Here is a 61364-nt window from a genome sequence, read left to right as displayed (position 1 = left end):
ACGCTGGGTTGCCTTCCTCTTCCTTTGTTTTCATCCCGTTTCCTTCCTCGTTTTCTTAGATACTGTTCCCCCCCAGTGGAAGTCTAAACAAAATACAATACTGTGAAAGTAAACAAACGCACAAATATCATGTCCTAAAACCTTGGCCCTCACCAAAACCAGACACAGTTTTATGAGGATCCCAGGACAAGGGTTTGGTGTGTGATTTTGGTACTTGCCCAAAGAGCTGCAATAGGGGAGACCAGGGATGGTAGTTACACTTTTTGTTTGAGCTTTTTGTCCACTACAAATGACACAAAATTGGACATCTGCTAAACAATCACAGCATAGAGAGTTTGAGTTAATGTCAAATACAAAGAGCTGTATTGTTGCAACCTACCCCACTACTGGGGTAAGCTGTAACACTATCTGGGAATAGATGTAACAATTAGAAGTAAATGGATTTACACTATCCAAAATAAAATGACTTTACTGAAAAATAAACAATAAACAGTTCTGAACAAAGTGAACAATTTAAAGTGACAAAAAAAAAAGACTTAATGCTGTGTCTCAATTTGCACAGTTCTGTACTCACACTTCCTGTTTTGAGAGTGTTCACACTGACATGTACAGCAAAATGAAGTGCATTTTGAGAACCCCAATGTTGGACTCAAAAACAGCCAGAAAGTGTGGAACGCTGGACAATTCTCGCCCCCCGACAGTTGCCATGTTGTCTACATAGTGGAAGAGGCGGGGCTACCAAGATCATTTACTTTGGCGGCCCAGATCAGTTACTTTAGTAAAAGCACCAATACCACTCTGTGAAAAAGTCCTGCAGTCCAAACCTTACCTGAGTAAGAGTATGTAAGTTTTATCAGCTGTTATCAGTATGAAAAGTAAAAGTAAACACTGTGCAGTTAAATGCTCTCTGTCAATAACTAGTAACTCTACCTGTCAGGCAAATTGTAATGTAAAAAAGTTGAGTAGAACCTTTGGATGTAATTAGAAATTCGACTTAAGAACTGTACTTGAGTAAATATACTTAGTTACATTACCCCTCTGGAGATGACAGAAGCTGAACATCTGGTGTTGGTCTTTCACAAACTTTGCTGTTTTGTACAGACAAGTGGGCAACACACCTTAAAGTAGCAACTTTAAACAAACTTGACATTTAACAAGACATTTAATCACAGAGTCACTGAGAAATTTGCATCTCTCAAAGAAGGTTTAAGTACAAAAAGTAAATTTTAAGTCACAAGATGGCAATTTTTAAATTTCAAATGTAATATATTTTTTATATATTTATTCTTATATATTGTTATTTTTCTAATAGGTTTTAGTGTGTTCAGAATATTCTCCCATTGTCTCAAGGTGTGTTTTTTTCATACTTGTAGCAGTACTTTTTGCTTACTTTAGTCTGTCAGCATAAATTGTAAAATAAATTCCGATTATTATAAAGGATTTGCACTAACTTACCTAAACAAAGCAAGTTCCATTAGACTAAAAAATGTTCGTTTAGCTCAGCAAATACAAATCAAGGCCCTTCGCGTGTATTAAAATACACTGGTGCGATACCTTACGATGTTTGCCTGATTTTCCCTATAGCCCTCCCAGGAGAAAAATTCACCAGCTGCCACTGAGGGCAAATAAAAGCAAATTAAGTGAAGCAAAGCGAAGAAGAAGGAGAAGAAGAAGAAGAAGAAGAAGAAGAAGAAGAAGAAGCAACATTCTGGGAACAGCTGCCCTCGATTTGAGACAGCACTACCCTGTTGCGTGATATCTGAACTGTGAACTGAGACACAGCATCCGTGTGTGTGGACTGTGAAAGTGTATTGTGTTATGATGTAGTTATGGCGAGACGAAGAACGCCAACTTGAAACCCCAATTTTGCAAAAAGAACGTGAGCTAACGGTAAGTATTTATAGTGTGCTAGGTATGCTAAAATAGCATAAATAAACTTATGTTTGACTTTTGGACTGCAAGAATTTAAGACAGCTGTTTTAGAGCTATGATCCGAGATGTAATCACGTTTCTTTAAAATGGTCATCTTTCATCTGAGACAGCCCAAAATCCCACAGTGTATACCCAGCTTTAATGAATCCATTGTATCTACAATACAATGGAAACTAAGCAAGAAATAACCTTGATTAAAAGATTACTTTCTCACCTGAAAATAAATTTTTTTGTCATAAAATCCACAATCTTGTTTGCAGACACAGTCCGCGTCTCCTGTGAGCTCAATATTGAGTACAATATGGACGATATGACTGCAGCACTTTCCTGATTGGTAAAACTGACAGTGTTACGACTAACCGGGGTTACAACACTCCCCAGTCTCCCCTACTGAGTTTACAATAGTAAAGTGAGTGTGCTGATTCAGAAAGAAACAAAATGGTATAATAGCTGGATGACAGGTGGGTTTGCCTCAGATAAACTGAAAACAGGAATTGTTAGCTGGGAAACATCTGTGTCAGTATGAGTAGTACAGAGCATACTTCAAGCTGCATGGCCATTTTTGTGTTTACTTTAATTTTAGACCACTGGATTTATATCAGATCTTAAATCTTGAACTGTCCCAAACCCTGCCAAAAGAGCTTTTTGTCAAACTGATTTCAAAATGTTGGACTATTCTGTTGTGCCCTGAAAGCAAGCATGTTTTTTAGCAACAGAGTTTCCACTGGACTGGCTGATAAGGAAGGATATTGTCCAACCTCAAATGTCCTTTAAGTGTAACAGGATCTCAGATCGAGAGGAATTTATGCTCCAGCGACTCTGTTAGGCATGGGGAAATATGATGCACCCAATGATAATGATAATGTCCTGATGTCCTGATGGTCTCTGGCATAGCATGTAATTACAATGTTCTGTGTGTGAGCTCAGGCTAGGACCTGTGCTGCATGTTATCCCAGTTTCTTTTTTAGTTTTAACTATCTAAAAAACGCTGAAATCATCAGCATGTGAGTTTGCATTAAAGTGCACATTAACACAACCAGATTCCCCCTAAATATTCTGAAATATTTCTTTAAACATACGGCTGGCGATGCAGCATCCATCAACCTGCACACTTGTTAACTTGGCTAATGCCTGCATTAACATTAATGAGGCTTTACACACTTCTTTATGCAGCTTTTGTTTCTAGCGTGGTGTTACTGTCATCACCCTTTTCCACCATTTCAAGCCCATCCATCCCCACCCACCTCATGCTATTAGACCTATAATGGAAGTCTAGATTAATGGTTAATTTCCAGGAAACCCTGTTGTTCTGTCATAAAGTGCTTTCCATTAATTAGTGTCTCTGTTTCTCAGAATGGAGAGGGAGAGGAGAAGAGTGATTAATGAGCTAACTGGTGCAGCCAGCGGCTCGCCTATAGCTCCAGTGGTGAGCGTGAGAGTTGGACCCGCAAAGAGAGAGAAAGAAAATAAATATGTGGCCCTCGAAAAAAAGAGTGCATGGAAATTCATTGAAAGGGTAGCTGAGTGCAGTTTCAAAGGGATGGTGGAGCATTAGAGCTGAACTGTGAGTGAGAGGGCAGAGCGGGGCTTGATTACGCCCTCTCTGGTGCCAGAAGTCCAGCAGACGGGGATGGGTGTGTGCTCAAATGAGAGAACTGTTAACAGGGAAAGCAGTTCAGGCAGACTCTTGACTTCTTTCACTCTCTTAAGGTGTGAGGTTCCAGCAGAGAGTTATATGAGAAGATTGATTCGACTTTTGCACATGACCTTTTTAAGTCTGCATGTTAAATATAAAGCTACAGCCAGCAGTTGATTAGCGCAACTTAGCATAAAGACTTTTTTTGAGTAAACACAACAGAGGCTAGCTGTTTGCTCATGTTTCCCGTCTTCATGCTAAGCTAAGCTAAACTGCTGCTAGCTTTAACTTAACAGGAAAAGCTTCTGCACATTTTGGGGTGATTATATGGTTTCTTACATCATATGAATGATATGATAACATTGATACCGGTCTCAAATCTGTTTGAAAGATATGAAGCTACAGACAGCAGTTTGTTACCTTAGCTTGCCATAAAGACTGATGGCAGGGAAATAGCTACCCTGGTTCTATCTGATCATTAATTTTGGTTTATGAGTAAAGAGTCGAGATATAACTTTTTAATTAGTGCTCTTTAGAGGTGTGGGCATGCAGATTTTGTTTTTACCTTGGGACAGAGGCTAACTGTTCCCCCTGTTTACAGTCTTTAGGCTAAGCTAAGATAACCTGTGCTAGCTGTGACTTCACTTCTTAGCATGAAGACTAGAATCAAGCTGCTTAAAATGGTCTCATAATTTGTTTTGTTGGTATGCAGATTTTTTTAACCTTTGGACAGAGGTTAGCTGGTTCCTCCCACTGACAGTCTTTATGCTAAGCTAAGCTAACCTGCTGATAGTTGTAGCTTAATATTTAAAAGAAAGGTTCAACATTGTGGCATTGTGATACACTTTCACACAGAGATTAACAAGATTGATAGTGGTCTCATATCTGTAGGCGCAAAAGAAAGTTACAGCTAGCAGTTGATTAGCGTAATTTAGCATAATGATGGAAAGCAGGGAGACAATTACCCTGGAGAGGGGCAGCCATCTTGTATTTTGAGTTTGGGGTTTGTTGAGGTTCCTCCCCTTCCCCTTTTCTGAGTTGGAAATCCAACTTCAGAAGGTATTCCAGTTGAAATTTCCAACTGGGAAATTGGAAATTCCGATTCCCTGGTTCACCTGGAATGCACCATTAGATGAGAAGATTAATACCACTCATATCAGTTTGTTGAATATAAAGCTTAGTTAGCTTAGCTTAACATTAAGACCAAAACTGTCCAACAGTAGCAATCTGCCTACCAGCACTTCTGAAGCACCCTTATTATGATGATGTCTTGTTTATTTAATATGCATAAAAATAAATCAAATAAATTGTTGCTGTTTTTTTTTTCTTTTTTCTTTGGACAGAGCCTGGCTAGCTGTTTCCAGTCTTTGTTCTGAGCTAAGCTAACCTGTTGCTAGCTACAGCTTCATAATTAAAGGAATGGTTGGGAAGTATGGTTATCACTTTCTTGCAGAGAATTAAATGAGAAAAACATTCTCATATCTTTTTTATTAAATATGAAGCTACAGACAGCAGCCACTAAGTGTAGCATAAAGACTGGAGCCAGGTAAGCTACTTCCCTGTTTTCAGTCTTTATCCTAAGTTAAGCTGCCCGCAGCTTCATATTCAACAGACACATATGAGAGTGGTATTGACCTTGTTATCTAACTCTCTGCAAGAGAGCAAATAATTATATTTCCCAAAATGTTGAACTACTCCTTTAAGTCAGGATTGGCTCCAAACAGATAAATATTTTAGCTGGCTGATGTTACTAACTCTTGGCAGAGTTTCTGTGCAGATTCCTACAGACCTCATATTAAGAGGGCAGCCTGGCTTGAGTCCAGAGGTCTGGCTAGACATTATCTCCAGCACCACTGCATGTTTTCATAAGGGGGCCTCCTAGTCTCTCCAGTGCCGGCCTGTAAGTGGATGGGAGTGGGCAGCAGGAGTGTTTGTGCGTGCATGAATGTTTATGTATGCATGTGTGTGTGTGAGTGCAGAGTAAACTGCCGCCTTGGTGGGGCAACACACTGTCTGCCATGTCTCTGGTCCAGAGGAGAGCCATTAAGGGAGCGATGAAGCTGATGACATGTTGTTCCTGTGACAGGCCGCCTGGCCCCAGACTCCACTGCTGCTGCTGCTGCTGCTGCTGCTGCTGGAGCTGTGGGAGCCCACTGGTCTGCCACTGGACAGACACAGAGACGCACGGACTGCGTTTATTTTGGGAGGTGGTTTGGTGCCGGACACCCTGTCTACTCTCCCACCAACCTTTACACACCACCACCACCACCCCTCCTCTTCCCACACTCACAACACACACACACACACCTTATCACCAGCACTCACGCAACCAGGACGCTTTTACATGGCGTCAGCAGCAATTGTTGGACTGATTTAGATTTTACTAAAGGGTCATTTCACCCATAATATAGAGGAAATAAGCATATTTTCTTACTGGTGTTTATCTGTGCTGATAATTGTGGATTTAACTCCATTCAAATACAATTAACCCTTTGCTAAGCCTTGACCTGCTTAGTTACTGTTGCTACATCTGTCAAAATTTACATTCTTGCACTGCATATATGCATTGTACAGTGATACCTGCAGCAGATACACCATCGAAACTGGCAGTAATTTCTGAAAAAGTAGGCCTTTGATTCCACTGAGACATAAACAAAAGCAGCTTCTCATTTCTAGCTGACAGCTGTGGATTTTGAGGGCTAAAATGATGACTGTCACTATCAGATTGCATAATTGTAGCTAGCTAATGAAAGCTAATGCTAATGCTTGAAGTATTTGAGTCAGTTGAGAGGTGCGTCTCCAGCTGATGTTTTAATGTTTCCATGTTTCTGAAACGAGAACCCTGCAAAAGGGTCTTAAACACTGTATGTAAAGCTGTTCAACAGCTGTGTACAAGATATAATGTTAATGATAACAGAGACACAAATACAATAGATGAAATACATTATGATTATAGAAAGATTAGGTGCAGCAGACCTTGAGATGGTCACTCAGCTGGACTGGTCGGAGTGCAGTCGCTCAAAGAAGGGAGCCGGGATGAGAGCTAAACTAATCCGGCCTAGACCTAAGAGAACGAGTCAGAGAGAGATGAGTTCTGCACCAGCCCACGTCCTCAAACCCGCCAGATAACAAATTCCAGTTTAACCACTGGTGGGAAAAAAGATGAGTCTGAGTCTGACAAATGCAGTGGTACCCAACACAAGTTTGGCTGGATCTCCCCTCTATAAAAAAGGCATAAAATGTCCAAAAAGAAAAAAAAATCTGATAATCTATTGAATGCATCTTTTATTAAAACCTCTTTAATAAAAGCTACGCTTCTCATCTTCTTCTGCTATATATCTTCTATTTCTGTTTGGGGAATCAATGCACACAGTCCAGTAATAATAAGAAGATGAACATGTAATTCAATGACGGTGTGGCTCCACAGACTATTGCTTTTTTGTCAAGTGTCCAATAACCAATTTCTCTCCGGTCAGCCAGCCAGTTTGTCCTCCTTAAATTTTAGTAATGCAGACCCAACAGTTCCCCGTTTAACAGTAACAAAATATACAGTATTGAACAAGAATTTTAAAGTACACAAATTGCACTATACAATATCAAATTTAACAAGAATGACTTTAAATAAAAGAAGGAAATATGATTATGGTGTAAATGTTGAATATAAATATCAGATTGCTCTGGTAGATTACACAGTATAGTCAGAAAAATATGTTTTGCTATTGTTCTCAGAGCATATTACCTTTGCACATAAATTTTGCTGGTGAATTTTAGGGCCCCTGAACCTTTGGGCCCCTGGGCCTGTGACCGGTAGACCCGTTCAGTTATCCATCCGTGTGCACACTGTGGCACCTATATTTGTCTTAATGCATGCAGGATGTGCCAAAGGAGTGGGAAGTGATAATTACCACCAGAATGGAATTTGGATTGAGCCTTTTTATGTGATTGTTGCTGTTATTATTACGTAGGTTTCCAGTTAAATTTATATCATATATATGTGTTATATCTAATCATAGGGCAAACGTAGATCCCAAAGTTTGTTTAAAGAAGTTTCTTGTTTGAGTTTTTCTGGATTTTACTGACTGTGTTGTCAAGGGCCTTCACTAAAGCAATTATAAGTATTAATACGAGCATCGCAAAAATGCATCCAGACTTAGAGCCACACCTGAACTGCTAATAAACCTGCCATGTCTTTTATTTGACAACTTTCACTGTAGCTGAGTGTTGAGTACATGGAATGTACAAACTGTATGTTACACCCACTTTGATTTATGTGCGTGACTCAGCTGAAGTAATAACCCTCATCTAAGTGTTTCTTTTCATTTTTTTTTTAAAATCAATAAGTTACAGAAAACAATGACATATAGAAAACAACACCAGTATTGTCCGTGGATGACATCAGTGTTCCTGGACTTCTACTGAGTCTGTGATCCATTTGATAAAATATATATGTAATGCAGCATATATGTTTTATAGACCAATAAATCCCATTTACTTTGAGTCCCAGTGGTGTTTATGAGGCCACTGAAACGTTCAACTCTGGACAAAGTTCTTCCAAAACACTTCTCTCTCTGCATCTCTATCTGATTGAGTTACACAGGGGAACACATTTTGAACAGGTGCCCAGTGAGCCCCTCTGCACACACACACACACACACACACACACACACACACACACACACACACACTGCTCTCCTCTTCTTCCTTGACTCTCTCCTTCTGTCATTGTAACTTGACTCCACGTCTTCAGCCGGCCCTGTCGTCCCTCACGTACTCCAGCAGAGTTTGGGCACACTGGTCCGAGTACAGTACACATAACTGGACATGTCACTGACACGCGGGGTTAAATCTTGATATGAGGTGTGAACGGTCACCCACCAGGAACACTGTGCTGATCCTACAGTCGTAACATCCACTTGAACCAACGGCTGTAGAGTTGTTAAAATGCCAGTCTCGAGCGGTGGAGGAGGCAGTCTCGTTGGCACGGAGACGGGCAGTGGGAGGACTGGCATGATGCCACTGGGGGATACCCTAACCCCCTGTTTACCCCCATCTACTCCCCAGGCTCTTTGCCGCTAATGTCCCTCTACTCAACTGTGTGTACAATTACTATTCTGGCAATTAAAGTTTGTAACTTAACCTCTATAGCTGCATTTTTATAGCTGCATTTATCCAAAGTGGTTTTCAATTGGCCCCATTCAGCCATTTACACACACACACACACACACACACGCACACACACGCACGCACACACACACACACAAACAGAAATGGCAGTGAGCTATCATGCACAATGCTTGACCAATTTGGGATTCAGTGTTTTGCCCAAGCCAAGTTCAGTGAGCAAGATGTGGTTCCAAAAACATTCTGGGAACATTCATTTTTGGTTCTGGGAATGCTGATTAAACTTTCTCGTATAATGTACCGTGGATATTAGAACATCAAATTGTTCTGATGTAAAAAAGAGTCTTATTGTTATATTTCCAGAGCATTTCCCCTTCATTTTCCCTAGACGTTAAAAGTTTTTCCTACTGGAAAACAGCGGTATGGTTATGTTTCCAGAATGTTCCAGGGAGGTTTCTTCTTCTTAAACGTTTCCACTTAACGTTCACGAGTTGTTACAATGGAAACTTTCTTTGACATAAAAACCAGCATTACTGATCAGCGCTCAATACTTTTAACACTAGAAGTGCTGGGATTACTGTAACTATGAGCAGTCATTTTGACCTTTGACCTCTAAACTCTATTATAACTCATGATGAATACCAGACTAAGAGATCAATGCACATAATTTGTTATTTAGCTTTTTTACAATGAAATAGCACAATTTTGTAAAATTTATTTATACATTCATCAATATGCATGCCAGTACGTGTAATAAACCGTAATGATTGCATATATTCTCTGCAGTATTTTCTGTAGGATAATAACCATCAGAGATCCGATTCAAATTTTATATTAATCTAGGATTACTAAGAGTGAGAAACAGTTAAATGTATTTTAATAAGATTATAATCATGTTATTTTAACATTAATAATAACATATTTCCTCAAAGAGCCATCACAAAAAATAATTATAGCCTGCTGGAAAAGGCTGGAAACGAGTACAAAAATAAAACAAAGAAAAAGTTGGCATCATTGCTATTTGTAATAAGTAACGGTTCTTTGTTATTGAAAGCTTCAACACTAGAATTCAGAGTTACAGGTGCTGAGACAGAAAGTGTTGCAACCATCCCTGGTCTCCCCTACTTTACTTTTAATTGAGTCTGTTTAATTAATTATTTGTGTTCTAATGATGGAAAATTGGAAATCGAGACCACTTGAGACAATGAAAGTTGCTAAGCAACCAAGATGCATCTCTAACTGTGCAAAAAGTAACAACATAATAGTGGCAGTTTCCATGTGGTCAGTATGACCACCTGTGGCCGAAATACGTAAAAATCATCAGAAGAACAACCTTTAAAAATGAAGGTACTGAATGAGGTACTCTGTATCACTTTAATGGTACTGGTATTGTAATTTTAAAACGATACGCAGCCCTATTATTGATACATTATTAAAACATTCTTGACAGCTTAGCTGAATGTTCCAGGAAGGTTACTTGAATGTTTCCCCTTAACATTCCCTGGAAGTTAAACTCCTAAGTTTGACTTGCATTAAAAAAAACAACATTTTGGTAACATTGAAATTATGTTACTACTCTGGTTTCTGGTCTGTTTTTCAAAATAATGGTGTTTTTGCAAGCCTGTTTGGGTGAGGCACATTATTTGTGCATGACAAAATAATCAAATCAAATCAAATCAAATCAAGTCAAATCAAATCAAACCCAGAGTGTTCTGCAAAGGTTAGTTAAAGTTTCCCTCTTAACATTACCTGAATGTTAAAAGGAGATTGTTTTTTTTTTCCCAACATAAAAATAACATTATGGTAACATTCCCAGAATGTTCTGGAAAGGTTTGATGAATTTTCCCCTCAATGTTCCTTACATGTTACAACAGCAAACTTTTCTACTGTAAAGCTCATGTAAAGTTTACAGTCCCTAAACATTCTGTGAAGGTTTGTTGAACGCTTGAGGAAAGTCAGTTTAATGTTAAAACTGATAAAAAAAAAAAAACTAATGTTGTGGTTAGAACGTTTTGGGGATGTGAAGTTGAACAAAATGTGGCACATGGTACATGGCACTTTTATATTATCACACTTACATAGAAAAGGTCTTCTAATCCCTAACTATGTGTCTATAGTGAACTTTATGAATGCATATTTAGTGGCAAAGTCTTGCACAATACTCATATTTAGAGGTGTATTTACAGTGAGGTTTGTTTAAGAATTAACATTAAAAGTACTTGGGAAGAATAATAACATTCAAAATGTCTTGTTTGTCTTGTGGAGTTGAAAAGAAATTTCCACAGAAGTCTCAAAAGATGGCGTCCTTCACAACTGTATGTGCGTGAATGAATGTGCAACATTTAGTTACTTTACACTTATGGTTAATGAACAACAGCTCAAAATGAAAGTGTAAATGCATTTAAATATAAAGTTAAACATTTAGTATAATTACATTACAAGACGTATAACAAGGAAAGTTTCTTGTTATAACAAAAAAACATGAAACTTTTCATATTATAATGCAATAACTTATTGTTATAGTACTAAAGTATGTTGTACAAGTATCCAGCACTTATACAGTTTTGAGATACCTACAACTGAATATTTCCTTTTAATGCTACTCTATATTTCGACTCCTCTACTTCTACGCTTTCCCTCATCTCAGAAGGAAAATATTGTATTTTTACATTTATTGTACAGCTACAGGGTATACTTATACTTAGTATATGCTAGAATAGTTACAATTATTTTAATCAGATTACAGACTACGATGCATTACTGCTATAGGTTAAACTATTCAACAGTATATGAAGAGGTTAAAATCACTGTTCAAGAATCTTCAGCAGGAGCAGGAGTGGGTGGAGAGGTTCACCTGTCAGTGCACAGGGGAGGAGTTTAGAAAAGGGCAGGTTATAAAAGGGTTTTGAGTGTTGTGTTCAAGTCCTTTTATCTGAGACACGCTGCCATATTTATGACGTATTATTGGAGCTGTGAGATAAAGCTGAAACATGAACCTGATGAAGGCTTGAGAGATTCCTCCTTAACCTTAGTGGATGCACTGATAATGTAAGCGCATGGACTTTTTTGTTTATTATTCTTGTTAATGGTGTGCATGGCAATATACTGATTTAAGTTTGTTTTGTACAGAAAAAAAATCATGCAGCCATCCTTTCATCCTTTCATCCTCTCATCCATTCCTCCATGCATTCATCTAACCACTCCCTCACTCAATAAATGGTAAAATGGCTGTTGGATTCTTGTCTTTCAATGTGCACACCAGCTAGAAACACTATGGTTCAGTCTTTATATTACCTAATCAGGCAATAATGACCTAATTTACATCACTTGTCAAGCAGAGAATATACAATATTATTATTATAATTTTATTATAATAATATTTTACAGTCCCGCTTTAACAGCTACACCAATAAAAGGCTGCAGGTTAATAAAATCAAATAATATCAAGTAATATGAGAATAATACTGTAAAAGATTTAACGTAAAAAGTTAGTGTCCAGGCTGCCTTAAATTTTTTTAAGTTGACTGAATTATGAAAAGAAAAGTTGTAGCGATGTTGTAATGTTTTAAAACGCATAATGAGAAAACTTGATATTTATTCAGTTGCACTTAACAAAACATAAGCTAAAGATATTAAGGTGAACCACCAACTCTTCAGTCACACTGATGAACAGCCCAAATCAACTGATTTACTCTTACATTTTGTCAGTTTGAAAAGTCAATTCTTCATTTTACACAAAGAAGTTAAGCTTCTGGCACAAAGACAATACGTGAAACTGATCTGGTGAATTTATTAAGGGAGCAGGGACGGAATTCGGTACTAACCTTCATCATGGTTCACAGCGTTTTCATTTCACAGCAAGCTTTGATCCTTCAAACTATAAAAACGAAAGGTCTCAGGAGAATTTTTAGCTCTCAAACAACACATGTTTGGACTCATCAAGACGCGCAGCTCCTGCACATAAGATAAAAGTGCTTTATTGGCATGGTAAGTGGTCATTTAGATTGCCAAAGCACGTGTGAATAAAAAAAACAAAATATGTTTGTTGGCAAAGCAATACACACACTGTTCAAAATCATACAGGAATTTAATGGAATCAACTTCTCATTAACTTAACGCAAATATGCAAGTTTGATTTATTCAAGTTAACTTCACTTAAAATTTCTAGTATATTTTCAGAACACTTCACAACTTATAAATATGAGTTCTTCTAACTTGAGGTCTTTTGACTTGAAATAAAGAATTACAATCTGCATATAAGCAGACTTCCCATCTGCTTCCATCGCACTGTTAAAACCTAAGCTTTTTTTTTTTTTTTTTTTTATCAGGAACAACTGAGATATTATCAGATTTTGAATCATTACAAAATTCTCAACTTGTCTTTTCAAATTCAGTCAACTTATAATTTTAGGCTAACTTTTTCAAGTTAAAACAAATACTTTATTTTTTACAGTGTATATATACAAAACAATAAAGAAATAGTTGTAAACAAATGTAGAGATTGGTATATAACTTTTAAAAGAAAATTAGACTTTCAGTCAAAAATATATAAATACAAGTGAGAACTGCATAAACGCTATGAGACTTTTTACATTATTTTACTTTTCATTGATTAATTTTTCTGTAACTCCACTTAGAAGTACAATATTAACCTTATTTGCCTGTATGATTATAATATAGTATTACATTAAAATAGCAGTATGATAAACCTCAGAACAATTAATAAATCTTTAGGAATTATATTATTTGCATTAGTATCCTTTATTGAATTTAGGAGATTTACTTGTTTTCTTTCTTTGTACTGCTCTTTTACAGGCCATGAAGGCATTTATTATGTTCAATGTATCTATTATCATCTATCTATTGAGCAGAGATCAATGTGTTGTTTTCACTGTGATCACCACCACGCTGCAGGACATTTCCAGAGTGAGCCGAGCACAGCAGAGCAGGATGTTGCGTCTTTAAGAGTTAAGAAACTTGAAACCGTGTTTGCGCAACAATCAGTGCGGCTCCCAGCAGCCGCCAAAGTGTCTAGACTGGCACATGATGGCGGGAATCAACCAATGGCTCCAGAGCTTTCCTCTGGGGCCCCGAGAGAGAGAGACACAGAGACACACAGAGGGAGAGCGAAAGAGAGAGAGGGAGAGAGAGAGAGTCAATGTAGACAGAATTACGCGAAAGGCTCAGTCATCCTGGTTTCAAAATAAAAGCATTATGTTAAAGTTTTGGAAAAATGAAATACTTAATTTTTCAGAGTAACTTTTAAGAAAATAGATGTTTCCCGGAAAAGGAAACTTTGCAAATTTGAATTCTGACACTAAATAATTGCTAGCTTAATCAACTGAGTATTTTAGTTGGCAGGTCAGCAGAACAATGTTTAAAAACAGAAACAAGCATAAGTGAATGGTGAACTAATTTATTAATTTACCTACTTATGCATTAAAATGTATAAGGTGTACACACGTTATAGATTTTCTTGAGCTGTGTACTTACATTATCCCAAATGTTTCAAATGTTCAAACAGAGAAATGTTTCATGCTAGCTATTGCTAGCTAGTTGCTTTAACTTTCAGGATAAAATGGGATAAATGGGTTGATAACAACTCCCATGATCCCAAACTACTTTACAATGTCAACAAACTAAGTCTTTTGTTATTGTTTTATTGTGAAAGTCCCCCAGCTGCAGAATTTACATATTGTACTTTTATTCTTTCAAAAATCTGTTATGCTAATTAGGGTTGTCACAATGTCTGATTTTCACCACACAATTAGGATGGCCAAAGAAATCCCAATAGAAGTTATCACAACATTTTTAGCAAATGAATTAAACTCAGAATTCAAATATAGGGAGGTGGAGGGAAAGTCTGTAACCATAACTACAAACAATGATTTAGCATGGCAACAATAGCCTAGAAACACTAGCTAGCTAGTTAGCCTACTGCATCACAGCATCAGTGTCAAATGGAAAGGAAAGGAAGTAGAGCATACAGTACAATTAAGAGGTGCTTGACTGTTTACATGTTATTATCTTATGTGTATTATTAACGTGATATAAATATGTATTTTTTAAATATATCACAGTTAACACTGATACCGGTATATCACAACACCCCTAATCCTTATGAATAGGCTATTTATTCTTACATTTTATATCTTATTATTGTTGCTGTGTTTTTGGCAGTTTCATATGCAGAAAGCCTCAAACATCTCCTACAGAAAACAGATTTTATCTCCATCTTAAAAGTTCTCTGTTTTCTTTTTTTGACACATTTCTTCCACAAATAGTTGCAGAATGTGTTCAGGTTAGGGGTTTTATTTTGAAATTCACCGATCAGCATGGTTTTCCGCCGACTGTCTTGACTCTGGTGTGTGTGCAGGAGCGTGTGTGCGTGTGCCTGTGAGTGTTTGTGTGTATACGCGAATGTGTGTGCGACTTGCAGGGGAGTGGAGAGTGGAGTAATTCCAGCTCTCTTTAAAACAACTTCTCAGCACGGAATCCGTCCCGGAGTTTGGCACCGGAGTCCCCGATCCATCCCTGCTTGATCCCGGGACTCTGCAGCGGGATTACTGCCTCCAGAACCCATCGGGATCTCAGTGTGTGAGGATTTATTTCGGGGAGTTTACGGAGTTGCAGGAGAAACTCTGAGAAAACTTTTGGATGTATGTTCCTGATGCTCTTTCTGTTGATGTAAACTGATCCTGCTCCTGGAGGGTCTAACTATGGTTTGTGGATCGTGTGCGGGATCTCCAGAGTGTTGGGGGGCTGAAGGCTTTGTGAGAGGGCTGGCAAAAGTTGTGGCTTAATTGAGTTGGCGACAGCAGGTCACTGAGCAGTTCTGCAGACGTTTAGTGATGTTTAACGCAGCGCATGGTTGAATATTTCTTTCTAATGCTGCGGGAGAGACAGAAAACCGTGACCACCGGCTGCGCATGTTGTGCGCACCGTGCACAAACCTCCAGCCCTGCGCGACGAGTGTAAATCGATGTGGCATCTCCCGGGACCCGGACGGGACCGACAGGACACATCCAAAACTGTCTAGGTTGTCGTATGTTCAAGTCGAAACGCTCAGGTCTTGTACGGCGACTCTGGAGAAGCCGTCTGGTCACCGAGAGCGACGGGCGGGATGGAAGCAGGCGAGGTGAGGGGGGACGCTGTGGCAGACACTCAGGAAAGCTCCACAAACACGAGCAGCGGTCGGTGACACACACTGACCCGCCTGCGGGACTCACGGGGGAGGCTGGAGAGCTGACGGAGAGCGCGGAGAGGGAGGAAGAGGAGCAGGCGGACGATGACCGGGGTGCCATGTGCGTCCCGGAGCACAGAGGCTCCCGGCGGGGACAGGACGGCGACAGCAGGACGGTGACGTGTTGTTTGTTCGGGGAATGGGATCTCAGACCTCGGAGCCCTTATTGGGCCCCGAGAAAAGACGGAGGGGGCCCTTGTCAGTGCGCACCGAGGCACGGAGGGCTGGAGGAGGAACTGGCGAGCACCGCTCACGCTTTTCTCAAGAGACTCAGGGAGAGATCTCTGGACGCCTTAGTGAAGGCTGTGGAGACCAAAGGAGGGATCTCCAGCGAGTGCGTCCTGGTGCCGAGCACCGAGCTGCGGCTCGGAGCTCATCATCACATCTCTGCACAGTCTCTGCTGTGTAGGATGTACCGCTGGAGCGACCTGCCGCTGACAGCACGCCTCAAAACGCTGAGCCACTGCCAGAGCTTCGGCGCAGTGGACAGCGCAAAGGTGTGCTGCAACCCCTATCACTACAGCCGCCTGTGTGGGCCAGGTAAGGACAGCAACACCGGAGGGGCGGGGGCGGGAGTGGGGGGGTCAGATCTAGGACCTATCTAGACCTTTCCCCTCAAATAAGACCTTTTAACTGCCATTCTCTCGTAGAATCATTATTAAAACATCAGTGAAATGAAACCACAACACAACTTCATGGGGGCCCCAGGGGCCCCCCGCTAGAAAAGGTCTGGGTGACATGGCTCACACATTCAGGGTTTCTGCACGTCCTTAAGTCTGAAATGCAACAACCTGAATATGAGGCCATAATATGTTTTAAAATGTATTAAATTGATTTTGACAGGTCTTAAAAAATGAGTTATGAAACATTACTTTTATAAAGTTGCATTAACTTTTTTATGAATGTTTTTGAGGAAAACTATTGATCACACTGTAACAACTACAAAAACAAACCCAACACTGACCCAGTAACCATTAATGCAAACTATGCTTGTACCTTTTTGCCTTTGTGGACATGAAATAAGTTTTAAATTGCTTTCATAATGGTCTTAATATGTCCTTTAAAATTCTTAAATTCAACTTGTTAGAACCTGCAGAAACCCTGAAATAATATCTTGATATTTTTAGGCTATGCCATGATTTTCGATATATTTTGACACACACATTTTCTTGAATGTAGCAAACCTTAAATTCTCAAACAGTGGTAGAGACCAGGTATTTTTAACCAAATACCTCGATAGTGGTATTGCAACAATATTGTAGGGATGAAATATTAGCACAATGACAATTTTGATCAATAATCACAAACAATATGAAGGCAATGACTATGTAGGCAAAGGCAAATGTTAGAACAGCTATAACAGTCTGGTAAGTCCAGAAAATTACTTCACTTTACTGTAAAAGACAACACTTATACCATATCACGATATGAATACATTCAAAATCTAGTTTAATATCATGATATCGATATGATACTGATGTTTTGCCACTGACTCCTCCAGAACCACGTCCACAGTCAGATGGAGGGCCTTGCAGCTACTAAATTTTATAAGAGTACATTAGTTAGTTAGTTTGTTTTCATGTAGATTAATGGACCATCTCCCTGCAGTATGAAAGAGCACGAAATGAATTAGAATTTCTAATAAACCAGTGTCATTTGCCTGAGGCCTGCAGCTAAGGAAGAAAGTTGCTATTGTTGATTAAAGTGTCAAACAACGTCACAAAACACCCATTATACATTTCTATTTCTTTTCCTTCAGTTATAACTGAATTCATGTTGCAGTTAAGGGATTAAAGCTCAAAATGCAACACTGACCCCCCCCCCCCCCCCAGAGAAACGGGCCTTAATGTCACTGACACTCCTGTTTTACTGCCTGCCCTTCAGTCTTATAATATTTTCATAACTCGGCTTTTACTTTGATTTCCTCTCCACATTCCAAACACATTACACACACACACATACACACACACTTATTATTTGAATTTGCGCAAAACTTCGCCGCTTCCCCACATCATCCAACTGAAGGTCGCTCTCAAGTTGCACTCAGGCTCTTTTTTCTCTGACAAGGAGGTCCTCCTCTTGTTATTTAGGTGAAGGAGTGCCGATAATATACAGTTTGCATAGTGCTGGCGCCAGACTGACTCGCTGGGTATCTGACTGACTGAGGACTCCGGCAATTACTGGCTCTGCTCTTAAAGGGGCCGCAGCCACAAAGCCAGGCATGTCCACAGTGGACTGGAGGGACTATCCCAGCAGCAGCAGCAGCAGCAGCAGGAGCATCGCTTAGTTCACGCTGCTGCTTTGACACTGAAGTCATCCTGACAGCCTGTTAGAATGAAAACGTCTCAGCTGAAGCTACGTAAAGACGTGAGACAAACATGGAGGACGAGAAAACACTGTGAGAATAGGAAAGATACAGTGTTTTTGATGAAATTCTTTAAGTTAAAAGCAGACTAGATATATCTATACTTATGCTGTTCCCGAGGCAGTCGTTTTCAAACTGTGGTGTGGGGACCAACAGGGGTCCTTGAGTGGGTTGCATGGGGTCCCCTTCAAAAGGAGGAAGAGAATATTTGAACTTTAATCACATTTTTTTTTTCGTAGTTGGAACAAGAGCCAGACTGATATTGATTATTGGCCTGACACTGGCCTTGCACAGGCATATCGGTTGATAGTGGTATCAGTGCATGCTGTTCGATATATATATTTTTTACAGAACATAATGCAGATTGTTTTTATTTATTATTGTTTTCTTACATTTTTTAGTTTCATAGGTAGTGCTTTGTTCTATTTGTGTTTTTTTATTTATAGTTGTCTATAATAGTTCAAAATAACTGTGAAAGTTTAATGTTTCAGCGTGTGATGTCATTTCAGATTTGATCTATATATATAAATAAAGAATATTAACTGATATATCAATAGCAACTTCTTTTTGTCACTCAGTATCGCCAGTGGCAACAAAAACCCAGTATCGGTTGAGCTTTAGTCAGAACAAGAGAAGAAATCGTCTTGGATGTTTTGACTGATTGTAATTCATAGTGATCTCAGTTTGATCATGTATTGACTGTGAAGGCTTTATTATCTCTAAACCTAAAATTAAAAAAAAATTAAAAAAAACTCAGAGGGGATTTTGTGAGACAACCTCTCGAATTGGGGCTCCAATGTCTAATGCGCATCGACTGTGGGGGGTCCTTGTTATGAAAAAGTTTGGAAACCCCCTGTTCAAAGGTGTAAAGGAAGATGATCTGTTGGTGTTTGCTACAAAACTAAATCATAAACATGTTACCTCCTGAAAAACAGTGTAAAGAGCTTTATGTGAGGCATAATTTATCCAAGAGACAAGAGACATCTGTGTCCACAGTCATATTCAGGTACATAGTCTCTACATTGCCATCAGCTACAGCTTCATTTAATGGTCTACCTGAAGAGGGAATGCCTTGTTTGTCATATGATTTAGGGGAGAAGTCCATTTCTGTTCATTATATGATGATTTAAGGGCTACAGTTTTTAGTAAAAATGTAATCGAGCCCCTCCTGAGGGGTGAGTGCAAGAAACTTGAGCTGTGTTTTTGGAAGGAAGTGGCAGATTTTATTTGCCAGAGTTTCTGGCAGGAGACAAAGAAACTCTTTTTTGTGGCAGATTTTATTTGCCAGAGTTTATTTGGGTAGCCCATCGCTTTACTGTAATAACAGGGTAAAAGTGAATAATAAAGAGTTAATCAATAAATAACATCATGCATTTTGCAGCCCCAAGTCACAACATTAAACGTATAATTTGTACGACATCATCTTGAAATAAAAGGGAATGTTTAGAACATAAAGAAGAAAATTCAGCATTATTTCTATTTTGACCCTCAAGAAATTTCACATGATTTTAAATGTATTATGCTGAAACATCAACCTCTATTAACTCATTATTATCAGGTTGTTATCCCATTAATGTCAACATATTGGCATATTTTATTCAAAACATTGCACTGATATATTCATTTTATTGTTAGCAGATCATCATATTCTTACAGCAGTATTACTGTGCTATTACTAGTTAGTTTTTATAGTTGTTATATTTGAATTTAGCTATTTTTGAATTTGTTTCCTCATTATTACACTGTTGCATGAATGTCAGTCTAATATTACCCAGATATACCCTATTACCTCTTAACTATCAAGATGATGATTAGTTCTGTACTTTCTTTTCTTAGTTGATCTTTTAGGTTTAGAGCCGAACAGCCTTAACCTTCATTTTTTTGTTGTATTTCCAGAATCACCTCCTCCCCCGTACTCTCTGTCCCGTTCAGATGAACACAAGCCACTGGGTGAGTTTGGAAAAAATGTCGACCACACTGCAAATCAGCAAATGACACAGAGGGTGGCATCACCGTCATATTTTTAGACTGGAAACATGGAATATTTTTGAAAAGCTGCTTGGGTTGAAAGCGACACAGAGTTACCTGTTCTCATCTTCCATTTTGATTAACATGACATGTAGAGTTTATAATAAGGAGGCTCTGTTTGTGCAAATAGTTAAAGGGACTGTACTAGGGCTGAAATAGCCTTTAGTATTTTTCTTAGTAACAGCCCCAAAACCTAAAATATTTCTATTTATATAAAACTAAAAATAAACAGTAAAACTTCACATTTAAAGGGATAGTTCAGATTATTTGATGTAGGGGTTTATGGGGTATTTGCCAATAGTCAGTGTATTACCTACAGGAGACGGTGGTCGACACGCCCCCGGTTTGGAGAAGCAGAGAGGAGTAGCAGCTGAGCAATGAACTGCTGTGGACAGGGTCAGACAGCCTTTTGGGAGAGGAAATTGCCATTACATAAGTCAAATGTCGCTCTCTCCAAACCAACCAAACTCAACTGCCAAAATCAATAATTTTACCTCACAGAAAATTGGAGTTGCTGGTGTACGGTCGCCTCGATTGGTTCATTTGTTTGCGTTATTGTGTGACTAAGCTTTCAAAACACCAAAGTCACACAAAAACACAAACAAATTAACCGATCAAGGCACCTGTAGACCAGCAACTCCTGTGCTCTGCGAGGGGAGTTTGGTTGGTTTGGAGAGAGTGTTATTTAACAGATGTTTATCAGTGGAAAAGACTGTCTGATGGCAAGGTGGTGAAAATATTTTAAATCTAGCATATATTTAAACTGATCCTGATTCATCTTGCTGACCGTGTCTGCAGCAGCACATTGCTTAGCTCCCATGCTGGTGCTCCTCTCTACTTGGGGGCATGCCGCCCGCCAGCCACTGGAGGTAATACTCCGACTATTGCCAAGTACCTCAAACAACCATACTTCAAGTAATTTAAACCCTCCATTTAAGAAGCTGCAACTCGAGAATATTTTCAATTTTTGCTTGATAAATGACTTCAAGCTACTACAAGGATCTTTCAAAGGCCCCCATGGACAAAAGTGGTAGTAATAACCACCTCTGCTCCTTCTCCATTTTAACTGGCTAACTTAAATGTAAACACAGGCTTGTTTTATCTGAATTCAGCTACGGCATTAAGAATATCTAGACAGGAACACCTAATCACGCGGATGGTCTTGTCAACTTCTGTAGGTCATAGAGGAATCAGCACTAAAGTGAGACTGTTATAACCAGTTAAACGTTGCTTGTCGTAACTTAAACAATTAATCAATCGCCAAAGTTGTTGTTCGATGTTGATCTGGATCTGACTCCTCTTCTTGGGTTCTTTCTACATTTAGACTCAAGTCTGTCTTACACTGAAACTGTGCCCCCCCTCCTCTCCAGTCCGCCTCACATTACGCCAAGAGACTACACAGGTGAGTAACTTGCATCACTCCTGCAGACATACACGAACACTGTGACCATGCAGATGTTTGTTTCAGCAGGGTATCATGTTGGAAGGAATTTCCCCTGCAAATAAGTCTGGAAGCTCAAATGGAAAAAGTTTTGGAGTAGATGCACACGCTCACGCATGTTTCATCTCTGCATGTTTACATTGAGGGGTAAATTACATTTGCTGGTGTTGTTATGTTGTGCTTTCCTTCCTATTTTCAAAGGCTGTTAAGACAAACCAAAACGCCACAGCATAAAGGTTCTATTGTCAGAGAGGCAGGGAGGGCTCAGTGGGGGTCTGGGGTCTCTCACTATCTAGATGCCACAGCAGTGTAGCCTTTCTGTCTGTCTCTCCCTACGCCTTCTCCACAGCAAAATATTTCACTGGGATGAAGCTGCAATAAGATCCCCGTGCATACTCCCAATCCCCTCTGCCTCTCCAGCCACCCATCCCCCTCTTTCCCTCTTTCTTCCCTCAAATCCCTCCATTCCTCTCGGCAATTGAGCAGTGGAAAGAGGCTGGCATTTTGGGGGCGGGGGAGACGAGCGAGCGGCTCTGATGAGGCGGAGGTGTAGAGTTTTCTGTGCGTGTGTGTGTATATGTGGAAGAGGGGAGGGAGGGGAGGCAGGCTGAGGGCTGCGTTTGGACAGGAAACAGCCCCCTCTAGATGATGAAACTGGAGCTTTATTTGTTTACGTGCTGGGGTCGGGTGGAGAGGTCCTGGTAGCGTTAGAAGAAACCCACAAACCCACTCGATCAAGCCTCCCCGGGCTCACTTGTGGACGGTGTTGAAAGGTGAATGGGCACCTCTGAAGTCTGTGTAGTGTAGTCACGGCAGCATGGACCTGTCTGAAGAGTCAGCAGTGCATCAGTTAGACTTTATTTGGGTTTGTTTGTACGTTGAGCCTTTTTGTTAAAGTTCAGGTTTAAAGTTGAAGTCATTTGTTGAGTTGTTATGTGCGTTTCCTAATGCTGAGGGGCAGGGCTGCAGCCAGAGTTTCAGAAATACTGAGGTCATGAGTCCTCCCAGTGCACACTTCGCCACTCTCAGAGGCTTTTGACCAGAAATAAGATGCTTTAATTACGTGGATTAAACTTTCTGGGCATTTTATTTCCCAACATGAAGGTCTAAATGTTGTTTCAAAGCCATCCCACACAGTCAGGAATGAAAAATCTGTGGGATAAATGCTAAAACCTCTATTTATTTTTAATTAGGGCTGCATAGTTCATCAAAGTATTATCCATATTGCAATATAGCCAAGTGCAATATCCTATCCGCACAAGCTGCAATGTTTTTCATAAGGGAAAAATGTATGATAAAACAGCAGTATAATAAAAATACTGTATTGCTGCTGGCCTACAAATCTTGTTCTCCAGATGTAAGAATTCTCTCATTCTCACTCGTTCAGATCATCATATCTGTCGAAATAATCACAATATGATTTTTTAAAACTATACTGTGTAGCCTTATTTTTAATTACGTTTTTGTTGACATTAAAAAAGTCTATAAAACTTTAATACATTAGCCATGTTTCAATCCAAAGTACCCTGAACTTTTAGTCCCAGGAACTACTTTTCAAGGAACTAAAAGGTTTCTCCAGCTCGTTGATGTCTGCGTTTCCACCACAGTCTAAAGACCTGTGGAGATAAAACAAATTAGTCTGCTGACAGATGTTGCACGTGACTATACAACAACAATGACACCACATAAAGCGGCGGACAGACATTATTTGTTGTCGCTGAAATTCAGCCTGAGCATAAATGCTCTTTAAGCCAGGACTTGGTTGTCAGTCCACCTGTCGTATTTCTTCTCCTGTAATCAATGTTGATGTCATCGTCCACTAGTGGTGGAACGGTACAAACTGTACAAACTTTCTAGGTCAGTACATGTTGTGACCCAAACCATGTATTTATATCTACTACTCGCAGCGAAACAGAATTGTACCCGAGACATTTTGGCAGTGCACCGTTTGTCATGCATCAACTGTTGCATCCCTAAAAACTTGGTATTTCACCTGGGGGCCGGCGCCTTACGGCTTGCATCACTCAGATTGTTGTGTGCATGATGCGTGTTCTCGTACGCTTGCCTTGCATCATCTCATTACTTTTTGGATAAGCTAGCAAAACGGTGACTGAAAAAGTTGCTTATTAATCTAATCTTTGCCGTAAACCCAAGATTAAGTTTACAAGAGACCTCCCTATTTAGATACACTTAGATTTTCACTCCTTGCTGGCACAGCAGATTGCAGATTTTCAAATGACTGTAGATAAACTCTCAAACTGCACAACATCCAGCTAAAATATATTCATATAAATATATTATATATGCCTCACACAAATGTTATTTATTTATTTATTTATTTATTTTTTACATTTTTTTTGTTTTCCCTGCCATACTGAACATAATATACCGGGACAACATAACTGAGGTACATACCAACGTTTACCGTGTTGTGTATCATTCCACTCCTTGTATCCATTATGGTAGCAATGCAACTCTGTTTAGAGGCATTTTTTTCAGTCACAGGCTTCAAATACTATTTAATTCTTTGCTTGCATCCCACATTACAAACTTCAGAGTTTAAAAAAAATGCCTAATTGCCTAAAATTGCTTTTAAAATGATTTACATTGACAAAATGGGGTCACAAAGTGCTGTTATTATTGGAAGCTGTGTTGAAAAATCACCCGAAGTCGGTTCAGTCAAGATCACAAGTCGATTAAGAGTCAAGTTTTAGGTTGTGATTTCGAGCCGTGGTTACGCTGAGTAGTGGCAGATGGGAACTCCTATTGTCTGCTTGCTGAAATGAGTGGAAAAAGAGCAAATTTCTTACAAGATGTGTTGTGTGGAGTGTTTGGGTGAGCCTGTGTGTGTGTGTGTGTGTGTGTGTGTGTGTGGTCTCTGATCCCCTGCCCCCCACACCAGAACGCTGGAGCCGAGAACTGGAGCTCAGGCCAACAGCATGAGTAGAAGAGAGACGCAACTTAACAGAAGCAACCAAGAAATCTTCATGTAGCTTTTGTCTTTAACTTTTCACAGGTCATAAGACTCCTCCTTTGAGGTATAATAACAAGAAATAAGCTGAACATGAAGCTTGTATCAAAGAACTGTCTGCAGCTTAATGAAACCCCTTGATGTTGGTGAGACCTTTAAAGAGTGTAAATGAATCTTTTTTTGTGCATGTGATCCTCTGGCACATCATCTAAAGCCTGTGATGTTTTCTTTAGGACAAAAACAAGCATTGAACATGTGCTGCAGCACTTCAGCATCTTTTTTATTCCTTTTAAACCAACTATGTACCCGAGCTTTAAGGGGAAAAAAGGCTGCAGCAGCAGCAGGGTGTGGTCTCTGTACATACCTTTGCCCCGGCCTCTTTTATCATTCGATCAGTTAACGTTCCCTTTAAACCACAGCAAACAGCCCTGCTTTGAAAAAGGGAAATGTCTACTGGACTGTTTAGTAGGCTTATATCTGCTGGGACCATCCCTCTGTGACTCCAACAAAACGTGTCATTCAGCTGCTTATTGTCAGTGTGTGTGTGTGTGTGTGTGTGTGTGTGTGTGTGTGTGTGTGTGTCAGTGTGTGACAGGGAGACAGCGAGGGAGGAATTTCTGTCTGACTCAGTGATAAGATCGTCTCAGAGTACTCACATAGGGGTTCTATCAGGACAAAAGCACACACACATGCACACACACACGCTCAGCAATCACGCGATCTGCTGGATGGGAGGCAAAGTTCTGCTTTCTTTCCTTCATAACAGATCTATAGGCCTGAAGTAAAACTTACACGTCTGCTTTTGCTATATTATATTTGAAAAGTCTTGTGTCACTTTTTTCTATAGGCTTCAATACACATTATTTGGACTATTTGCATAATATTTGTTTCCTGTGATGATACACAAATTACTAAAACTTGGAATTAATTTGTTGCTAACATTCATGAACCTAATGGATTAGGTGACTTGTAGAGGTTAGTGTTCTATGTGTTATCTTGGTTCTTCATAAATTCTGTCTTTGGAGATGCAAAACCGCCTCGGCTGTACTTAAAATGTCACCACAGCATCGTTCGAGACATCTGAATCAGTGCCCACGTCTCGTTATTCTGTCAGCGAACTTGCAGAATTATTTGAGAAGCAGTAAGTTAACTGCTCCCAGCAATCTGCTGCAGATTCTGTGACAAATGCGCTGCTTACTGGACAAAACAGACCAAAACTGGAGGTGCAGACCTCCGCTGAGGCCAAATGTCCCATCTCACTTCGTTCACGAAAGTGAAAATAATTTGTGTGTCTGCCCCATAATTTAGATCTTCTGTGGCTCAGGCTACACCCTATCACCAAGGTTCATGAAAACTTCCGTAATCCTGCTGACAAGCGGATAAAACAAATGGTACCAAAAACATAACCTCCTTGGCGGAGTTAAACAACCATGCAAAAATTAGCATGCTAACATCATACAAAAATTACAATGTCAAACAGACATGCTAAATGTTATAATGTTGTAGCAGTAGGCTACACATACTAACATGCTACAAGTTAGTCTCACCATATTACTAGTTTTAAATGTAAATTAAATGTATCTGTAGTCATGTCAGCCCTTTAGCATTCAGCTCAAAGTACTACTGAGTCTACCAGCACCGCCAGGCTGACAGTTTGGCCTGATGGTGGTGAAGGTGTGGCTACTTCAACAACACCATGGCAAAGCCAACTGGACAAACCAGCTGGTGCCTGTGAATGTTGAATGTATGTGCAGTCAATCGAGTATGATTATACTGATGAGCAGTGTGACTCTAGAACCACTAGACAAAACCACAATAACCACTAGAAAATTGGGACGCACAACGCAGAAGAGGAGCGTACGCCAGACACACAGCACTATGGGGCATAAATGGTTTAGCTGGCGATGCATTTCCAGTGATGCATCTTGGTTTGAAACATAAAATGACGTGTTGTTATGACTTCAGGGGGTTTGCACATTATTCGGAGGAGATTTTCTTTATTGCCCCTCTCGTCACATCATATAAATGAGCAATTTAAATCAGCAGATTTTGTGCGTACATAACATTGTGATAGCTTTTCATTAAAAGGTTGAATTATATTACAAAGTGGGTAATGTGTAGCTTATTTATAGTTACAGTGAAGTGGTATTTATTTACACTGAACTGAACCCTGTCGTTGACACTGTCCAGTTCTTTCCCAAATATTACACATGTCAAAAATTCCCCATATCTTCCTGTTGTAATTAAAAGTTGAGGTTGACATAAATGGTGGTTCCAGTACAACGGCTCATATTTACAGTCTGTATGCAATAAAGTTGACTCAGACTCTAATGATAGTCTTTTTTGACATGACATAAATGTGACACACAATGTCATAAAATGTCCACTGTACGTATGATTTACACAACACTGTGGACTTTCAGTATTGTGCAATGAGCACTAACGCCTCACGTTTTGTTTTTAGCAGCAATTCGATGTGCGATTGTTTTGTTTTTAACAAAACTGTCGAGTATGTACAGCACTACTTTTATTCGTAGGGACTGAGAGACAATAACAAAGAGTTGGTGTAGTCCTTGTCAGATTTTACCATATGAGGTCATTGTGCCTGTCAAACATTTGTCCACCTTGTTGTCATTAGGCTCTGTCTTTTGAACATGTGGAAACAAGTAAAGCAATGATACTTAGTGGACATTAGCGTGGCGTGGACGCACTGAAGTAAGACAAGAAGACTGCTCCCTCTCTGCCCTCAGTAATCATATTTTGGTGGCTTGTTTGCTTAAGCAGAGCAAGGTATCAGCCAAACATCCTGTCTCAAAGCCCTGTCTGCACTCGCTGCAGCATTAACCCCATGAATTGGCCCTTTGACTGATGGGGCACGGCCCAGGAATGTTGGGAAATTGGGAAGGTGAGGGGGAGTCGGGTCTCGGAGTGAAAGAGGTGGGAGGGGGATAAGGGGGTCTGACTCTGGAGAGTGACATCTGATACATGTTTGAACATATCGCCGTTAATACTTAAGAAACACGGTGCTGAGCCGACATTCTTGGCAGTTTGGAGAGACAGTTTTAAGAGTTTGACTGTTTTAGCGAGTTTACTGTGAAGCTTTCCAGGTCAGGCCAGGTTGACACAGTTGGACAAAGGTTTGTAAATTATCTACCGAGGCTCAAGTAAAGATTTGACTCACAGAAGCACGCATATTAAATGAGACACCTTTGTAGAATCCGTTTTCAGTCTAAAGATGTGGAAATATGTGCAAAGACACAAAGTAAACATCCACATTTTACTGCGCGCAGGGAGAATCTATCCGTCTGAGTCTGGACGGGTCCTCTCAGTGACCTGAACCTCCAGCCTGTTTGCTGGCACGCGTACAACACTTGCTCTTATGCCTGACTGAGACACATTAGACTATGGAATTCAACATCAAGTGCTGGCCCATTAACCATTTGCCATTTCCTCAAATATTTTCCATCACGGCTCTTTTTCACTACAAGCAGGGCGCGCAGCTGAGGACGCAGCGCACAGCTCAACCACAGCTCTTTTTATGTCCGTTTTTTTTTCTTTAGTTGGGTTTTGAATGTTTTCACATTTTAGGCTGGATACCAGAAAGTTAACATTGTTAGTGCAACCCTTTATCCTAGAAAGTATGATTACAGAAAACTAATTTGGAACAGCAAATAAGAAATCTAATGTGTTTTCTATCAACATAATGAGAAAATGTTGTTAATTTATGTATCTGGCAAGTCACAAAAATATTGCTACTGAATGTGTCAGTTGTTTTCCCCCAAAACATCCAATCTTACAATACAATATCTGCTTGTACTGACTGCAGCATTATTAAACTTTTTATGGTTTTGTTTAGGTAGTGCCAACACATGGTTAAGGTTTAATGATGGATTGTGGTCTTGGTTTAATACAGAAAATATCTGCAGTGATTTAAATCACAAAAAACACGTGATTGTCAACATTTCACCAAAACCGCAATCTTTTCCTAAACTTTACTAAAGCGCTTTTGTTGCCTAAAATCTGACCGCAGATTGGACTCCATCATCCATCTCCCTGCAGCTCCAGGGAAACAGCTCTTTATTATCTGAAAAATCACAATAAGAGTAAAGTTAGCAACAAGAAGTATACATGGTGCTCACAGCTGTAAAGTAGTGAACTCCAGGTGAAGGCAGGCTGCTCTTTAGGTCGAATGATCAACTTAAGAAAAGGCTACAATTAAAAAAAACTTTATTAGTTAGGGTAAATCACTGTTAAAAATCACCAAATGATGTGTATTTCAAAATAATAATAATGATAAAAATAATAAAGGCTTTTTAACTATATCCTTGGCTCGGTGTAAGTGTTCCTGAAGTACGCCCAGTGGCTTTCACTTTTTATTATTTCACCACTAAAGTCAGATTCCTGATTTTCTAAGATGACAAACAAATAAGTATAACTCAACAGGTAATCAACAAATGTTAGAAATAGAATACAGAATGAGGAATCTCAGTTTTGAAACATAGAGATGAGGGATATACGTTATGTTTGGTGAACACTAAGTTCAACGGACTAAAGCTGTTAGCCGTCGTTTATACTTACGCGCTGAATCTCAGCTGCAAAGGAAAATGCTCACAACAGCACAGGCGATTTATGTAGACTACTCTGTGTAGAGCCGGCATACAAATATAAATCAGCCTCAAAAACTACTAAATCTCTGATCAGGGGACTGAGTATCCAGGGCTCTCATGTGAGGACGGCCAGCAAAGATATTAGAACAAATAAATGTGGATTTTGGGAGGGGCCCGTATAGAATTCCTATGTATAGGGTCCAAAATTCTGTTCTACGCCCCTGTCATTTTTTGGCACACACACGAAAAAACCCCCACATTGCCTCATAAAATTGATCAGTGTGTCCCAGCTTTGATTAATCCTGACTTGAAAAACAAGTAATTGGTCCGTGTTTATTCTGCTATAAGACAGCACATGGTGAAGAAATGAGAATATGTTGCTGTGTCATCAGTCTTTTGAAATGAAATACTGCATAAGGACATTTTAACACCATCAATATTCTGTTGCAGTGTTTTCCCGCAAACTGTTGTGACTTCCTTTCAGTTTTTCAATTAGTTACCATGACCTACAAGTTAGCCTTGATTCAACCTAAACTTCAAGGTGTGTCTTTCCTGTCTGTTTTTAATCATCATGCCTAAATAAGCTGTAAACTCTTGAATGCAGCTTGAAGACAAACAGTCAACATGCATACCTCTAAAATACTTGTGTGCACCAAAGCACATTATTTTGTATTTAGTTTACACATTTTTAAAGTCTTATTTTGGACAATTTCCATGTTTGTGTACTCCATCTTGGTGGCTGCAACACTGCTTTATGTATTTGTGTTGTGAACAGTGCATGTGGTATGCAGCCACATGCAAATGCGTTCAGAGGGACGTGTTTCAGACATGTTATTGTGAGTGACGCTAATTTGACAGCCCTTGACCTCTCCAAGTTCATGGATTTAGGAATCAGAATGATGATCAAGTAGAGTCTTATATTGTGCCGAATCACGATAATGTTTTCATTAGCTTTCACCCCCTCTTTTGCTATTGTCTTCACTTTTTTTGTAAGCTCTACTGTTTGCTGTACACACATTTTCACTCTCTTTCCGTTGCTTATCCTATTTCTCTCTGTCTTTGCAGTTCTTATTCTCGCCCCCTCTCTTTCAGTCCATGTTGTCAGGCCATCACAATTTAAAATAAGGTTTAAATTACAGGACTGGCTGTGGCTTTCCGTTGTTCCCTCAGAGTTTTTGCCAACCCGCAATTTGGCTTTTAATGGAATCCTGCCATGCTGCTGAACCTAAAGATTCTTTGCAGATGTCGACAGGCTCTGACTCTCTGAAATGTTGGAAACTGTCGCCTGTGCTGCGAGCTCTGAAGGCAACGCTGAGTTAATGCTGAAGTATGTTTGAGGGAAGCGACATTTTCAGGAGTTTTAAGGTGATGTAGCTGCCTGTTGTTAGTGTATTTATGTAAGTGTGTGTGCTAGTGCTAAGCATTCAGCCATGTTATTGGAGATCAAACTGACAGGCAAACACATACAGTATTCAAGCTTCACTATCAGTTTGATCAGGAATTAAAGGCCATATATACTGTATATATATGTATATGTGTATACACAGACAGACAAACTCTTCATTCACACACAGCAACCACTGTTCATTTCTTTTATGGAAAATTACCAACTCCTCCAAACTATTTGCATGCGTCCTCGATTACAGCCAAAATCCTCTGATTTAATCCCATAAAGAGGTGTTAACTGTCACTTATTATGCTCCATATGTGTCTGTGCTAAATGCTCAGACTGAACATGGGGTGACTAGAAGATAGATGCAAGTGTGATTAACACCACAGACACAAACTATCCTGTTTATAATGTGATTCTTGGACCAATATCGCTTATATGACATGAACCAAACAAAAATCATCATGAGAGGCCTTTAAACACAGAAGATCTGTTCAAAGTTTTACATTTATTTATTTGGAGCTATGCTTATACATTTTCTTAAATATCTACAGTCAATTTTAATGGATAAAGCTGCACTAATCAGTATTTCTTGAGCCCACAGATCCTTAGACTCTGCAGTTCTCCTCAGTGCACTTAATGACAGATGGACAGAGTTAGTGACTAGCTGGTGAATGTTCTGTCACAGAGTCGAGACCAACCATTGCTGCTTCACCTGAGGTCTTGGCTTTTGGTCCCCGTACTCCGTTTTCAGTTTCCTCTGTTTGTTGTTTGTTGTTTATCTGTTTGATGTTTGTGTCGTGCCCCGCTGCAGCCTCACGCTGAATCTGTTCGAACACATGTTTTGTTTTTGAAGCTCCCTCTAGTTTATTCTGAACTTCTGTCGAGGAGTGCACAGTGCAAGGAGACAGCTTTTCTGTTCTGCAGACCACTGCTGCTTCGATTTCACGTCCATACTGGAGCTCTTTTAATTCTTCTTCTTTGGATTAGGCAGACCAGACACTACACTAGATGTTTTTTTTTTTAAAAATGGCAGTCACAAAGTTTTTGTTTGTGTTGCTGGTCATGATAATCATGCCCGTAGTTCTAGACCAGCAACATTCGGGTGCTGCTCTGCAGAACCAGTTGTCCTGGCCGAGAGCTGGTTGTCAAAAGAAGAACAAAGAACTGGTTCTGAAGGTGGGACATCGTCCAGCCTCTGAAGTTCCTTGGTGGAAAGCATCTAGCTGCTTAAAGGCCAGATATTTCTCTCAGGAACTACAGGAGACTAAACCAGAGACTATTGGACTGAAACTCATCAGATGGATGCTGAGTGTGTGCTGTTTGCTGAGACATCCACAATATCATCTTAATGAAGTGGCGGTATTTTAGGTCGTGTCACTTCACTCCCAAATTAAAGCAGATTTAATACATGGAAAATGCCTGAAATGTCAAATGTGCTCACACAAAATGTGTTTGTTTTTTATACACATTTTCTAAGGAGGAGCTGCTTAATGATGTCTGACAGTCCTCGTGTCTGCTCCTGACTGTGTACATATTTATTTTGCACTGTATTTTCAGTCCACATTATCAGTGCGTCCAGACTCAGAGTTTCACGTTCAGATAATTCTCCCAAATTACGTTTTAGCAGGAATCTCATAATTCCTTCTTTACAGTGGAACAAATGGATCCATTCCACCAATAAATGTGTGTAATTATGTTGTGAGGAGTGAAGGCCATATAGTCGCACCACGTGAGGCTCAATGAGAGACTTGTCAACTTGACCCCTGTGACTGGCTGAGCGGGGGGAGGAAGTGTCGAGGAAGAGGGCCTGTCCAGGAATGTGTTGGGAGGGGAGGCCTGTCAACTGCACAGCTCTGCCTCTCCCTGAGTTTCTGTTTTTGTCTCTTTATTAACATTCAGATCATCTTTATTTAAGTCACTGGTGCAAAACTTCAAGCTGGTTATTCTTAAAGCTGCAATAGGCTGCCATTTTCTTTCATTAAGCAGTGACGTGTCTCAGAAAAGTCTCTGTCGCAGTGTCATGATACCTGTATATGTGTCTCCGCTGCCTCTGTAGGTAAATGTAACCACATGTATAAGGGTTATACAGGCTAAACAGACACATGAACTGTGATTGAGCTGCTGTGTTTGTTGATAGTGAAGACAACATAGAGCAGGCTGGAGAAAATGGTCAACAGATTAGCTCATCCCCATCTAGCAATCTTCCAGTGCAATCGCTGACTTTGAAGTGATTGTTTTCTTCACTCTCGGTCACAAATAAAGTATGAACATGATTACATCAGGAGCAGTAGGAATGCAAAGCAATCGATCAAACAATCTACTTTAAGCGCTATAAGAGTGAAGAGAAGCAGAACAATAAATCACTCCATGCTGTAGCTGCTCTGGCACCTTAATGTACTGTAGAACTATAATTTAGGCTTCAGTCCCGCCCTCCTCCTGCTTCGTTGGTTAAGTTGCACTAAAAGCAGTTGCAAATGTTGCACTGAAACTAAACCTGCTCCGAGGCAGTCAAATGGCAGATCAGGGATGATTTAAAGTTCAAGACTCCCCACAATAGCACGAAACCCGGTTAGTTGTGTTCACTCCAGATCAATCTTTTTGTCTGGTTTCAGTAATTAAAGAAGAAAAGAACATTTTAGCTGCCCAAGCTAATGTCGACTTCACGATTCAGGATTGTAGCCCAGGTAAATCTGCTCGGAGCTCACAAATCGGTGCTTGTTGTGTTCAAAGACAGTCTGCAGTGCAAATGGCGTCTGTGATGTCTGTGATGCCTCGCCTGAAAGCTATCCAGCAGTTTTAAGATCTTGCTATGATAGACAGTCGGATGGGTCAGGGAGCCACGCAACAAGCAACAACCAATGAGAATAGAAATGGGCTGATGGAGGAGAGACAGAAGATCCTAAATTTAGAATAGAAATCTGCAAAAAGTAGTCATAATGTTGTAATAGTAGTTATAAAGTTATAAGTTGTTCAAATTAGCTACAACAGTGGCATGCCTCAGTATTAATGATCTAATGTCAGCTCTCACATCTGTTTTCGTGACAAAATGTAATTTGGAGAGCACACAGACTCGTCTGGGACGACAGAAAGTTGTGTCTTGTGAACAGCACAGAGATCTGACAACTTTGAAAGTCATGTAGTGTGACCAAGGCAAAACAAAGCCTTCTGGTGAGGTAGCTAGCTGCCAAATGCGAATGATAATAACATGGGTAATCCTTGCAGTGCATAGGCTTTGTTCATAGTTCTGCTTATTTATTGTAAACAAATTGCACAATCACTTGTAACGGATTACCTGCAGAAAATTCAGAAATTTTGATCCTGCTACCAAATTCACAATTTCCAGTGGAAAAGTTATTGTGCAGAGAAAATAACCCAGAACAGCTAAACACCAGGGTTGTAAATGTGCCTTTTTGTGCATGTTCTCTAAGAGGAGGTTGAGTGATATGTCGCTTTGCAGAAATTTGTTCAGATCAGATCATATCTGTGCATAATAACCCATTTATGAACTTGGCAATGTAAAGTCCGAGCAAAAGCTCATGTTGGTTTGGAACATATCCACATTTTAAAATGCTTTTATTTAGTTTTTATGGCATCTTGGCCTTTATTTGAGGTCATTAATACAGAGAGACAAGAAAAAATATGGAGAAAAAAAGGGTTGATGACATACAACAAAGATTATTTACAGTTATATTGTTTTGTCTTAATCACTCGACCACCAGGTCTCCCTCTGTTTGCTGTTTTTATGTAGATATGTAGATATATGCCAGTTTCAAATGTGAACTTTAACTAAACAACAGCGGGACAAATGTCAACAATGATATATAAACAATTCAGTACATAATCTACATTTTATCATAATTGGCATCTCAGTTGAGGTTTTTAATGCAGTCTGCGACACAGGTCCTCTTGCCTGTTTACAGTCAGCTCTTTGCGCTGTAAACAAACCAGCCAGCCAACAGTTTGCAAGGCTGGGGTGGAGATGAATGCACAGAAGAAAAGCCCACGTTTCTGGTCGTAAGAAGAAACACATTTACTTTTATACATTATGAAAGGTTTGGATATCAACAGGTGTTTGGACATGTGCAGATATCACAATGCCAACCTTTTCAAGAAGGTGGTTGTTGCAAATGAAAGAGGGAGGCTGTGCTCTAATGGTTAAACTAGTGTGCCATCGCTGGGAAACTTTGAAAAGATACTATTTTTTTTTTTTTTTTTAGTTCCACGTTTCTATCATTAGATTATGCACAGCTGCATGTAATGGTAGTATTAGCATCTTTAGCATCTTTCAGAATGAGGACAAAAAATGGAATATTTTATGCATGTAAACAGCCAGTGTCAGCTTTCAAGGAACCATAACCAGCAGCCTTCAATATCAGTTTCACAAGCATAAGAATTTGTTCACTTGTAATCATGCAACTGAACTGCAAACATCAAAATCCCCTACATTTGACTTCCAGTGTTTTTATGTCCACAGTGACAACATGAAGTTGGTGTGTTGGCGGATGATGTACGACGACATGACAGCAGAGTTTGTCCAGGATGCGATGATGATGTATGCAGAACCTGACACATTCCTTGGCTGAAGTTTTCTGGCACTTTGAAGTAGCAGCAGAAATGCAGGAAACTCGTTACTTTCTCTCTTCCTCTTGGAGGAGCTTTCTAAACCGCCTCCAAACACGTCTTCCTAGGAATTTTACCGGCACACACAGTAACTTTCCTCCTTCTTCCTGTTTGTATGAAGTCATGCATCAGTGTTAAAGAGCTGTATCTGTTGTGTTATTATACAAGAAGCAGAGAAAGATGTCTTTTTGCACGCTGCAGCAGTCTGCATCACAAGATCCACTTTACAATGGAAAAAGAGAAGGAAGGAGTGTGTATGTGCGTGCAAGAATATGTGTGTGTGTTTGTGAGCCCCGTTGTGTTCGCCTGTAAAGCCCATGTCTGGCGATAACGCAGCCCTCTGATGGCAGAGATAGTCGAGACGCCAGCTTAAATGTGGCTTGCTGGATTGAAGTTGCCCTGTAATGATAGTTGTCTCAAACAACACAGAACCTACCATTTGTAGCCAGGGAGGGGTGTTTTCTTTTTTCCCCCCTGATTTTTATTTTATTTCTACTTTTTTTTTTAACTTTGGGAGGAAATTTGAGGAAGTAGAATCAAAACAAAGCATCTCAGAGGCGACCAACAGTGGTCAGTAGCTGAATTCTATCCTCCCCTCTCGTCCCTCTGTCCCCCTCCTCCCCTCCTGCTCCCTTTCCCCAACCCACCCACTTCTTTCAGCACAGTGGAAGAGTCTAATAACTGGAGGGGAATCTAATCCTTGGCACTGGATGAAAGACGAGGGTCTCCCTCCCTCCCTCTCTTTCTCACAGTCTCTTTCTCTCTCTTCATTTTTTCCGTGGATGCTGGTTATGCTTGGCAGCTTCTCTCCCTCTCTCCCTCTCATTTTCCCGCTCCCTCTTTCACCCAGTCTCTTTTTTTTTACTCCTTTACTTCCCCTTTTTTCCCCAAAAACTTTCTTCCTCTCCATGCAGGTTAGCAGGAGGAAGACTCCACCACTCAGAGTGGAGGGAGAGAGGACAAGCAGCGAGTTTGGAGGAAGAGCTTTGGGAATTATGCTTATTTGTGTTTTTTAATTAGTGTATAATCACCTGAAAATAAGAATTTTTGTGTTTTCCTTAGAATGAGCTGTTTATATCTACAGAGGGTGGGGGTCCTCCTCCATGGAGACTGCCATGTTGCACTGCCAATATTCAACGGTAGCCGAGAATGGACAAACCAAACATTGGTCTCTATGTCTCTAACATTTCATTTTTAGCGAGTTTCGTGGCCACCGTAGTTTCTTCTCCACATTTGGAAGGGAAGGGTGAGGCCAGTTGTTCGCAATCTGGAAGCTCACAGCTAGATGTCACTAAATCCTACACACCTGTCCTACACCCTGTTTGTTGTGTATGAAGTTGCATCCCACAGCTTTGCATTTTGTCATCACAGTGAGGCAACCAGTGTTGGGCAAGTTACTGAAATTTACTACTTAGTTACTGTTACTACTTACTTATCTCAAAAGTAATGGCACTTAGAGAGTAGGATTTAGTAGAAGACCACACACAGTGTTGGAGATACGTGTTAACCATGCAATGATACAGTAATTAATAAATAATCACATGATGAATAGTTGAGCCACATCTGCTCTCTTCTGCAGTTGTGCACTATGTCCAGTAACGTTCAACAAGAGAATTTAAATTTCAGTTATTGTAGTTGTGTTATTAATTTGAAAAAGTAATTGGTTCATGTCTAGTTCCTGCCAAAAATAGTGGAACTGCAGTACTCTCAACACTGCAGACAGGCAGTGTAGACTCGAGGACGTCAGTGTTCCTGGTGAAGAAATAGGCTCAACCTGGCATGCAACCCCCCCTAAAACCACAAATAGTGGTTTCTAAAGTTTGTTTTTTGTACAATAAAACAACTGACATATAACTTGTTAGTTAGTGTCTAACTAATTCCACACGAAGGTCTGGCCGAACCCATTTATCCAGGGTGAAAAAAAAAAACAAAAAACAAAAAAAAAGAAACTGTGGCTTGTTTGTAGGTCTTTAAACCAATCACAATCATCTTGGGCGTCATTAAACCCAGGATGCAGCGACGGTATCCTTGCAAAATAGTGTCTTGGTGAGCTTGTTTTGGCGGAACATTTGCACGCGGGAAGAAGTTTTAAAACCCAAGAAAGAAAACAAAACATAAAACAGTAAAACATGTCACCATAGACCGGTGATTCCCAACACGGCCACTGCAGGTGAGCCTTGAGAGGTCATGGTAGGTAAATAAAATGTTTTTAAGTTTCAAATTACCCTAAAATATTCACAGTTCCTTATAAAAGTTATCAGTAATCAGAACTGATAAACCAAAGCAATGGGATTTAAATTACATGTTATCCTTCTTTATCTGAGTAATGGCTGCCAAAGACGATTTAATAGCTGTATGTAGTTTTTGCACAACATTATTCAACCAATATCAGAGAAGCTCCTGTGAAGTGGATTCATCAGTACCAATGGTGCATGCTGCTGGCAGAGGTAAAAGATGTGCAAAATCAACACACACATCACATCTGGCCATGAAAATCTTGCAAGGCAGCGCCTGGCCTTTTCCAAGCTTTTCATCAGAGTTGATACAAAAAACTTAAGTTCAATCAGTAACACAGAGAGAGCAGAATTAATGCGAAGCTAACTGTTGCTAACTGCTCGCTGTAGCTTCATATTTGCTGTACAGACTTGAGAGCGGCATCAATCTTCTCATCTAACTCTCGACAAGAAAGAAAATAAGGGTACGTCCCAAAAAGTCTGACTGTTCCTTTAATATCCAGCCTGTTGTGACGGAAGGAGAACAAAGGAATGAGGAGGAAAAGAAAGAGGAAAGATGAGTGTCGCTGTCATTGTTTGAAGTCCAGGTTCAACTGTCTGTGGGGAGCTGGAGGGAAACTGACTGTCTGACCCCTGAACTTTAATTGCTACTGCTTTTTTTATCAGTCCAAAAACAAAACAATTCCATACATTTAAGTTGTGGATTATTGTGATTTAATTGCAGCCAGTTGTTTGTTTTATATCAAACCTATAGCTTCTCACCGTTGTTCAGTGTTTGGGTAAAAACAACCGTGAAGTGTACCGGCTGTTTGGATGAGATTGGCACTAACAGACAGTGATTTTGAAATGAAATAACAAAGGCTACTTATCTAATTGGTAAACAGAGCTGTTAAATGGTGGTTGGCTTAAATGCTTGCAGGACGCTGTAATTGCTGCCAGCCCTCACATACAGATGCAGGCATGCACATTCACACACGGTTTGTCGACTTCCTCCACTCAAACATAAACATACTGATAACCTCCAGTTTGAACCCGTCTTTAAAAATTCCATTGAAGAAGTCAGTTGCTCCCCCCGGCTCCTTCCTCCTCCTCCTCCTCCCTCCTCCCTGCTCTCCCTTGTCATTCTCACACAAGCTCATTATACCTTTCGTTGGATGATAGCCAGACTGAGCATGATGACACTAAGGACTGTGCCAGAAACATTAAACATGACATGCTGTACCACTCACGCTGTCAAACACGGCTTGAAATCATGATGGAGTGTTTTTTACTTCACATCAGTCAATCTTCAGGAGACCGTGGTGTTAATGCTTCATGTGAAAGAACTTGCTCATTCATATTTGTCAGTTTTTGCGTTTCTCTTCTCCAAGGAGGTGTATCGACGGCTACACATTAAGAAAACAAAGAAATAAAGTAGTCGGACTAACAGTCTGACTGGAAGTCAAATGTCGTAGTCGGACTAACAGAGTGACACCCAGTAACTGTAATCAAATTCTACAGAAATGCAGTACAGAAAATGATAACTAAAAATATACAGATGAGCAAACAAGCACATTCTGGTAAATACTGAGCATTAACTTAAAAGTATGGATAGTTTGAATAGTATTAAAGTTTATTTGTAAAGCACGTAAAGCAGCAACAACACCTGTACAAAATGTCAAAAGTTTTAAAAGATGCTAGTCACAATTTTTCCAAAGCCCAAAGTAAGATCTTTACTTTATGTCTTTTGTCCAACCCACAGTCCAAAACCCAAACATTTTTCATTTACTGTCATAAATGATAAAGAAAAGCAGCAAATCCTCACTTTTAAGAAGCCAAAACGTCAAATTTGATGAAGATTTTGACTGGAAAATGGCTGAAATGATTAATTTATTATCAAAATAGTTGCCAATTGATTTTCTTTTCAATCAACTAGTCAAATAATCATTACATCTCTATCAGACTTTTAAACAACTTAAAGACATTAAAGGCATCACAGTAAGGTGAGATAAACAAGAAAGACAAGACAATAACATTTAAGTAGAACAAAAAAGAGTAAAATAAAATTAGAAGATAAAATCTAAAAGATAGATTAAAATATGTATGAGCAGACGTTTTCTGTGAGTTTCTTCCAAATAGGTGGTTCATAAATGAATGAATGACATCATATTATCGAGTTTAGCTCCGTCTGTTTGCAGTATCCTATCACTGTTATGAACACTGACCGCATTAGAAACTTAAAGCAACTTGATGCAGCATTTGGTAATTATTTTTAAATATTTGACACCCCTACAGTTTCTTCATGCAGTTCAGTGATACAACACTGTAGGAAATATGGATCTCTCTACATATTGTTACATTTGTTATGATTACATTTATTATAAAAGAAAAAAATAGTGAGTTGACAAGTTTGCTCACACAGCCAAACATCAGGCAAGTGTAACAACACACGACATTGCAAGCCAGCTAATGTTACTTACTGGTCCAACCAGTCCAAGACCAGCCCAGCTTCTGTCTCGCAGTCTTTTATTTCATGAAGCTCTCACCAACAACTAAAAGCCTTGTCCGGTGGCCACTTGCTCAGTCACTCTCTTTATTTCTCCTCTCCGTCAGTGTCCTCTTTGGTCACTTTGTCTCAGCTGTGATGTCCATAGAGGCTGCAGAGCACCTCCTCCCGGTGGTCCAAAGCTGTTGTGCTCACCGAATGCAGCCTGTGGTTATAAGCCTGTCATCGGTCGCCTGTCTCAGGTGGTGAGGTTGCATTTGCTATCTGTGTTGTCAAAGACCCCTGTTGCTACAGGAAACTACAACAACCTCCATGCTAGCAAGCTACATGTTGAAAATGACAAATCAGCACTTGGGTGGCTAACACTGTAAACGTAAACAAGCTAGCAGGTGTCAGCTTTTCGTTTGCTGTGATTTAGACATTGACGTTGCAAATGTTCCACCAAAAAGTCCTCCACCTCCAAACTATGTTGCAGCGGCACTGTCGCTGCATCCTAAGATGTCTGGTTATGCAAGACTATCTAAACACCAGGACTCCCCTTGAGCTCCCAGTCTGGTCCAGGCAGAGTCAAACTAGCTAACGGGAGCTACAGTTAGCAGCATTAGTGGCTCCTTTAGCAACAAGTAAAGCTATCTGTCCACAATCATTCTCTGCCACAGAGAGTTGAGGCAGAGCAGCCGGAGGACATCAGAGGGAAACACTTTCTTTATAAAATATCGTCCATTGCCACCAAAATCAGTGATGTGTGATGTGGTGCGGTAAAGCTTTACACACTGAAATCCTTCTGGCAAGTTAAATAGTGCAAGAACGGGCAAAGTGGGAATGACAACGGCACCATTCACACTATTACAAGTCAGTGTGGCATCAAAATGATTTTGAAGCTGTTATTTTAAGGTAGAATACATAATGTTGTTTTAAAAGCCAGGATTTAATAGCATGTCCTTTGCAGCGTCATTCATTAAATGATAGAAATTAAAGTGTACTGTGTCTAAAAATCCCTAAAAAGTCCCAGTTTGTTTTATGTCCTGGGAATTAATTTGATCTTGAGCTCATAAAGTCTCCCTGTGTTTCCCCAGACATGTTTGTGTTGCCTTATTACAGGGAAGAGCATGGCTTGTAAAAGTGTGTGTGCATGTGTGTGTGTGTGAGAGAGAGTCAGAAAGAGATAGAGTGAGAGAGGAGAGAGATCCTGTGAGCTGAGCAGCCTGCTCTCTTATTGGAGAGCTGTAAAAACTCCAGACCGCAGGAGTTGCCAGCCTGGAATTCACTAATGACACACGTGGGCCTCAGATGAGAAGTGCAATTTTGTGTGTGTTAGTGTGTATGTTAGTGTGTGTGTGTGTTATAGTCATACTGTTTGGATCAGAGGGCCCAATTTGTGTGTGTACATGTGCTTGTGTGAGGCCCTATCTCATCATCTAGTGTGTGCTTGTATTTGCGTACAAACACTCACACACACTCCTCCTCCTCTCAGCTCCACGTACAACCACCACCTCCTCTTCGACCCCTTCCCCCCAAACAAAAATGGCCGCTGTGCAAACATAACACACCTAGCCTAATCTCGGTCCTGGTTTCACCCAAACGCAGCTTGTTAACGGGAGAAGGGCCGCAGCCATCCGGGCTCCTGGTGGATGAAGAGGGGGTGCTGCTCGCTGGAATATGAAAGGAATGGGGCCACAGGCACATGGGTCTTTAAATCCTCTGTGTCAATAGAGTCTCTGGAGCAAAATAATGGCATCACTCTGTGTGGGAGTTAATGTGAGCTGATAGCATGAGGGCTGGGGGGTCAAGGGTTCACGGGCTTGCGCTAGGTTGACAGAGAGCTGAATGCTTTCCACCCCCTCCGACTCCCCTCTCTGCTGCTCTCCACCTCCTCTTTAACTGCGGACCTGAAGGAGTGTTACGGAGGGAGATGATGAGGGATGTCAGAGGAGGAAGTGGGCTGTTCAGTGTTGGCAGTTTCAGCCACAAAATATTCAGACGAGTGAGGAAAAGCATGAATGAATGAGTGAAGAAACAGAGTGAATGCTTCCACACAGGAGGAGCAGAAGGGGGCACTGGATGTTTTGAAATGTTGTGAAGCATGTACTGGAAGTTATGAAAAAGTTATGATACCATTACCCTGATACCTGTACCATTCCTGGAAATAATCCTTCCCTGTGTTTTATGAATTTATGGCCATACATTTGAACATTCAGCACACTTTCTGAACTGCAAACTCTGTTGAATACACAACGCTCAACTTCACCTCACCACAGACTGTATGGGTTGAAGCTGCTGCAGTAGTCAGCCAATCAAATGATGCAGTTTTTGCTCTTATTGTGAAAAGACAATACTCCTACTTAGCTGTTTCAATTCAAGTAAATATTCCACAAATATTACTGTTTACTTGCAGCTGTGTATACTCCAATTAATATAATAATGGAACAAACACAGTCACAACAACAACAACAAACACAGTCCTCCTCTTTCATTACCACCTTGTTGAAAAGGTCAGCGTCTTTCATAACGTTGTCGGTGTGTTTCTCCTTCTGACCAGAAATATGGGCATCTCTACCCCAGCCTGCCAAGCAGTTGGCTAGTCGGTTTGTTTACAACATACTGGCTGAATTTAACCAGTGACAAGATGATGTGTGTCCCAAACTGTGGTACAAACCCCAACTGAGACGCATATTCTGACTGCGCTGTATTCATGTCCATAGAATGTTCCTAAAACCTGAACAACATCAGTGTATCCTGTATGTCTTAATCAGACAATACTACATTGATTGTGTTTTGAGTATTGGCTTGCATCAATAGGATTGATACCAAGAACATTTGTGGTACAAAAAAATTGGTTTTGCGTTTTAACGTGCATTTGCTTGAATGATAAACACATAGTATAAAGAAAAACTGTTTTGCAAAGCATTTGGTAGTAATGAAAACACATTCATAAGTAGCCCATTCATGATACATTCTCCTTATAAATCATGGCTCTCCAATACATGACAATTACTTTCATAACTGATTCATCAATCATTTTCTTGATTAAACGATGCGTTGTTTGGTCCATAAAATGTTAGAAAATTGTAAAAAAATATCCAAGCTGGTGTCTTGTTTTGTCCACAACCCAAAGATATTCAGTTTACTGTCATAGAGGACTAAAGAAACCCGAAAATGTTCACATCTGAAAAGCTGAAATTTAGAGAATTTGGACAATTTTTCTTAAACAATTGCTCAATGAGCATCAAAATGTGTTGCTGCTGCTTGTGTATCCTCCCCTCCTCCTCCCCCCTCCGTGTCCCTTCAACAGGAATTACTTCGTTGAAAATTATCCCACTTACCAACACAAACATTAACTCTTCCTCCTCTTCTCTCCCCCTCAGACACTGGTACCTCCCTCGGCTCCTCGACTTCCAGCGGACACCGCTCTCACTGGTGCAGCGTCGCCTACTGGGAGCAGCGCACACGCGTGGGTCGCCTGTATCCAGCCTATGAGCCCTCGCTCAACATCTTCTATGACCTACCTCAGGGCACGGGCCTGTGCCTCGGCCAGCTCCACGCCAACGCCTACCACAGCCGTCGGGACGACCCGGGCGGCCACAGCACATCTGGACTTCACGGACACCCCAGCCACGGAAGTGGAGGGAATATCAGCAGCAGCAGCAGCAGTGTGCAACAGATTCGCAGTAAAATTGGCTTCGGCATAGTGCTGAGCCGCGAGGCGGACGGCGTGTGGGTGTACAACCGCAGCCAGCACCCGGTGTTCGTCCACTCGCCCACTCTGGACCCACCCGGTGCCCGAGGTCTGAGTGTGAAGAGGGTGATGCCGGGCTTCTCCCTCAAGGTGTTTGACTATGAGCGCTCCAGCTGGATGGCGGAGCACGGCGTGAAGCCGGAGAGCCAGGAGGGGCCCTGGGACCCCCACAGTGTTCGCATAAGTTTTGCTAAAGGATGGGGCCCCTGCTACTCCAGACAGTTCATCACTTCCTGTCCGTGCTGGCTGGAGGTGCTACTCAACAACCACAGATAGCACACACACACACACACGCAAACACACACACACTCTCACAGACTCACACATGACCCAGTATCCTTATTGTAATCTACCTAGATTTAATATAAAATTTATATATTATATAAAATATATTATACATGTAAATACTTGAGTCATTTTTACAATGCAATTATTTATGTATAGTGTAATGTGTATATGGACAAAATAAAAAGGAACAAGAATATGCACTTTTGATTCTATATATGCATTACAGTTTCTCAGTGTCATTTTGCAAATGTAAACTGTAAAAATATGACAAACCTGGTTTATGTTCTCATGATTTAGCATTTCCATCAAAAAGTATGCAGCCATACACACATTGTCAATAAAGTATTTGTATTAAATGAAGGTTTCTGTGGTCGTCTCAAGTGCTTCTACCTGAGAAGTGGATTAGTTGGTACTCTTCGACTTGTCAGTGACGTGCAGGATTGTGACAGTTACTCATAGCATCCCTTAAAGGTGTCGCATGCAATTCTGGAGAAAAATAGTTGATTGTCTGGTTTCACTTCCAGGTTTTCAAATACTTTGGGAATCAGACTCAACAATAAACTATCTTACCTGCCTGTGATTGGCCAAAGTCTCCCGTCACAGGCCAGGTTTTCTAAAAGCTAAAAACAGAGCCAGCAGAGCAGAAGTCCAGTTTTCAACATTTTAGCAAATTCTGCAAGCAGATGTATTATTCTGCTTATACCATAGATGCTCTTTTCAGTACAGGAACGGTTCAGGGTGCTGGTTGGATGATTTATATTTACCTGGTTAGCTGTTCCCTGTGTTTCCAGTCTTTATGCTAAGCTAACGGTCTTCAGGCTTAAACTTCAGTATTTAATGGACAGATATGGGAGTGGTATTAATTTTAAGAGACAAGCCTATTTTCCAGCAGGCTTGAAAGGGTTACTTTAAAAATATATTCTGATACGGATACTAATTACCTGTTAAAAAATGTAGTCAGTAACCTAATTCAAGTATCACACTATTAAAGTAATGTAATCTGATTCCTTTCTATTACTTTTAGATCACCTCACTACCAAATAAGTTAAAATTGTTTGCATAATATGTTTTATGTTTGTTGTTAAGTTTATTATTTGTTTGTCCAACTATTCCCTCCTTTGATTAGTAGCAGTGATTATGCACATTTAAATGTTCTCTGTTAAGTAAGTAATTCTTCACACTTGAACTTCAAGTAATCTACTTTAAACTTATTCTGGGGCTTGTGTTTTTACCCACAAACATACACTGTGCATGGTAGTACATCATTCTTTAATTTAAAATGTATTTTAAAATTGTAATACTGCTAAATAATTCAGTGTCATTTTCTAAATGCAGCTAAAATCTATGTCCTTTTTATCTAACTGTAATGGAATAATTACCTTTTCTGTATCCTGATTACATAATCTAAAATTCCCCAAGTCTGTTTTTCAACATGCTAAACTATTTCCTTTTAAAAATGAGTCAGATGTTTACTGAACATGTCATGAGCTGCTCTGAATTTCAGGTTTGAAAGAGTTCAGAAAAAATTGCTTAATAGTGAGTGAAGTAGATGAAGTCGAGCAGGAGAACTTCCATCAAGATCAAAAAACATTTTCAGATATATTTTATACCATATTTCCACATCCCTGTTTGCTAAATAACAGAATTCAAACATCCTTTATACACCTGGAGATGGAACGTATAGTTTTAAAGATCGTCTTCACAGCAGGCCCAGTTCCATTTAGTGTAGTTGAGTCTTTCCAATGAGCTAACATGTACAACAGCAGCTGAATGAAACAGAACCTGAATTAGCATCTTTTGTAACATCTGTGTGACACCTGTGTGGCCACTATTTCATATCAATATGGCTGCTGTGATGTCTCTTTGTTGGTCCTGTTGGTTTCATGAGATGAAATTTTGGCTGCGTGACAGAATAATCTCAGGTCAGAAGTCAATTTAATTGCTTTTTGGAGCTTTTAATTGCACCTCATGGTCTCTGAGTCTCATGTCGGTCCTCTTGTCAGTCATGAGACAACTCAAAACAGAGGTTATCTGGTGTAACTCCAGTTTTAAAAGTCAGTCATATTAAAGGTGATATAATGGTAGATGTTACAATATTTTCATACAGTTGGACTGTCAGTGTTTAGTTTGGTTGAACTACTTCTACATGAACTGGAAAAAGCAGAAACCATGTATCCATTACTTTTAGTGGTCTTTCTCAACTGTTTATCTTTTCACTTCCTTTTACCAAATTATTTCAATTATTCACCCATTTAGCTATTTAATCCCCTCCGTTCTCTTGCTAACTGCAATTAAGACACCTTAACACATCAAAATTAATTATAGCTGAGGAAGCCAGGAGATGCAATTAAAAGCTTTGAAGAGCAAGTAAATTGTCTTTTGAGCTTAAAGTTAAAAGCCCAGCATGTAAGATTTATTGACAGAATATGGCAGAAACAGAATATAATATTCATAGGTAGGTTTTCATGATTGTATAATCACCTGAAAATAAGAATTCTTGTTTTTTAGTAATCTTAGAGTGAGTTGTTTATATCTACAGAAGGTGCAGGTCCTCTTCCACAGTATCACAGAATAGACAAACCCAGCACTGGCTCTAGAGAGGGCCTTTCATGTTTTTTGCAAGTTTCACGGCCACCATAACTTTTCCTACACACTAACAAGTGAGGAGGAGTGAAGTGACATGTTTGCCATCTGCAAGCTCATTGCTAGATGCGGCTAAAACCTACAAACTGGGCTCAACCATCTTGTTGTTTGTGTCTGTGTAAGGTTTCATTATACATACACTACATACTTCTTTAAAATGTGCTCAAACTGCATGAATCATGATCAAGTTTTAACTATCTTGTTGGCATTAACGGGGACCAGTGGCGATGGAAAACAGTGCAAGGCGTCACAGTGCCAGTGGTAAGAAAATAAAGTGCATAACTGAGAGATTACACAACAAACCACAGCGGGGCACTCGGGCCCAAACCAACTCTCTCTGGTAGGAGAAAGTTCTGTGTTTATAGCATGATGGCATCCTGTTTGAGTCTTTCAACAACACAATCATTTATGGAAACTCAGATTTGGGCATGAGGTTGAGGAAGAGCGAGAACAGCGAGATGAAAAGTAATCGTTTTAAAAAGTTATGACCTTGCTGGAGAAGTGTGTTTAAGGAGGAGCAGCAGCAGCTCGCTCAGCTCCGTCAGGCATTTTTGTTTTGACCCTGAACCTCTGCAGGCTGCTTGCTGAAACCTGTAATTAACTTTAGCTGTAAAAGTAAAGAGGGGTTGATTACAAAGTTGCAGAGGAAAAAATTAAGTGTTACAGCGTTCAGAAATCGCTCTAGCGTTACAGTTTGCTTGCAGTTAGAGCTTAAACAGCTCAAAAATTTAAAAAGAAAAAGGCAAAATCTTGAAGAATCTTGGTTTATAAACTTATTTGTATGTAACAACCTACAAAACCGAATAAAACCTAAAAGCTTCGGGCATTCCCATACACCCTCCAAAAGATTCCAATGTATATTTCAGCGAAGTCTCCTCTCTGCTTTTCCAGGCAAAGTGTGGGATTTGTGGTCAGGATACAATGGAAGGATTCAGAGGAGGGATCAGGGTGGGAGAGTTTCTGCTGGCAGGACTCATCCAAAAACTTAGCATGTTTCTCTTCCATCTCTTTTTTTTTTTTTTTTTGGTTTTCTCATCTGAAAACACCCCTCTGCCCAGCCTCCTGTCTTAATTGTTTTCCTTTGTCAGGATTCAAGAGTCATGGAGACGATGAAATGGATCCCAGGCAGCAGCGGCAGCAGCGAGCAGGCGAGCGGTGGAGGAGGAGGAGGAGGAGGAGGAGGAGGAGAAGGGTTTTTTTGGCCCTGGTCTTCAGGGCTGCGGTGTGTGCTGACCTCACTGTGAACTGAAGGAAAACGGGCTAATTCTGCCGCTGGCTCTTGGGCTCCACCCCTTCAACGTATAATTATCCCTGTCCAGATTATGATGTTATAATTATGTTAATGAATGCATCAGGGATGGTAATTAATGGAAGACATTTTCTGTTTTTGCTGCAAACAAGATGAGTGATTCCTCAGAGGACCAGTGAGTCTATAAGTTTTAGCTCTTTAACATCAACTAATGTATATTTTTATTGATCATGACTGGACTGGATAAACAAGACAGGAAAGCAGAATTTCAGATATTCATCTAATCTTTGCCTTATTTCTTGTGAGTTACTGGATACTTGTAGGTGTCTGTCCATTTAAAAATTCAGTGTGAGGGAGGTATTTATTGGCAGAGTATGACAGAAATAAGGGTGTAAAAAATCACTCATGCATTTTATTTTTTAGGCTTTAATCTGTAAGATGCGAGTACATGGATTCAGACGCCCTGCAACAGTAAAAAGCTGAACGTTAAAAAATGATGCAACACCAGTGTATCAATACATCTCACTAGGACGCACATATATTTCATTTTTGGCATCGCTGTGACTTTCCTCCATTTTCTCTCTCCTCCTGCCTCTGACCACACTGCCCGTCCTGGATGCCCGCTACCTCTGCCTCACACAAAACAAGCCCTCCCCCCTCACTCTCTTGTATCGAACCAAATCGCTGGCTATTTTAAAAAAAAAATTCTGAAATGCATTCTATGGTTGAACATGAATCGACACGAGTACTTAATCAGTCTCAGTCAGTGAGATCCACACCCTTAGGCAGAAATGAAATATAATATTCATAAGAATGCTTTCATTAGTGTGTAATCCCTGATGATCAGTCCCTGACTGTTTTTGTTGAGCCATTTATATCTACAGAGGACGTGTGTCCTCTTCTGTGAAGGCTGCCATGTTTCTGCAGTAGCCAAGAGCAGACAAACCAAACACATAGGGCCTTTTTCTTTTTATTCATTTTTCCTTTTTTGTGAGTTTTGTAGCCACTGTAGTTTCTCCTACACCAGGGATACTCAATTTGTGGCCCGTGGTGGGGTGACCATTTTCTACAACTGTACTGCATGGGGCTGCTGCACCCAGATTTGTCGCTTGGCAGTGAGGACAGCAATCGTGGAAAGGTTGAAAATAAAAACAGGCAATGTACTGAAAAAATTACAGAAGAATTTGCCTTAATTTTGCCAACTACAAATACCACTGAACCACTGTGTTTAATTTGCCAAATGAAGGTTTCAAAGATCTCGAATATCAGGTGCCAGTATCAGGAGCTTTGTGCTGACTGCATTTGGAGTAAAACTTCACAGATGGAAATATGAACAAATGTGCACAGAAGGTGTCCTTCGGGCTCAACAAGTTCACACAGCGTGTTGCAGCTGTGATGGCTCACTCACGGCAGCATTATTAAATTAATACAAATTAACTTCAGGCAAACACTGTAAAAATCTCCCCAGTCTGACAAGTTAACGTACAGTAACACCAGATGGAAAACAAGTGTTTTGTATAACTGACTTAATAATTCTATTTACTAATTTTGCTTCAGAAACATCAATGAAGCACCACAAATAATAGTTTTATAATTAAAGTATATATTTAAAAAGCACCTGCTAAAATAAATCAATCCATAATGAAATCCAGAGTGCTGGAATCTTTTCAGATGATAATCCAGCTCTGAATTATCCCGTAGGTGCAGAAATCTGAATCACTACAAGTGATGACTAGAGGAAAAACACTAAATCGACACTCTTCCTCCTCCCTCAGCATCACGCCGTCATCATCTTGACAGTGTTTTGTCACTTTGCTGCTCAGAGTGCATGTGGATCGATACCCCGGCTGTTAGCGAGGCCTCTTGTGTGAAACCGCAGACAGCTCAGACATCTCCTCACCGTCTTGTTGCTGATTGAACATCGGTGTTTATTAATGTCTTCCTCACAACCAAAGAATGATGGCAGGCAGGTCCTAGACGAGTTCTAAACAGTCTCCCATAAAACCTAAACCAGGAAATAAACAATTTACAATTTGTTTGCATGTTAAACAAAGACTAAACATACGCACATATTTCTGATGTTTTAAAGCCGGGCGAAAATTGAGAATTATAGGTGTGGCTCCTAAAAAGCTAAAATTCATATCGATCTATGTAATAAACAAATTTGGCAAAGTACAACTCAAAGCGCAATGTTGAAAAAACACAGACGGTGTTTGCAGAGTCATCAGTAAGTGAAGAGTAAACATGCAGTGACTCCAAGTTCAGAGCTGTTTAAAGTCTCTGTAACTCTGCTGCCCTGAGCAAAAGACAAAAACTCAAAATACATTTATGTTAGCGTGATAAGGGTACAAATTTAGCTCAAGCTCAGTTCTATTACTTTTTAAGCTTATTCTTATTCAGTTATTTCACTCATAAAGCATAACCAAAGCTAATGTGCATTGACACACTAGTTGGCCCATGATTGAATTGAAAAAAAAAAAAATGCTGCTCTGTTTTTATTTCCCCATGGTAGATAAAAGTTTCTTTTTTTGGTGGCCCAGTGCTCAAATAAATTTGATAAAGTGCCCTATGTAGTGCTCTTTTGGCCTTTCCTGTGGAGAAAAAGCAACAAAGTGCTCTTCAGAGTGCCCTTCCAACTGAGAAAACACGATGAAGTAGCCTCTGGGGTGTCCTTCCAGTGGGGAAAACTTATTGAAGTGCCCTTTAAAATGCTCTTACAGTGGATAACACTCGATGGGGTGGTCTCTTCCAGTGAAGAAAAACACATTGAAGTGCCCTCTAGGTTGTCATCTCCAGTGGAGAAAACTTGTGCCCTTTAAAGTGCTCTCACAGTGGAAACGCAGTTAAGTGCCCTCTAGAGTGCCCTTCCAGTGGATAAAACGTGATGAAGTGCCCTGTAGAGTGAAGTGCCCTCTACAATGCCCATGATGAAACACCTTCTAGAGTGACTTTCCTGTGAGGAAAAAAAGAATGAAGTGCTCTTTAGATTGCCCTTCCATCTGAGAAAACATGATGACCTACGCTCTGGAGTGTCCTTCCAGTGGGGAAAACTTGAAGTGCCCTTAAAAGTGCTCTTACAGTGGATAATACTTGATGAGGTGCCCTTTCCAGTGGAGAAAGAGTGCCCTGCACCCTTCCATTGGAGAAAACATGTTTAAGTGCCCTCTAGGGTGTCCCTCCAGTGGAGAAAACTTTAAAGTGCTCTCACAGTAGAGAAAACACAGTTAAATGCCCTCTTGAGTGCCCTTCCAGAAAATGTAATGAAGATAAGTAGTAATTAATAGTTCTAATTCAAATATATACTTTTAAATATGATCCACATACGAATATGAGTTTAGTCTCAGCCAGGGTGTGGAACTGTTTCACCATAAATGCAACGCTGTCTTTTTATTTTTTTTTCTGTTGCCCCTCAGATGACTTGAGTCCACTTCTGTCTTTCCCTGCACGATGGACAGAGTTAATGGTTTGCATCAGGCTTTATTGTCAGGCCCTTCAGCAGTGCATTTACTGCAGGCAAACTTCTGCGTTCATAATTCGATTCTTCACTCTGAGGCAGAGACGCCCTACCTCAGGAATGAGGGTAAATTTTTGTGGCTGAAATAGCAGACAATGGTTTAATGAATGTAATTAACTCAGGTAGTTTCAATAAAACAAAGACCAGACAAGAGCCGTGGATGAAAAGGCTGCAGTAAGACCATGTTGGCCGGCCAGGGGCGTTATCAAACCTGGATCTCATAAGAACAATAATACACTGATTTCGTGACAATCTGCCTGCAACCCTGATTCCAATAAAAAGTTGCTCTGTGTAAAAAGTTAATAAAAACAGAATGCAATGATTTACAAATACTTTTCAACCTATATTTAATTGAATATGGTACAAATACAAGATATTCAATACTCAAACTCATAAATTTCATTGTTCCCTGTAAATATACACTCATTTTTTGCTCAGTTTGGTTGTATTCTGCTTGTATTTAAGTATTACGCACCATCTTTTTTTTGGAGTCAGATTGTCATAAAATCAGTTTATCATTGTTATTATCTAAAGTAGCTTGTGTACAAAGTTGATGGTTTAGACACACCAGGAATAAAGATATTTGATTTATTTTTTTTTTTATGAGAAAATAGTAAATCATCAAGTCAACATTTTAGATTTAATTGTAGGCTTATTTCAAAGCAGACAGTTTGACTTGTCATGGCAGGAAAAGCACAAGCGTTACGTAATAACGCTAATAATGGCTCTGTTGTATTCAAGGGGCCCAGTAAGCAAGAACAAGTTGCATTTATAAAACATTAAGTATGACTTATGCTTCGTTATAACACTTTGACCTAGAAATGATCTTCTCTCAAACCAAAGTCAAGACTTGATGTATGTACGTTATTTTCCTGGTGGTTATGTAGGGGTGTTGGACACTCGTGAACTTTGCATTAGCTCTGTGAATAATTTTGTCTTTATTTGTCTTCCCATTATTAAGTCCACCAAATAATACATGTTGACTCTGGCTTCAATCTTCCCCACTATCGTTATGAATTCAAAAAGTTTGCTTTTTTTCTTTTGGTCCATGATTATTCCTGACTAAACCCTCATTTGTGCTGCATTGTTTAAGGGAAACCGCTGATTGTGAGATGGGTGCTGTCAATTTTAAGTTAATTTGAGGTTTGTAGATCACAGGTGTGTAAGTTACAAATAGGCCTCTTAGAACCTGCATAAGTAAGATGAAGCAGCTGATAGAAATCCATCCATCATTAAACTATTATTATTTACACCTGTGTTTTTCCTTTTGTCACATATCAAAATGTTTTCAGTGAAAAGAGGTCTATAATTATTTTTCAACAAAAATAATATTAGTTTCATTTTGATTTGTCTATTGATTTGTTTGACTGATTAACCAAAAAGTTGCTAAACCGTCAAGTTTTGTCTTTCACTTGTCCCTTTATCTTTAAGTAGCCAAAATATCCAGTGTGTATTTTGTGACTATATGAGCGAGTGAATTGTTTGCTGATGTATTTTTATTTCATAAATGACTAAATTGTTGTTATAGCAACAATTTTGTTTAGATTAACTAATTAATTAATTAGCCAAACAGAGTCTGATGTAATTTGAAAATATACAGCATCCTTGCTGATGCCTTGCAGCTGTTATTATTATTACAATATCATTTTTAATTTGAATGTTCAGAACATCTGTGTGCAAAAACTGTCAAGTTGGACTCCCTCCAGTTCAAATTTCAATTCACTTGACTTTATTGGCATTACTGCATATAATACAATGTTACCATCAGATTGCAATGAACATAAATAAACAAAACAATAATGTTTTACATGGACTTTGCACTTTCGTCTGCTCTAAATGTTCTCTTAAATGTTCTTCTTTTATAATTCTGTGGGATTTTGTGGGTTTTTAAATTCTTGTTCTGTAAATCTTTTAGTATGGAAAGCACTTTGTGCTTGAGCTTAGAAAGTGCTATATAAATAAAAATGTTATATTATTATAAAATAAACAACAATACAAAATTGCGTGGAGAACGAGAGGGGCTACGAGATGAAGGTAAGATGTGTTTTTTCTGTCTCTTTCTCTCCAGAAAACATTAACAGCTTTGTATACACCAGTACACACAAACACACACACATCCATCCACAGTTTTTGTTTGACTTTTGTCAGTTTTATTTCTCTTTCTTTGAAGCGTGAAATCACTGTAGACTAAATTACAAACTGAATAGAAACATGACTCACTTTTGTCAGTGGAACTAAGACAATAATAACAGATGCGGTTGAGCTCCTTGTTGCCTCATTAATACGTGGAAACGAGTAACAGGATGACTGGCTGTCACCTTTATGATTTCTGAAGATGTAACTCTGCTTTCTCTGTAAACTATTTCCAGTCTCTGCCAAACTATTAGTATAAAACTCAGCAGTGTACACATCTCAGGCTCAGCCGCTCAATGAATGACTGAGGCGCTGTTTATTTTCCAGTCTGTCTTTGTTTTGTTACTTTAAGCACCATGTCTGTCAGCCGTAGTGTAATTATATGGAGACAGAGACACAGGAGGGGGGGGAGGCGTTGGAGACAGCCTTCTCTTTCAGCTGCTGTGAGCCACGACCAGTACCGCCTGAAGCTGCTCGCCTCTTGAAAAGCAGCCAAGAGACTCTTCGACTGCCGGTTAACCCCTTAGATCACCCAAGAGCTCCTTCTTCCAGCTCACCTGACACTTTCTTCAGAAGAGGTCTGACCCGAGAGGCAGAGACGAACTGGAGAAGGTCATGGAAAGTTACTAATGTACAATTAGTGGAATGGTTTTAATAAAGTAAGCAATCATAAATATGCCGAGGACAGCCCTATAATAATCTGTCATGTCTCAAAATGTCCAGCTCTGAACTCTTTACTTAGTCATGAAATATTTACCCACACTACAATTACACTATTATTTAATTAATTTAATCCTTTGTTGCAAAATTTTCTTTAACATTTTGCAGGCACAAAACCAAATAAATCTTGTCCTAATTACGTTCCTAGGAAGAATTTTTAAAATTCTGGTATCATGACAACTCCAGTGCAAACATAGTGTAATGCACTGAATTAACAAAGTTTATTACTGAGCTTCTTGAATAAAGAACATGTCATCATTAACTGTCATTCTGAAGATAATACTCAGCTTTTTCTATGACATCTACCTTAAAGTTTTTGTCAAAATGTGTTGTAACCTTCTGGAATCATACTGACAAATATAGTCATTAAACTTAGGAATGGCCTGCATTGGTATTGTACTTAAGTATAAATTTGAGGTACTTGTACTTTACTGGAGTATTTCCATTTTATGCAGCTGCAACACAGACTAGTTTTGGCAGCTTAAGTCATTTTTCAGATTTTAACCCTTCCTGTCCAGTAAAACCGTGTATCTTCACTCTCTGACCTCATGAAAAGTTGACTTTTTAGAGAAGCGTGGTTCAAGACAGAGATGGGAACTTATAGCTCTTATAGACCATTTTTCTGTAGAATTAATACATTTTTAGGTGAATTTTGCTGATAATACATGCATACTTTTACTTTTACTGAATGCAGGACTTTTACTTCTGAGTATCTTCACAGGGGGGTATTAGTATTTTTACTGAAGCAAAAGATCTGAATCCTTCTTCCCCTGCTGAAGTCTATAGAGAATGTCAGCTGTGAGGCTACAGATGGTCATTTCCAGAAAATATGATTACATGTTCAGTGTCAGAACCAACCCTGTCTCCTTCAAAATGTGTTTATATACTACTAATTTAATTTGCAAACTATAACCTAATGCTCTAAGAAATGAAACAGTGGATGTTGACTGAACGTTTTGCAGATACATTCAGTATAGATGTTTCCTCATAATGTGGATAGGAAAAAAAGTATTATGCATTTCTTTCCTCCTAAAATGTTTACTATTGCAGAAGAGTTGTATATGAATATCATTTAAGAAGGAACAGAATTGTCAGAACTGATAGAGGTATTTTGTAAGCTCATATGGTTGCAACTATGTATTTGGCAATATTGCACATGATTACATGTGACATTTGAGTGAATATTTAAAGGAAATTTGTAGAATGCAAACAAAGACAATAAAACCACTTCACTTAAATTAAGGAAATTAAGGATCAGGTCTGAATCTATGACGATAAAACTGAAAATGCAAATATTTTCTTTAAATTGTTTGCTTGTTGAAATATGACTTTCATGTGACGAGCCTTTGACAAAAATGCCTGACATATGCCGATACCTTGAATACCTGAATTGATATTTTTCCTTTTCTCTTGTCATTCATCCATCCAGTGTCCATCAAGTAATGGGAGAAAATGGGAAACTTGTATTGACTGCTCTGTTTTACAGATTGCTGACTCCTCACTCCTCTTAACTGGCTGCAAGACATGAACAACTGCTAGGCTAAAATCAAGGCGTAGCCTGCGTCGTCTCTTAGAGGACAAATTTTGGCCTTTGTTGTGACTCAAAAACTGACCTCAATAAAAAAGTTTTGTTTCATCTTAGCCCAGAACATCTGCAGATTAGTTCCATACCAGATATGTTATTATCTACTAAAGTTACCCCCTGCTTCGACCGCAAGTGAGTCAGATGTGTTTTTCACTCGCAAGTCTCACACAACAGAAACATTTTCGTTTTTATCAGTGCAGTTATCTGCACCAGCTCTGTGCATCTGACAGGCTTCAAGTCTATTTTCTCAACAATACACTCATAAACACGAAGCTGGTGCCCATTAAAAAGGCATAGAAAGGCTTTTTTTAAACCCACCTTTTGTAACCTAGGTGGAGCTGAGTGTGCTCCACAGCCAGAGATCAGCTCACTCTGCTCCGGTTTAATCCTGCAGATTCTCCCTTCTCTTTACCCAGCAGCTGCTAAGTGCAGTGTTTTAATGACCAAATTGTATATTTACTGCCACAAGACAACTTAACTCCTAAAGTTTAATCCCTCTGCTCTAATCACATATACTTGCTGTGAGAGCAGCCACCAACCCCTTTGTCCCTCCTCTCTTTTTCTCTTCCACACTCACTGTGCACACGTACACACACTGCAGTGCATATGTTTTGTTGTGATGGAAAATAGATCAGGAATATTCACACATGTCGAAGGAAAACTGGATAGTGTACAGAAAGTCTGGCTGCTCATTTGCTGGTGGATGATTTGAAATGTGTGGACGATACAGAGGCCATACAGAGAAACGCTTCAGTGTGGTGTGAACGCTGTTGTCACATTAGCGTGATGCTAATGTGACTTTTGCAGTCTAGACAAGGGGTAAGGCTGCCATCTTTGCAATGCATCTGCACAGTCACCATATCAGAGTGTCCAAGGTCCACCAATAAACTAGAGAGAGATGCGGTCAAACTTTACTGTAGCTCAGTTAATTCTGAAATTGTTGTGCTTAATTATGAAATTTAGATTAAAATTGTTATTCAAAACTTTGCAAATCACTGTTGGCTGCACGTGGTGGCATTGCAGTAGGTGCTTCACCATTTGTTGCCTGGCCTTATAGCTAGTTTCCTAGCTTTTGTTTTTTCTATTTTCATTTGAGTGTGTTAGGTTAACTTTTAGAAAATACTGCTGTGGACACTTTCAACACCTAAATATGCTGTTCAGCTTCATGTGTAGACACGGCCTCTGGTGGACGATGCAGAACCTCATTTGAAGAGTTTTTAATATTCATTCATGCTGAGTGTGTTGTTTTATAGGCCTTCACAACATACCCCTTTACATATAAAGTAAACATGATTCAGGAATGATTCAGTGGTTAAACAGAAAGCTTTTATCTCTGTGTTCTGGTCTGACATGTCATATTTATGTTCCCTACATATTTTGAAATGGATGGAGTTACAGTTTTAAAAACAGTGAAAATGTATACAAAATATGGTGGTTAAATAGTGGTCCAGTAGTGGTTGGTGTAAATATCATGCCTGGTTATCTTGGCACGCAGCCACACCACCCAGACAATAGCTGCAGCATATTTCCACAGACACGGAGGATGTTTGACTTTTCATAGAAATTTTGATATAATTCATTTTACAAATCCATAACAAAGAACAATTCTGCCTTGAGACCACACAATCAAGTATCAAACCAACTCTCCTTCTGCTTTCAATTTGTTATTGTTTGCAGATAAAAGGTTTCCTTTACAAAAACTTGCATTTACCCAAAATACCACCAGAAAAAAAAAAAAAAAAAAAAAAACGTAACCAATGTATGACTTGACTTTTCTTCTTTAAGAGGTCTAAATGTTTTCCATATTGTGGGACTCTAAATGGATGCAGGAAATGCTGTCACTCCGCTCCGCTCTCCAAACTTCCAGAATGAGGTTTTGGCTCTGGCAGATGCCAGTGCGGTAGATTCCAGCGCCGTACCGACCCTGCTCAGGTTTCCTCTCGCTGGGAGAGAGACTTCAGGAGTCTCCGCCCTCTCTCGACTCCACAGCCGCAGATGAACACAGTGTTTTCCCCTCGCTGTCCATTCAGCTCCTTTCAGGTCTGGTGGAAATGTGTTTGCTTGACTTGAGGACAGTCTTGTTTGCTTCTAAACTAACCCAAAGGCATCCTTTAACTGTTGCTGACCTACTTCATTTTTTCCATTGCAAAACAGCTCTTCTGTCAGTACCAACATGCACATAACCTAAACAGCTGACAGTGTGTAGCTGAAAAGTAGATGAATTGAAGTGGAGCTGCAAGGAAAGCAGAGCTCAAATACACAGTGTAGTAAAAAAAAAAAACAAAAAAAAAACAAGAGAAACAGAAAACAGCAGAGAGACGTGAACATAATGAGATGAAGAAGAGAAAGAAACATGCAGATACAGTATGTTTCAGTCAGCCTGGCAGGCAGCATTATTCTGCAGTCTGGCAGCCTGTGCTGGGTTGGGCCTGTCAGAAGTCTCAGCGTTGGAAATCGTATATACAGCATTTAAAAGTGACAGGAATCAGTGTAAAGAATGAGCCTCTGGCTACACCCTGATGAACCTGACAACACTGTAAGCTGTCAGACCCATCTACGTTCATTTAAAGACTGACTGTATATAGTCCCTAAAACCCTGAGAGGGCAAATGGTTACAAAATGGTGGAGAGACTGCATATTAAAGGCGCAGTAAGTGATTCTGGAGAAAAACGGTTGATCGTCGAGTCTCATTCCCAGCTCGTCAAACACTGACGTTTTGGGAATGAGACTCAACAATCAGCTGTCAGAGGTGAGATCCTCTACAGCATGAAAACACCCGAGAAATCTAGTTTTTTTCTCAGAACACTGGAATTACGTTATAAGAGGGAACTTATAATTAAAATTAAAGAAGAAATGATCATACTTAAATATTACAGGAAAAAAATAGGTTTTAAAATATATTCTCAGACCTGTCCAGATGTGAGTATTTTAGAAAATTACTTTTTGTGTCCAAACTCAGAAACTCAGATATGACTGAGGGTTAAGACAAGTATTAGGGCCACACTGAGGCATTTCAGAGGTCATATTGAGATTAAAGTTGAAATAGTTTTTCAAATTTATTCTCGACATTTTGAATTTATTCTCAAAATGCAAAATTGCAAAATTCTTGGATTTTTTCCCCTAATGTTTAGCTCTAATACTCTTCCTTAGGGACTGTACTTAGGCACAGCAGTGCTTGGTCTAAGCTAAATGCTAACATCAGGCTCACAGTGACAATACTACTAACATGCTGATGTTTAGCAGATATAATGTTTACCATTATCACCAGCTTAGTTTAGGGTGTTAGCATGCTAACATCTGATAAATACAAAGTACTGTTGAGGCTGACGGTGGGGTATTTAATCATAAACCAGGACTGGGAGAATTGAAAGTTTGACCTGGTGATTGTGCTAAATTAATCAGGGGATCATCAGTGTTATTACAGCTCACTCTGAGGAGGAGGACATGGTCATCTGACCAAGATGAAAATTCTGGATATCACCAAAGTCATTAGGATTCATGAAGACCTGCTGTCACAAAAATGTCACAAAACTGCATCACACAACTGTCCAGAGGACTTTTTTTTAAGTTAGGGAGTTCAGGCACAGTCCAAGTTTAAAAGCCAAGTGAGGGGGGGTGTCCCTTTCCCATCTAAGTTTCCCGAGTTAAAGACAACAGTACATAACTCACATTTATCCAACATAAATATGAAATACAAATATAAATATGGACATAACTTAAATAATTTCATTAAGCTTTGCCTAAATAAAGCTTTTTGTTCTGCCTTTTAGTTAATTCTAAGTAACTATTAAAATTTGAACAAAACGATGCTGAACACACTCATTTATCCATGAAAATCTGCTTATAGCGTGGTATTCTAGTCCGGTGAAGATGGTCATTTCAGTTAAAGCAGGTCTGAGATAATGTCCCAAATCCATTTTGAACACATTCCCCTAAATTTCTCTGATTGCATTTCTATAGAAAATGTCTCTCTAATATTCTCCATTAGATTTCATAAGTAATTTTTAACCGGTCTTCAAATGTTTGAGCGCCTGGTTGTAACCACCTCCTGTCTGGGGTTTTCCCCTCCAATAAGTATTGTTCTCATTATTAATAATTTGTGTGATGTAATGAAGAAAAGTGAAGTAAACATTTTTGAACTGTTCCTTTAAAATCATTCAAAATCATTAATTATACATTAGAAAACTAATGGAGCCCCTCTGAAGCCCTTCATCTTTGTTTATATAATTACTCCTGTCATCGTCAGACTGTGCTATCAGCATTTTTTGAGACTAAACTGCTCTTCAACATAAAATAAAAGTGCAGGTCTACATCAGACAACCCCAAACTGTTGGAAACATTTAAACGTGACTCTTTCATCCCTTCTCCTTTCTTCTTTTCTTTCTCTCTTTGACACACACGGACATTATTCCTCATATCAAAGCGTTTTATTGAACCGTGGCGGCTCGCTGAAGCCACAAAGCCTTATTGTCCGACCCCCTCTTGAACCACTCAGAGGTATACAGCCATTTTTCATCTCCCGCCCTTTGTCTCAAGCAAGGTGTTAAAAACAGAAATAAAAGGGTGGAACTGAGAGGTCTCACTTTCAGAGAATTCACTTTCAGCTCGTCATATTGACAAGAGAAGATGAAACTGCCTCGTTTTCCTGCAGCTGTAACCAGATAGTCTTTCAAAAGGAGAGTTTTGGGTGTTGAACAAGAGATGCAGCGAGCGAAGCATCAGATCAAATCAAAGTCCCTGCACACACAGCGCTTGTGTTCAAGTCTATTAATGGAGATTCTCTGGGGTTTTTTTGTGTGTGTGAAGCTGTCAATCACACCGAGGTGGAGGTGAGAAAGCTGCGGCGGCCTGTCAGTGTGCTAGTGTTGCAGGTACTAGCCTGAGCCCTGAAGGCAACATTACCGCAACTACTGATGTTCTTAAGATTGTTGGAGGAGTTGTCAACACATGCCCTGCAGTGCTACACTTGGCCTTAGTTGCTATTTTGAAATCAGATTTTTTTTTTTTGTTCTCTTTGCTCAATGTTTTGTTCTGACATTTTCATTGTGGTATGCTGGAAAGTCCTGAAAATCAAGACCTGTTCCTCAAAACCTCAAATGTACCAGTGTTCTTGCAGAAATGAGGAGGAAAACCACAGAAATGTTGGTGTAAAGTTGCACTGCGGTTCACATTGCACCTGGAGATAAAATCTACAAATGAAATACTGTTCGGTGACAGGTTATACATACGACATTGTAACATTAACACGTTCTCACTTCACACATGATGCATTCACACTCTACTGAAAGAATCTGAGGAATTTTGGTGTTTTTTTCACAGGAATTTTCTGAGACGTGAAACTTCCAAAAACAACCTCTTCTCATCTCATCTCAACTCATCGAATGCGGATGTTTTGTCACCAACTCCCTCTGCGTCTCATA

General features: G+C 39.7%; 1 protein-coding gene across 1 annotated transcript; it reads left to right on the top strand.

The window, feature by feature from the left end:
• The first annotated feature begins 15068 nt into the window (after window positions 1–15068).
• LOC146332659 (SMAD family member 6-like) lies at window positions 15069–44104 on the top strand. Its single transcript, XM_084745295.1, has 4 exons — window positions 15069–16472; window positions 20194–20247; window positions 21650–21727; window positions 43442–44104. The coding sequence occupies exons 1-4, from the start codon at window positions 15737–15739 to the stop codon at window positions 44086–44088; spliced, it is 1515 nt and encodes a 504-aa protein (XP_084601421.1). The 5' UTR covers window positions 15069–15736; the 3' UTR covers window positions 44089–44104.
• The last annotated feature ends 17260 nt before the right edge of the window (window positions 44105–61364 follow it).

The sequence above is a fragment of the Lutjanus erythropterus genome, chromosome 1, assembly GCF_056507025.1.
Source record: "Lutjanus erythropterus isolate fLutEry1 chromosome 1, fLutEry1.hap2, whole genome shotgun sequence".
Lineage (NCBI taxonomy): Eukaryota > Metazoa > Chordata > Actinopteri > Lutjaniformes > Lutjanidae > Lutjanus > Lutjanus erythropterus.
The sequence above is the reverse complement of the archived record's forward strand: the minus strand, read 5'-3'. Positions and strand labels throughout refer to the sequence as shown.

Excerpts from the sequence above, each read along its gene's own strand:
- LOC146332659 (XM_084745295.1), top strand. The coding sequence starts at position 15,737 with ATGTTCAAGTCGAAACGCTCAGGTCTTGTACGGCGACTCTGGAGAAGC. Across the intron at positions 16,473-20,193 it reads CAGCCGCCTGTGTGGGCCAG|AATCACCTCCTCCCCCGTAC; the intron begins GTAAGGACAGCA and ends TTGTATTTCCAG. Across the intron at positions 21,728-43,441 it reads TACGCCAAGAGACTACACAG|ACACTGGTACCTCCCTCGGC; the intron begins GTGAGTAACTTG and ends TCTCCCCCTCAG.